We start from the raw sequence: 72,089 nt of genomic DNA on the forward strand, positions 1-72,089 counted from the left end.
CTAAAAATCCCAAAGCCGTGTATCATCGAGTTTTATCGAGTCCTATCGATTCATATCGAGTTATGTTCTAAAATTCACAAAGCCTTGTATCATCGAGTCCTATCGATTCCTGTCGATGTAGGTTCTAAAAATTCCCAAAGTCGTGTATCATCGAATCCCTATCGATTCCTATCGAGGTAGGTTCTAAAAATTCCCAAAGCCGTGTATCATCGAGTCCTATCGATGTAGGTTCTAAAAATTCCCAAAACCTTGTATCATCGAGTCCTATCGAGGCCTATCGAGCACAGTCTAATCCATTCCTCATCCTATACTATCAAGTCCTATCGATTTCTATCGAGTTTCATGAAAATATCGAAAAAAAACCTAGATTTCTTCATTGCCAGCCTCGATCTATTCTATGAACAAAAATCAACAAAAAAAACCAGGCACATACACATATTGCAGATTAAAAACGAAATCCCTCACCTTCGCTTTTTTTGAGGTTGTTTCCTAAAAATTTGGTTGCCTTGCTCGATGTTTTCTCCTTTCCTTTCTCCGATCGTCAAGTCCGACCTTTGGGAGCCCTTGTTCGTGTTCGTGGAAGACAATGAAGGTTGGGTTTTACGGATTTAATCGAGGCCTATCGATTTCAAAGTTTGCTTGGTTCGGGTATTTTGGGAGAGAATACGGAGAGTTTGAGAAAATTATGCTAGGGGTATTTTGGGTAGTAATGGCATTAGTAGGACCAAAACGAGAGACTTATAAGGATAGGGTATTTTTCAAACGGAGTGTGACTTATTGCATTAAAAATCAAATTTCCCTTTAAAAATTGTGGAACCTCCAAAAAAAAAAACTTGACTGGTTTGTCATTTTTGAAAAGTCATTCCAAAAACAAACTCCAATTTATTGAAGGATTTAGAAAACATTTTTTTTTTACATTTTCAGCCTATTCCTACTTTCTCTCTCTCTCTGCTACTTTTTCCCTTTCTCACCTTGACTCATACACCTTTCTTTTTTCTTTTTTCTCCTTTTTAACCATTGTAATTTTGGCCAATATTTATCTTAAGGGTATATTCGTTTATTTAAAATTTCTAGTCATCTCTATAATTATATATATTTAATAAAATAATCATTTATATAAATTTATTCTAATTTATAATACAATTTTTAAAAGAAAATTCATTGACGAAAAACATATTTTATCAAATAAAGATTACAACAAAAATATAATTACTATTAATGAATAATAAGAAATAATATTATTACATTTCAATTATTATTATATTAAAAGTAAAAAAAATATATAATCAAACAAATATGGTTAACAAATTAAAATAATTTTCGTATTTATTACATATTCAGTTTTATATTTTCAAATTTTTTACTAATCACATATTTAATTTTTTAAAACTAAAAAAAAAAGTTAACAAACAGTACAACCAATCACATTTTCAAAAACATGTTTTCAGATACTAAATATAATTTTTCATTTCAGAATTACACTTTTTTAAAACACAGTTTTCAAATAGCGAATCAATCAGACCCTTAAATATGCATAAAAAATTGGACATTTACTCCGGGAACCCAAAATTCTATAGCTTTCCTAAGGGCCTTAGAAGTTAAATAGATCTCAATTATATATTAGGCCTGCTACACCATACTTTAATGCCAATCTAGCCCAAGAAACCAGATTTTGGGACCAATTGTTGATCAGTTTTATTTATAAAATGTTTTTTTGTTTGTTGAAAAATAGGATCTTTTTATGGTATACACGAGTACAACCCAAAATTACTTTTATACAGCTATACGTGCAGTTTTACATTTTTATGGCAGCAAACTTTTTTTCGTAGGGGAAGAACTCCCTTTGCGTATCACCCACACCAAGGAGCTCCAAACAACGGAAAAAATTCATGGATGCCGACGAACAATTTGGAAAGAAATACCCCAACAATAACTCGATCCAAGCACCTTGAAAATTGCTGGCGATCAGCAACAAAAAATCATCATATTCGGCCTCATCAAGCTATCAATGAAAATTCAAACAAAACAAAAATTATAATAACATTTTCAGTAAAATTTAGAAACAAATATGGAGAAAAAAAATCAGACAACAACTTCAAATAAAGTAGTTAATATAGAAAATATAATGAAAATAGGAATATTATTTTGAAATTTATATTTATCCAAATGTTTATGTGGTGTTATTTTTAGGTTGTTTTTGTGTTTATATCACTAAACCTGGGATATGAAATGTATAATTTCCACTGAAAACATTGTAATATATATTTTTTAAATTGAGATTATTTACCTTTCAAATAATGAAATCCAATACCGATTCTAGTACAAAGCAATGGACACTGGATGATAAAAAATAATTAGGTAGATATTGAAGCAAGTGAAGAATTTATATCGAATGATTGCAAATATGAAGACCTCATTGAGAAATTGTATCAGCAATGTCACCGCAGCCCAGAAACAACGACCATTCAACCATAGTATCAAGTGAAATAATGTTATTCGCCACTGAAAATAAGGCAACACAATCAACCATTCTTTTTTTCACCTTTAGAGAGTCAATAGTAACACAATAACATGGCACACAAGATGAACTAATTCACGAATATGAAAAAACAACACAAGATCGATCTCGAATAAACACCATAATAACTATGGCCTAATCCAAAAAAATTATAGTCAACGCAAGAGCAACAACAAGTCAACGTTGTCGTAAATATTTAAAGAAGAATATGTTGGGATCTATGCCCTTAAAGCGTATTTATGTATGAACGATTACTGTTAATTAAATAAAGTTAATAATATGCACTCATATTTGTATTTAATTATACATGCCATTTATCATGAATATCAAATATTATTGATGTGGTCTTGAATTAAGTGTATGTATAATGTGTTTATCCAAAAATCAGTTGCTGATGACGTGGCAAGAATTTTCGACACGTGGCGGACACGTAGCAAAGATACGGCTCGCCTATCAACCAACATTATTTCTGCGCGAAGAGATCAAGTTCTATATACGACTAGTCTGGTTGTATATTCGCTCATTTATGTAAAGATCTGTATAGTTGTGATGATATCCGATAATATCTCTTCATTATGACCTGCAGTTCCGATCATTAAGGATAGATATTATTTCCTAATTCATGTAACTCTTCCTGAGCCTATAAATATACAAGAGATAGCTCAAGGAAGGGGATGGACCTTTTTACTTAGAAAATTAGATTACTATTATCCATTGTTGTATTGTTCTCTTCTTCGAAGGTCTGTGAAACTCAGGAATCCTAGTTCTTTGATCACGCCTTGGGAGCTCAATATTAATAATAGTATCAAGTGGACGTAGGTCATTACCAATAGCTGGGACCAAACCACTATAAATCCCCATGTTCTTTATTTTTCCATTAGATTATTTTCAAGCTCTATATCATTTTCTTGTCGTTTCCTAGACTCCGTGTCGTTGACCAAAATCAGGGTTAACATAATGATATATATACAAGAGTATTTAATTCAAGATAATAAAAATGATCCGTAATCGCTAAATAAAGTGGGAGGTTTATTTAATAAAGATTATGAGTACGATCTATGATGGACCCAAAACGAGTATGTTTTAAATATTTATAACTCGCAGGCGCACGAATCGTATATGGAATATAGTGTTCGTGTAAGCACGAGATCGAACCCAAAAGAGTTGTCTAAAATTGAAAAGAAAACTATTTTAAACCAAAATTAATAAATTCTAACCTAGTTCCAAAGATTGATGAGATTTTTGTATAATAAAAATAAAATCAAAGATAATAATAAAGAAATTAAAGACAATATATAAAAATAAATTAAAAATAGAAATCAAGATGGTAAAATAAGATTATTAAGGATTATAATCCACAAAATATAAGTTCAATAATATTTATAAGTATATTGATTCTCAAGTTTTAGTGATAGTTAAAATAAATCAAACTATCATTTTCCAAATAGATTTATAATTTTAAGCACAAATTACTTCTAAAAAGATAGGATTTTTCTTCACTTTTCAAAATTATAATTTCAAAGCATTTAGTGTAAATCAATCTAATGAAATAACAAATAAATCAATGAACATTATTTATAAGGCAAAACATAATATTTTTGTTCTAAGCATGGATGTGTACAATTTAATGACACATCTTACACAAAGAATATAATGTTTTAGCACTAATGAAGAACAAAGTGTAAATATGTGCTAACAATCCAAAATACATGATATTTAAGATGAAAGAAGATATTTGAACAAGAAAAATTCATAAACTTTGTTGCACAAAATGGGAAATCAATATACAAAATAAACACTATCTAGTTACATATTGTTTCATCATCACCTTAATAATCTTAAAAAGATTAGAAACTCATAACTAGAATAGCAAATACACACTAAAAATTACAAACATAGATAGGAAAATTTGGAGGAGAAACCCCCAAATATTTCCTCTAAAAATACATAGAAAATAACCAAAAAGAATAAGAAGATGAAGAGAATGGAGAGGTTTTGAAATGTGTAGAGTTTTTGGTATGGTAACCTCCCTCAATGGACATCCCAAATCCCTTATTTATAGCAAAAAATGAGGTATTAAAATAATCAATTTAAATTAATTAAATTAATTATAATATGACAAATAGGGATAAATTATAGGGTATAATAATTATGTTTTGGAGTAAAATGTGTAGAAAGTGGGGTAAAAAGTGGCATTTTTGAATATAAGGGACAAGAGTACAAATTATGGGCTCAAGGAAAAAATGGCATGCATGGCTGGCTGATTTGTGGCAGGTGGGAGCTGGGGGAGGTACACGGCTGGGAAATGGAGTGCTTGGGTGTGAGGTGATGCTGAGAAGTGGGCAGTCTCTGGGCCGAATTGCTTGGGCTTTCGGCTGGGCTTGATTTGGGCCAGCTTGGGAGTGCTGGGCGTGTGGGAAGGTGGCAGCTTTGGTGTGGTGCTGCTGGGTCATGGCCAGGCTGAATGTGGCGTGAAGCAAGGGAGGCAGGCGGCATGATGTGCTTGGGGTATGCTGCTGAAGGGAGAAGTGGCATGCGGCTGGGAAAGCTTGGAGGTGCACGGTTGGGCAGTGGAGAATGGAGCTGGGTCCGTGGGCCTGTGAAGCTGGGCTGAGCTGGGAACGAGCCTGGCGAATTGGGCCTGACTTGGGCTTGGCTGAAGGAAAAATGCCATATCTCAAGCTATTCTCTTTCAAATTTGCCACTTGTTTTCCTTTCTTTTCTTTACTTTTTAAAGCCAAAAAAAAAATACAACTTACTTCCTACAAAATAAACATAAATTAAATAAAATTCAAATATTTTCAATTATAAAATAAATCAAGCTAATTCTTTGAAAATATTAATTATAATTTAATTTATATTTAACACTTAAGCTCAATAATATAACATTTTTTTACCACTAACTTAAGAATAATAATTCAAATAATTAACTACAACATTTTACAACAAAATAATTATAAAAACACACAAAAGTATATAAAATCATGATAAGACTAATAAATTCAAAATTACTTAAAAACTTAATAAATTACGTAAAAACTCAAGAATTAAGCAACAATTAGCACATAAAAAGTGGTAAAATAACTCTATTTTGTAGAGTTATCAATCTATCTTCTGTTTAAGACACAAAAAGATAAATGTATAATATACAATATACATTGTATTGGGCTAGGACACGATGAAAGAAAAAACTTTTGATAATCTCCGTTAAAATATAGAAGTTCAACATCCATCAATCGATGTTCGTTTGAGACTTGACATCAATCCTGAAGTGAGTAATGAACTCATATTTATGCTTTTATGATTTTTGACTTATCAGGTAGGGTTCAATATTCCCACGACTGAATTCCTTATATCTTTGAGTCATAGAATTGCAAGTAGCTGGGAATATATTTCACATATATGGAATATGTTCCTTAATTAGATGAAAGCAGATTAGTTGTTCCTTTTACTCTTAATTTGAGACTTGAACATAGAGCGCTAAATTTATGTTAGAGAACAAAATTTTCATTTTATAATGAAATGTATAGAATAATGTTCATTAGAGAATCAATTGAACTAATTGATAAAAACATAATTAGAGATGTTAACGGATATTAAGACCTAGCTTTAATTATAAACAACTAGCAAATTGTCATAACTCATGCAATGACTAAATCAATGGACGACTTTATAGTTATAGCTTCTAATAATATAAGACTATAATTTTGAGAGTTCAACTATGAATTTCTAATGGAATAATTCATAGTTAATAAATTAATTAATGTAACTAAGAGTTAGTGAAATTAATTAAATTATTGGAACTTATAACTATGGGTCCATATTGTCCTCGTACTAGCTTAATAACACAAATGTAGGATTATTTGATATTAAATAGAAATAATTAAAAATAACAAAGTATTATTTTTAATCTCACAAATAAATATTATTTGTGAAATAGTATTTAAAATATTATTTATGAAATAAGATTTAATGGAAAATAAAATTATATTGATAATTATGTGAAATTAATTTGTATAGAAAACTAATTTAATCATATTTAATTTTGTGGTATAATTGTATACCACATAAAATAATATGATAAATGCCCAACAAATAACATTTTATAGAGATAAAATACCACATGGCCCAAAGCCCTATAGTTGGTGCTAACCACAATCCAAATGGACTGTGGCCCACGCAGAGGCCGAATGAGAATAGGGCTAGGTTTTCTTTTGATTGTTATATTAATAGAACATAACATCATCGGAATAAGACATTAGATGCAATTTCACGATAGATTTGCCAAGAGAGAAAAATGAAGAACTTTGTTATCTCGGAATTGTGAGAATAACACTATTTCATGTGTTAAGATTCAAAGTGTGTTTTTGTGTATCTTACCAAATAACATAGGAACTCACCTGTCTCCTTCTCTTTGTGTGAGCCTGATAAACAAGTTTTAGGCTCGTTTATGGTCTAGTTTTTAGGGTGTTTTTCGTTAGTTTAGGATTATTTTATTGCGGAATTATGCTCGTTTGTTCATGTTTCAGGTTTTCCATGCTAAATTGGTAAAAATAGTGAAAATGAGTGGAGGTGGAAGAAAATCTAGTTAAGTTAAAGAAAATCAGGTTTTTTTGGGATTGATATGTGCGAGTTTCGATGTTGTTAATAGCGCTATCAAAGGAGTGTCGGAGCGCTAGGAAGGACCTTGAAAGCATGATTGATTCTGGAAGTAGCACCCCAGCGCTACAAATGCAGCGCCATAGCGCTATCACGAACAGCCAAGCAGTGCCCCAGCGCTACAACAAGGGCTCTACAGCGCTAGTAAACAAATTTTTATGTATTTTGGTTCTGACTATAGCGCTACAACGCTCAAGAAGCAGCGCTACAGTGCTGGTTACGCGTTTTTCATATTTTAAACCACTTGTTAAAGGGCAATCTAGTATTTTCACTTGGGAACCTTGGAAGACTATTTAAAGAACATTATTCTGCGATTCTGAAGAGGAGTCTCAGTTTTTAAAAACCCTAGATTAGAAGAGGGTGCTGTAATTAGTTTTCTGTTTTCATCTGAATTCTTTAGGTTGATTTTATGAATAATTATTTGCAGTTTATTTCCATCATGTTATTTATGAACTAACTTCTTTTATCTAGGGATTAAGGTAGTCACTGAGATTTCTATTTAATTTTATTATGATATTCTATTGATACTTCTTCTCTATTCTAATCTATACGATGTTTGTAACGCCCTGGATAGCCAAGACCATTACACTGTGTGTTTATAAAGTGCTAGACTTGCTAACCAAGTCATTAAAATAAATCGTGTTGTTGAAACTTTTGAGGAACTAGGGTCAAAAGAGTTTTGGTTTCAAAAGCCACATTTACATTAAAGGAAAACATTGTGTTATTTACATGGGATCCTAAAAAATATCAGTTTAAAGGCCATTTACAAAATTTACAAGGTTCAGATACATTAACCAGCCATACTAAGGCAAAACGAGCAGTTAGGTAATCCCTGTCCTGACTCACTCCTCGACCATGGTGATCGAACAGCTGGCTATGTACATTTCACCTCGGAGCTCTCCACCTCAGGCTTGGTCCAGCTTGCCCTTGCCTTTACCTGCACCACGTAGCACCCGTGAGCCAAGGTCCAGCAAGAAAACACAACAACAACAGAGCATGAACAATTAACAACAAATCAATAACTCATATTGCATCTCATAAACTCAGATATATCATCAGTCGGTATGACACAAGTATTTCACATACTAGGCGTTTCAGTTCATAATACGCAATTCACTATCGATAACCAGGGCTAGCGCTCACAGGCTGCTCCCTCTGTTATCCAGTTATCTTTGGCTACCAGTGGCCAATCTGCGCTCTGCGCGCTAATTTCATGTACGGCACTCTTAGGCCGCTTTTACATGTCCCATGGCATGATACCAACGTTGACATGATACAATCCTCGGGAGCACTTAGTCCCATCTCAGTCATACAATCGGGTGCAGTTCTCTTACCTTTAGTCTGAACGGTTATCGAATTACGAGCAAAGCCCCTCAAGCACGTTTCGTTCCCGAGCCCAAGCTTTTATCACCTAACCACAATCAAAGTATAAAGTTTCATAAATATCCAAATATAGGTTTCCGATTTACAAAAATAACTCCCAGGACTCATAATTCCACCAAGCCCGGTGGTGAAACCAAACCCGAGCACCCAAGACCACTCTCCATGCTTAAAACCCTCAAAATCCCAAGTGTGCAACCAAGGGCTGCGGCCCCCAAAGCCTAGCCACGGCCCTTCCTCAAAACAGAAACTAACCCCACTTTGAACCACACACGCGCCGCGGCCCTTGCCTTGGGCGCCGCGGCGCGCCCCCTTGGCCGAACCTCCTTGCCTTCTTTGCATGCTAGGGCCGCGACGCTCTAGAACAGAGCCGCGGCCCTCCCCTTCGAACCCAGTTTTTCCACCATTCAAGAGCTCAGAACCTTACCTTAAACCATCCCAAAACTCCCCAACTCCTAACCACTTAATTCCCAACCTCTTAGCATGATCTAATTAGCAAAACTCCCAAGAAAACATAGCCTAACCTACTCAATCACTTCCTTACAATTTCTGCAACCCAAATGCTAAAACACACACAAACCAGCCACCAAATTCAATCTAAGACCTCCAAACTAGAAATTAAAACTCACCTCTGTTGTAGAACCTCTTCACCAAACTGTAGCCAAGCCAAGTCTCCAAAATCCCCTCTTTAATTCTGCCTTAAACACCATAACCAAACTTGTTTCAACACTCAACTAAACCCAGCAAAAATTCATAATTCAACCACAGAAAACAGAGTTAAATACTCACCTTAATCCCTGTTCTAAAGCTTGATAAATCTCTGAGCTAGACCTTCAATTCCTCACCCCAAATCACAGGAATCCCAGCTTGTTTCCCCTTTGATTCACTGTATTTTTCTTTTGGTGTTTTCCTTGAACGTGAGCAAGAGAGAGAGAAAGAGCCTAAGTGCTAAGTTAAGGTCGGTTTGTATTATTTTTGTTTTTTCTTCTAAAGGCTTCCTTAATACTGACTCACGTGTTAAGCTAGTCCCGAGGCTCGGGGTGCCGGAACCGTCCCCGAGGCCAAAATGGTAAAATCCCCCATTATTCCCGCCTAGACATCCTAACCTCAAATATATCTCCATATATTTATTTTCATGTCCCGGTAACCCAATTCACTATCCGCTATCTAATAACATTCCTGACTTCTCCAAAGTCATAACTTAAACCCCACTATGACTTCCCGCTATCTGACCCTAGAATCGTCTTGAGTCGTGCTCAACGAACCTGTCCACATAATAATGTGGTTCTCCCATTTATCACATATCATATACCACATATTATAATCATATAAACAATATTAAACACATAATTATTCATTAAATCACAATTATTCCAATAATGCCCTCCTGGCGCACTAATCAAGGCCCTTAAGTCTTATTAGTGAATTTGGGTCGTTATAATGTTTGTTTAATGCTAATAAATACTTTATTACTATTTACTTGATTTAATGGTTTTGATTCAAAATTTGAAAGGTGAGAATTGAGTATGCTATCATTGTATAGACATATGTTGCATATTAGACGAAAGTACCTGTATGACTTGTGTAGTGATTATGTTTCCATGTTTAATGCCTTTTATATGTTCAAGTTTATCACAGGAATGTAGAAAACCTTCATATAGATTGAGATCTTATATCTTGAAAAATAATAGGAATCGATTATATTAACTTGTTATTAGAACAGAAAGAAAAGATTTAGAATTGATTGTTAAAATTAATAAAATGAATAGTTGATGAAATTAATTCCTACGTTTTTTAATTATTGATTTTTTAATTAGTTGATTCATTGTTTTGTTTCCAGTTCTTAATTTTTGTTCATAGTTTATAGTATTCCTTTTACTTTTAATTGTTCGATTAAATTTTAATTCAACAAATAGAATTTGAAAATCAATTAGTGGTATTTGTAAATCAGTTCTCGTGGGATCAACACTCTATTTATCATATATTACTTGATTCGACCACGTATACTTGGGTGTGTAGATTTTCACGATCAGATCCATAGAATAGAAGATGGTGGGTTAAGAGACTAAGACGTTATTTGATCTACACATGTTCTACATCTGCAAAAGTTATTTGTATTTTTCTTTTATTCAGATTCATGTCGCATGAGAAAGATCTCATTCTAGTTATGGCTCCTATAATGATTCGATCCCATGTTTTAATAATTGTTATTATTGCATTGAAACATTATCCTATGTTTCCGCTGCACTGTCAATCACATGATCAAAAATCAATAGAATAAGAAGGAATGTAGAAAAAGATGGAGAGAGAGGTGTTGAGCTCGAGAAACAAACAAAAAAGATAGATAATGGGCAGTGTATCATATTGATCTCTGAAAAAAAATGAAGAAGATGAATAGAATGTATAGACAAATTATTAACCTAAATTCAGCTTAGAGTACCATTTTTGACTGGTTTTACAAATACAAGGTACCTAACATGATTTGTTCGTATTAAAGGGTACCAAAGTTATATTTTTATAAAACACAAAGTACCAAATAAGTTGTTGAATCCCAAAGAGGGTGTTTTAATATTTAAGCTCGCAAGTGCACGAATCGTTTCGGAATATAATGTTCATGTAAGTACGAGGTCGAACCCATGGGAGTTGACTAACATCAAAAGAAACTATTTCAAACAAAGTAAGAATATTCTAACCTAGTTCCAAATATTTGATGAGATTTTGTTTTAGAAAAATAAAACACAAGTAATAAAAAGATTTAAGATTAAATAGAAAAATTGTTTTCAAATGAGATATATAAAATAAGATTATTAAGATTTTAGAATCCACAAAATGCAAGTTCAATAGTATTTATAAGTATATTGATTTCCAAGTTTTAATATAGTTGAAATAAATCACACTATATATTTTTTCAAAATATATTTTCTATTCAAGCACAAGTTACTTTTTCAAAAAGGTAGGACTTTTCTTCACTTTTATATGATATAATTTCTAAGCATTAGTTGTGTTACAACCTAATGAAACTACAAAAAAATCAAAGAGATTATGTTTAGGCAAAATATGATACTTATGCTCTAAGAATTAGATGTGAACAATTTAATGAAAAACATTTAATCAAAGAATATCATATTTTTTTGCATAATGAAGAACTAAGTGTAATATGCTTTAATACTCAATAATAGATGAAAAATGCATATCATTGATAGAAAAATCCATAAACAATGTTACACAAATGGGAAATCAACATACAATAAAAAATACTATCTAGTTACATTTTGCTTCATCATCATCTTAATAACTTTTGAAAAAGATTAGAAGCTCATAACTAGATAAAAATTACAAAATAACATACTTGACATGCTCTTCAAAAGATGAAAATGGTAGAGAGAAACTAGTGAAAAGAAGAGAGAAAAATGTCTAGAAGATGTTGAAAAATATGGAGAAGAAGAGCTCTCCAAATGGTCTTATAAGACTCTATTTATAGGCAAAATATGGAGATTAAATTAATCAAATTAAAATAAATAAATTGATTAATTTAATTGTGTTGGGAAGTGGTAGGATAAATCTCTTGTGAACGTACTCCTAAGGATCTTCGGGAGAAGATCCTCACTGATCTTTGAAGGGATTTCAAGAGACTCAATGTTTCATCATATTCGTAAATAAGAGTACACCAAGATTGCGACAATAGTTTAAGATTGAGTCTTATATTGTTTAAGTTAATGCGTTTGTACAAATTGATTATTTACTAATTAGTTTATTTTCTGGGCGTGGCCCCGTGGAGGTAGATTATCTAAAAAGATTTATGAACCATGTAAATATTATCTTGTGCTGATTTTTTACTTGTCTTTTGTTTATGTCTTAACATTCAATATGGTTGCGATAACAACATAAGAATCTGTTTAGACAACTTAATCAATATTCCACATTTAATTAAGTTATTTAATTCACATCACTTGGTAAACATAAAATGCAAAATTTCATATACAATGACTACCAGTAGGGAAAGTCACATTTAGGCATTAAACAACTCTCTACAACTAATCCTATGTTTGGTATGGAGGAAAAAAAATAGAAAAAAATAGGAGATATAGAAATAGGAGTGATAGAAAAGAAAATGTGTTTCTCTTATCTTGTTAATAATATTTTTTTAAAGTAAATAGATAATTTCATTAAATATATAGAAAAAGTTTCTCTCCACTTTCATTTTTGTTCCTTACTCTTCTCTCATACTAAACAATTATTTGTTTTTCTCAACTTTTCTTTCCTCCCTCTTTTCACCTCTACCAAATGCTGGGTGGTAGGTGAATTTTACTTTTAGGCTTCCAAACTATGCTTTTGATCCATTTCCCGAAAAAAGAACTATGCTTTTGATCCTCCCATTAGAAATTTTGAATAAGGGTACCATAATTTGTAATTTTGTTCACTACATAGAAGACAGATCTAGCCACGTGGAAATAGGTCAACATTTATTATATATATATTTTTGGAATTACAGTATATTATTGTTTTGGTAATGTTAAAACAAAAATACTATTACAAAATGGAGGCATTTTTTCTAATAAAACAAGTGATCGGATAAATAATATATATTTTTTCATAGCTGATAATTTATTTCTAAGTATCACAATCAAACGCATTAATATGCAGTTAATGCTAAATTTTTTTTGACTGGAATGTAGTTGGATGAGTCAAAATAAAAATACTTAATTTCAATTAATAAAAAAGTCGTGGCTGACTTGACTTGTTAATAATACGTTTAATCCTACTTAAACAAAAGAAAAAAAAGCTAATCACTTTCTTGAATAAAATTCATGAAAATTTACTATAATAAATATCCGCAAATAATAATAAATAATTTTTTTAATATCTCGAGTTCCAATAAATAGTTGCAGTTTACAAACAGTGTAATTTACTTTTTGTGAAATTACAAAAAAGTACTTCGACATAAACTTTCGGTGGGCTATCCAATAATCCCAAATCACATCCCGATATGAAATATTATTAATAGAATCTTAAAAAAAAGAAAATCTGAACAAAAATTTAAAGAAATTTTTACAAGTAAAATACAGCTGCAAAAACACCATAAAAAACTTCAATTTTGGTATATGGTTGGCTTGACACTTATTAATTATTCTTATTATTAGAATTTTATTTATATATATAAATAAATAAATAAAAAAAAACAGAAAATCCCAGACGAAAAACAACCTATAGAATCGCCCTTCCCACTTTATAAACAGAAGCTCTTCTTTTCCTAAATTTTCATTACCAATTTGGTACATCTCATATACGCACACAGATAAAACCATATATATATATATAACCCACCATACCCAAAATCCAAACTCAAACTCACTCAACTCGCTCGCTTCTCTCTCTCAATAGGTCCTTTTCAAATTATCTAGGTCGAAAAACTCCCCTAACAAAAGCCATACCCAAAAATCAAACCAGACCATTTTCTCCATTATTATACCCCTAACCCACCACATCTCATATATATATATATAATATGTATAACATGACCTTTCCCGGCCCCTGAACTCGTTACAGTATATATATCTATACACATCTGTTACAAGATTTGGGGCATTTTGGTTTTTGTGTATACCCTAAATTAAACACCAAAAAAAATCCCAAAACACCCTCCTCATCCCCACAAACCCAAAAATAAAATAAAAAAGAAAGGTACCCTTTTGATTTTGAACCTCATATCTACCGACCCAAAAAAATTCACCCCGAAACTTCTCACCCTAGTGGAAAAAAAAAGGGTGATCTTCTCCCATAACTCCTTCCTCCTTTAAAAGGTACTGCATTATCACAATCTCTCTGTAATTTGGCTTAGACATTCTTATATGTATCTATCTATATATGTATGTCACATTTTTTTATTATATATATTTTTTATTTCTTTGTGGTCTTTTTTTTGGGTGCTGACCTAGTTCACTCTCCATGTATTATTAACTCTCTAAACAATTTATAGAACCCAATCCCAACAAAAAAAAAAGTCGAATAATATGCTTTTACTCAGAGATGAAATGACCCTCTTTGATTCCACATTCTAATTGGACATTGGTGTTATTAATTGGTGTATAGTTACATAAAATGAACATTATATTTATCTGGACTCATATTTGGGCATGTTCACGATACGGACCTGGTGTTTTTTTTAATAATCTGAATTGGGGATTTTGGTTAGGGTTTTTCTCATCATTATCTGGGTAATTAATGATACCATTAAGGAGCTGTGACAAATTTCTGTTATGGGTTTTTTAATTTAGGGTTTGTTCCTTTGATTTGGATCATAATCTGCTTTCATGGCATTAGTTTTTTTTTTTTAAAATTAAATGGTTTATCTATCTTATTTTTATCATGATTACATATTTTTTTCTTTCTAGTCTACTGCCTAAACTAAAACTACCCAGATTTTGATTATTTTCCTGTTCTCTCTACACAAAATATATATTTTTTTTCTGATTTTTTTTTTAAGATTTGGCTGCAAAAGTTTATTTTTCTAAAACTAGCGGACAATTTGTATTTATGAAGATTTATTATTTAATTATATATATTTTATATTTTTTAAATGAAATTTGGAAATTTAAATGAGATTATTCCAAGTGTGATTTAAGCCTTAATGTTTCTATAAAAACGTTCCACTGAATATTTAATTTTCTTTTGTACAATTAAGTTGGTTGAAAAAAAAATAGATAAATGGATATGACACTTAAATGTAAAGATTGTCGATGAATTTTGGCAAATTCAACAACTCTGTAAAAAGTACAGAAAGGATGACAAAGAAAAAAAGAGAAAAAATGAAAACAAGAGAGTTTACTATTGAATAATGTGTCACCATGTAGCATAAGCTCAAGTTCTTCATTATAAGTTCTTCTGTACTAACCTTTTTCATATTGTAACATTTCTTGTGACATTGGAAGTGATCTTATTTTAACCTTTTGTGTAACAAATTCAAGATCTGGGCATATAAATTTAGGAACTCATGGGCAATAAATAATAGCCAACTTTCCTTTGTAATTGTTTGCAAATTTTCTTTGTAAGATTTTGGACTCTGAAATGGAAAATGAATGACTGAGTTGGTTAATGAATTCAATTTATTTGTGTATGGTTTGCTATATTATAATATGATTGGATTAGTTGTGTTTTTGATAAGTTTTTTTTCATATTCTTTTTGACATTTAAGTTGATGATTAGTAGTAATAATCTTTGCAGTTTTACAATGATCTCTTAAAGTTGGTTACTTTGACATTTGGGTATTAAATATCTTTAAGTTGGAGGTGGTGTAATTAGTCATATACATTTGGGGGAGATGAACTAGTAGCTTGTAATCAATCAAACATAATTTCGGTAGAGATATCATTTTTTTTCCCACAAAATCATACAATGTTTTCTGGTCATTATTTTGTGCATTGTCAATTTGGAAGAAGTTTTTTGTGTACATGTTTTTTTCAAGCCTTTTTTCCTTGTTCTGACTGTTATATGAAATTGAACTTTGTCTGAAATGTAAGGTGGTGGGAGGAATTTCAGCCATAGCATAAACATCATATGGCATTACAAGAATAAGAATAAAATGGAAGTGATTTCTTGTTCCGAAGTTCAGTATCATGGAGAATCTGATTGCCCTCAACAGAGTTTGGGTAAAGATCTTAGTAATGGTAAAGATTCTAATCTTGAAGAACATGGACAAAAGGTATATTTGACAGAAAGTAGAGTGGATGATGTATTGCAATGTGTGGAGAGGCCTCAAACAGAAATGCAGGTTTTAGTTCCTGCAACGGTTGATGAAACACAAGCTTCAGTAGGCAACTGCAATGGAGCTTCTCATGGTTACGATGATGGTGATAATGAAGACAACGATGATGATGAAAGCAATGCAAATGGGCAGAATTACTGTGAAGACACTTGCCTAGTGGCTGAGAACTGTCATCTTATTGTGGATGCTATCGAAAATGAATTGCCAAACAATATTAGAGAAGGAGAGTCATCTTTTATAGAGCCCATGTTGCTAAAAGAGGATGAATCTGTGGCCCTGTGGGTCAAGGTATTGTTTATCTTTAACACTTTATTTAAATATATACATTTTAATTTTTGTGTTTTTTTTTAGCAAATTTTAAATTTTGTTTTGTTTCCTCAATAAACAAATAAAATATTTACATGGACGTGCATATGATATTGATTTTCTAGTTTTAGTCTACCAAGATACTAGTTTTCAATACTAGTCTTCAATACTAGTCTGTTCTTGTAATTATTTATTTTGTTATTTAGAGCATTAAATTCTATACATGTTTGAAGAAATTACAATTATAGAAACTATGATGTTTGAAGAATCTTTGCATTAGACAAAAGTTTGAATATGATAAGGTTCGCTAATTTTATTTTTCTTTTTTACTTCACTATTTCTCCAAGTATAGTGGAGAGGGAAGTGGCAGGCAGGAATCAGATGTGCGAGGGCTGACTGGCCCTTGTCGACGTTGAGAGCAAAACCTACTCATGATAGGAAGAAGTATTTTGTCATATTTTTTCCGCACACTAGGAATTATTCTTGGGCAGACATGCTACTTGTTCGTTCAATTATTGAGTATCCTCAGCCTATTGCATATAAAACACATAAAATTGGACTGAAAATGGTAAAAGACTTGACTGTGGCCCGGCGTTTTATCATGCAAAAGCTAGCTGTTGGCATGCTTAATATTGTTGACCAATTTCATACTGAGGTATGCTATCATTCTTATTTTTTGTGAACTGTCTTTTTTGTTTTGGTAATCTCTTATTACTGGACTTTTGGTTGAATGTTCATGCTTAGGCCTTGATAGAAGCTGCCCGTGATGTGGTTGTCTGGAGGGAATTTGCTATGGAGGCTTCTCACTGTAATGGTTATTCTGATCTTGGAAGGATGCTTCTGAAGCTGCAGAATGTAAAGTCGCAGACTTGGTGATAGTTCTAGAACTAGGGATACAAAAATTGAATGTGCATGATTCGTGCTCTCATGAATGCAGTTCAATAAAACTTTACAATTGATTTTTCTTACAAATATCCATTTGGTTGTATATGTATATTTTTAGCTTATGTTTGGTAAGGAAATCAGGTTTATAGGTATTTCTTACTATTGTGATGATTTTTTTCTGACATGTCTCTTAGAGTTATGCATTTTGCTCTTTTCCCTATTTGAAAATCTGATTTTCTATCTGTCTACCACCTCTTCTTGACATTTCCTTTGGAATTCACGCTTCATGTTTAGTGTGGAACTCTGAGTGCAAACTGAGTCTAGTTTTTGTAATTTATGGATTCTAACACTAAAAGTAACTTTTCCTGTATTAAAAGTCGTTTGCTCTAAATATTCATATTCTCTTAAACCCTTATTTACTTGTATTTCTTTTCTTCCTTGATGAGTCAGTTTTTTGCTTCTTTTCTTTATTTTTTTTCCTCTTTCCTTTTTCTTTTTGGGTTAGAAGCTAAATAAATATAATATTTTCCTCCTTTGCAGATGATATTAAAGTGCTACATAAATTCTGATTGGCTGCAGAATTCATTCAACACATGGGAGCAGAGATGTCAGAATGCACATAGTGCTGAATCTATTGAAATGCTGAAGGAGGTATATTATAATTTTTCACATAGATGGAGTTCGTTTGTTTTGGGCAATACACGGGAAAACTGTAAATTTATATGCCATGGCCTTGAACATCACATAACCCGGTAGTTATATTCATAATGTCAGCATTTTGTTACAGTAAGATTTACTGCAAATTGATGATGAAAGGGATTGATGCACTCCCATCTAGTATTGGCAATTACTGTTATTTCTTCATTGGATATGGAATGAAAAATTCTAAATGAACTGTTGCAATCGTACGAGTTCTATTTGAATAGACCTGTATTGTTTTGAAACATTTTAACATACTACAATGCTTGGCTCAAGCTTTTGGCTATTTTTTTCCCCTTCTCTGGTTTAGGAGTTGTTTGATTCAATCCAGTGGAATGAAGTCCACTCTCTAAGGGATGCATTGGTCCAGCCTACGTTGGGATCTGAGTGGAAAACTTGGAAGCAAGAAGTCATGAAGTGGTTTTCAACATCTCATCCCTTAACCAGTGGTGGAGATCAGCAACAAGAAAGTAGTGATGGTCCCTTGACCCCAAGTCTCCAAGTTAGCAGGAAGAGGCCCAAGCTTGAAGTTCGTCGTGCTGAGACACATGCTTTCCAGGTAGAAAGTAGGGAGTCTAATCAATCTGGAAACCTTGAAATTGATTCTGACTTTTTTGACCACAGAGACATCATAAACGGTGCTACATTAGCATCAGAGCCTCGTAAAGAGGAAGATTTGACTGAGGTAGCTGTATCAACAGACTCACCTGGTACTGCTGCTAATAAATGGAATGAAGGTATCGTTGAAAAGGAAAATGGTGTGGGCAGACAAACCAATGATGTTGAGATGACACCTGTTGATCAAGTGACTCCTTCAAAGTCGGCAGAATTTGGGAGTAAGAATCGGCAGTGCATAGCTTATATTGAATCTAAGGGAAGGCAATGTGTGAGGTGGGCTAATGATGGTGATGTTTACTGTTGTGTGCATCTGTCTTCTCGCTTCATGGGAAACTCTGGAAGGGCAGAAATGACTCTTTCTAGTGATACACCAATGTGTGAAGGAACAACTGTTCTTGGAACTAGATGTAAGCATCGGTCTTTACCTGGGACCTCATTTTGTAAGAAACATGGGCCTAAGAGTGATATGAAAGTTTCTAATTTTTCGGAGAATGAACTTAAGAGAAAGTATGAAGAGAACAACCCTAGTCTAGAATCCACTCGCTGTCACGATATAGTGTTGGTAGGAGATGTTGAAAGTTCACTTCAAGTGGATCCTGTCCCAGTTATGGGTAGTGAGGGCTTCCATGGAAGAAACAACACAATTGAGAATGCTGAGCATCTTGTTAAAGATTATGATAACCCAGACATGTTGCATTGTATAGGTGCCTGCTTGCCCAATAACATTATACCTTGTGTGGAAAGTCAAAAGCGTCACTTATCATACTGTGAGAAGCACCTTCCAAGCTGGCTTAAACGAGCAAGGAATGGTAAAAGTAGGATTATATCAAAAGAAGTTTTCATTGATCTTTTGAAGGATTGCCATGCACAAGAGCAAAAAGTTCATTTACATCAGGCTTGCGAGATTTTCTATAGGCTTTTTAAAAGTATATTATCCTTGAGAAATCCAGTACCTAAGGAAGTTCAGTTTCAGTGGGCCTTATCTGAAGCTTTTAAAGAAAATAGTGTTGGGGGGCTCTTTATGAAATTGGTTAGCACTGAAAAAGAGAGACTCGGAAGAATTTGGGGCTTCACTGCTGATGAAGATGCACAAGCAACCTCCTCTGTCAGGGAAGAGTCAGCTCCATTGCCACGGGTGACTGATGGTAACCATGATGATGAAGAAGCCATTAAGTGCAAAATTTGCTTAGAGGAGTTTTTGGATGACCAAGCACTTGGAAACCACTTGATGGACAACCATAAAAAGGAAGCACAATGGCTGTTCAGAGGTTATGCTTGTGCTATCTGTTTTGATTCTTTTACTAATAAGAAAGTTGTAGAAACTCATGTACAGGAGAGGCACCATGTACAATTTGTTGAACAGTGCATGCTTCTGCAGTGTATTCCTTGCGGTAGCCATTTTGGGAACACTGAGGAACTATGGTCACATGTGATCTCAGCTCACCCTGTAGATTTCAGGCTTTCAAAAGCAGCTCAACAGACCCTGCCAACTGTTGATGAGTCTCCACAGAAGCTTGAGCTGTGTAGTTTGGCCTCTGTAGAGAATAATTCCGAGAAATTTAGTGATTCCCGAAGGTTTATTTGCAGGTTTTGTGGCTTGAAGTTTGATTTACTTCCTGATCTCGGCCGCCACCATCAAGCTGCTCATATGGGACCAAGTTTAGTCAGCTCCCGACCTGCGAAAAGGGGTGTACGATATTATGCTTACAGAATGAAGTCTGGGAGACTCAGCCGCCCTAGATTTAAGAAAAGTTTGGCAGCAGCATCATATAGGATAAGAAACAGAGCAACTGATAATATTAAGAAACGTATCCAAGCAACCAAGTCACTTAGTACTGGTGGGTTGAGCGTGCTGCCTCAAGTAGCTGAAACTGCAAGTCTTGGTAGGTTGGCTGAATCTCAATGTTCGGCTGTGGCAAAAATTTTGTTTTCTGAGATACAGAAAACAAAACCTTGCCCCAGCAACTTTGACATTTTATCCATTGCTCGCTCCACTTGCTGCAAGATTGGCCTTAAAGCCTCTCTAGGGGTAAAGTTTGAAGTATTGCCAGACCATTTGTATCTAAAAGCAGCAAAACTCTGCAGTGAGAATAACATTTATTTGAACTGGCACCAAGATGGATTCATATGTCCCAAAGGATGCAAGGCATCCGATGATTCATTCCTTCTGTCTCCTGTGAAACCCCTTGCAAATGGAGTGGTAAACATATCGAAACGTTCTTCAGAACCGGTGGATGACAAATGGCAGGTGGATGAGTGCCATTATGTCATAAATTCAATTGACTTGAGGCAGCCATCCATACAAAAGGGCCGTGTACTTTGTGATGATATAAGCTTTGGGAAGGAATCAATTCCGGTGACCTGCATAGCTGATGACAGTCTATCAGATTCTGATACCATCCCTGAGGGTAGTTCTGATTGTCAATATTATAGACATATGCCTTGGGAGAACTTTAAATATATTACAAAGCCCTTGCTTGATCAATCCCTTTCTCTTGATGCCCAGGTATTTCTTCTTGCAAAGTGTATTCTCCTTGACACTCATGTATATTGGTTATTATGGTCATTGTGAGTTGTGAACTGAAAATGTTTGTATTAAATCTTTCCCTGCTGTTTCTACACCCTATCACCACACAAGTGCAAACACATTATGATAACCTTCTACACAGAAAATCCATTTCTCTTTGAAACCTACTAGTGTGCTTGTGGATGGTGTTTGCATTTTCTTTCTTATTTATTAATGCATTTATATGATACTGTCTCTAGGCTAATTTCTTCTTTTTATCTTTAGACTTTTAAATGTACTTCTGTTTCCTTATTATTTTCAGAGTTTTCAATTAGGCTGCACCTGCCTGCATCGAACCTGCTGTCCTAAAACTTGTGATCACGTTTACCTTTTTGATAATGACTATGATGATGCAAGAGACATTTATGGGAAACCAATGTGCGGTAGGTTCCCATACGATGATAAAGGTCGAATTATCTTGGAAGTAAGTACTCTGATCATCATTCAACATTTAAATTGCCATTATTGGTACATTAAGCTTTTCCCTTCATGTGACAATATTTTTATTTTCCCATTTGTTGTTTGGTGGATGCACATGCTGTTTATATCGGCCTTTAGTGATATGCCCTCGTCGTAGAAAGAAGAAAAAAATGGCTGATAGTCATAATCATATTATTATTGCTAATTTAAGATTTTTAGTGAAAACGTATAGTTCAAAATCTTTGGTTGGGTGATTGGATCCCTAAGGTCAGCAACAAATCTTGCACTTTAATCTTTTAGTAAAATATTATAACTTCCTTTTATAAAGAAAACTAGTTAGTTACTGCAAACAACTTCCTGTAGGTTTTTATCTCCTAGTTTCTTGATTAAGACCAACAATTTTTCTCATTTCTGTTAATTTTCAGGAAGGGTACCTTGTTTATGAGTGCAATCAAATGTGTAGCTGCCCTAGAACCTGTCCGAATAGGGTTTTGCAGAATGGAGTTAGAGTGAAACTTGAAGTTTATAAAACAGAGAAAAAGGTAAAGCAGTCAGATTTGTTAATAGTTTGCTGGAGACACTCTGATTTCTCTACATTGATCACAGGGATGGGCAGTCAGGGCTGGTGAATCAGTCTTGCGTGGCACTTTTATCTGTGAATACATTGGGGAGGTTCTAGACGAGCATGAAGCAAATATGAGGCGGAAGAGGTCTCAGTTTCTTTCTGAACTGATGCAGTTTTTTCCCCTTTTACTTTATTGGTATCTAGTTTTATATTAAAGTAGGTCGAACTACCTGTAGATTGAACATATTTTGCCTAGCTGCTTTGGTGGTTACATTTACCTCATGTTCTAGCTATTCTTAGCATTCTTTTCCTTTTTTGTTTATTTATTCACTACACCTTTGGTTCTGCTGGTATCAATGTGCAAGTATAATAACTATTTTTTCTTGGTCAGAGTTTTCAATATTGATGTAATCATTGTTTTTCAAAATTTGTTATGAATTTAAATTCTTTGTCCAAAACCAAAGTATAATATTAACTTCTTTTGGAGTAAACTCATCATCTAGAATGAAATCTTTTGTGGCCTGTATGCAGCATGTATTTTCTGGCAATATTTTTAATTTATTTTACATGGACTTAGGTAATCCCAAAATGCTGGCCTCATCTATTTGCACGGTTTCTATCATTATGACTTCAGGGTGGTGAAGTCAACTGTGCATGCAGCCTAGATTTTGTTTAAATTCCAAGCAAGATTGGTGTGGTTTAATTTTTACTATTTGTTATGCTAAATGTTTTTACTGGTCTTTGTTTATCAGGTATGGCAAAGAAGGCTGCAGCTTTTTATATGAAATTGATTCTCATGTCAATGATATGAGTAGGTTGATAGAATGCCAGGCTCGATATGCAATTGATGCCACACAATATGGAAATGTTGCACGATTCATTAATCACAGGTGAGAAAGGAGTAATCAAAGCCTGCCACTTAAATTGTACTAGATGTTGTTAGAAATTTTAATCCCTTGCAGGATTGTACTTGTGTTTTATCAGTGGTTATGCTTGCCATTTTTTTTTATTTGGTTTAGTACCTGTACAGTTATCCTATTCTCTTGATGGGATAATGGTTTTTTTTTATTTGGTTTAGTACCTGTACAGTTATCCTATTCTCTTGATGGGATAATGGCTTTTGGCAGAGGTAAAGGTGAACAATTTTTTGTACACCTAAGTGAGATAAAGCTTTGACAATGTTTCTATTTTAGGCTTGTTAGTTGTGGTGCCTCGTACTCATGTCCTGAAATCTTTTATATTTTGTAGTTGCTTGCCAAATCTTGTGAGTCACCAAGTCCTTGTGGAAAGCATGGATTGTCAGCGCGCTCACATAGGTCTTTATGCTAATCGAGATGTAAGAATTGCAGAGTCTTGTGCAAGATTTTTTCACAATCTTTTCCTCTTGAAAAATGACTCAGCTTAATGAAATGTGTTTTAGATAGCAAATTTATTTCTTCAATTTTTTTTTTTTACCATCTTATGAGCAGATATCATTGGGCGAAGAACTAACATATGATTATCGGTATGCACTGCTGCCTGGAGAAGGATGTTTGTGCCAATGTGGAAGTCCTGCTTGCCGTGGCCGTCTGCATTAAACCTTTTATCTAGATGATCCTTATTCTCTCTCTCCCTCTCTCTCTGATGTACAAAATTTGGTGCTTTCAACTATAGAGTAGTAGGAGTTTTCAAGCTGGAATATCTCACTGGTTGAAGAGCAAAGTTTTCTGGTTATATTGCCATCAAACACAGCTGAGTACAATTCAAGCACCTTGCTCGATATTTTCTTCAAGCCATGTTTAGATTGTGGCACTTGGATTTTTCATTATGGTCTTCTCCCAAGTATGGCCACAACCTTTTCCTCAGGTAGATTCTTTCAATTATTTTTTAAACATCCTCATCTTTCTTCAATGAAAAGAGACAGAACCCCTGAGCCCTCCTTTTATAAAGATTGCACATTGTTTGAATTTGTTAGAGTACTGAAGTCACCCTTGACTAGTGAATTGTAGCTTTTCTCCTTAGTCAACTTACCCTGGTAGTTATTTGGTGGGAATTGCTAATTTGGCCAAGGTTTCCAAGTCTTCTTTTTTATGCACTTTGCAATATTTATGTACTGTTATTTAACAGCACAAGGGATTGTGAATGGGCGATATGATGGAAGTAATAATGTATAAGAAAGTTTTGTATTTTTGGTAAAATCTGTACATTGTAGGAAATAAAAAGTTTATTTATTTATATAGTTATACATACAAGGTGTACTTGATATGCAGAGACACTCTCTAGGCATTTCTTATTGGGAATTATCCAAGAAAATAATGTTATCACATGTTTCTTTCATTCATTGTATTCTTTTCCCATTTCATATCAATACTCTTCTGAATATCTTATCTTGTTTTGTTGATGATTATCTGAAAAAAGAAAAATGGTGTCTTGTGACATAAGAGATGTGTCGGATACCATTTCACACTTGAAACATTCTTTTTCTGAGCATAAGCAGACATCAAAATGCACATAGAACTATAGAAGAATTAACCCTTTTGGCCATATTGGCTATGCTTCACTGGTATTAGTTGGGAGAGGCATGGTGGGAAAGGACCACACTCTGTTGCACTGAACATAACAGATAAAGAAAACAACTTAGGCAGAGAACAAAACACATCACATGGGCTTGTGGGTCTGTCTGTCTAACTAAATTTCAAATCAAAACTTCAAGGCGTGCCAACCTTGGTTTGGCAGTTTTGCCTCACATATTCATTTCTGGTACTCTCCTACATACATGTCTGTTTTTTTCTTCCTTAGTTTCAGACTTGAGTCTCCAAGCATCCAAACATTTTGAGCTAGTTGATAGATCTTGTCCAAACTTCACTTCTTGTTGTGTTGTATTCAATTTCACTCTCTAAACAAATGAATGAGGTGAAAATGACTTAAAATGATAGGACATCATAGATTTAAAATATGCATATGCATGCATAAGATGATATAGTATTTTTTTAGGAATAAAGTTGTATTATTAAAGGAGAGAAATAATTCAAGAAAATGTTAATTATGGATTAGGGGATAGTACTCTTATACTTCCAGCATTTTGAACATTTGAATAGATTTCTTGTTGAATTGAATCAGCTGAGACTTTACACTTGTTTCACTTTTAAATACAATAATAATAATAATGAATGATTGATTTAGGAACTGGGTCAGGTATTTTGCAGGCTGGAAACTATTTCAAAGTTTCTGAACAGTAAACTTTTAATGCTTTATTGGGACCCTAATGATTATGTATGTTAGATATGATTAATGAGGTTGCAACTTAATTGGCCTAAATTTGTTGACTTAAATTCAAAGAGTAAGCATTATTTTACTCAATTGCCTTGATAATTTTCCAGGGATTAGTTGTATTAGCAAATATTATTGGTTGAGAAAGTCCCTTTTTACTATTTTGATAATTAAATTGTAACTACCCCAACTTTGGAGTAGTCACACTTTATTTATTCAATTAATCATAATCTTATCGAAGGCATAATAATAATATCATATGTGGGATTGAATTATTACAATTATTTGTTCAACTACAAGATCTCTCATGGTAGTATTTACTTTTTGAAAATTAAACAACAAAATGACAGATGGGTTTAATTTTTGATTTTGATATATTTTGGGAGATTGAAATGTAGAGAGGGAGCCAGATGAGACCTTAGCACATGAGAAGAGATTCGATTAGTGGGCCAAGTTTACAGCAAGGCCATATAGCAGCACTTGGTTTCTTTTTTGGTTCTGATGATTGAAAAAAAAAACGTGCTATACTAGTCTCTTTTTTCTTCTAAAATCTTAGCATCATTTACCTTGTTCGTGACCTCTATTATTGCATTTCCAAGACACAGTTCAATACTGTCCCTTTATATATATCTATATGTATATATTGCATTTCCAAGCCATACAATTCAAGGCTCTCCCTATATAATTAGGGTGCCTTTGGTAATTAAAACATAAAACTTGGCATATACATTTAGAGTGCGTTTGGTAATTAAAACACAAAACTAAGCACACGTGATGGATCTCTCGGTCAGCTTTATAACCAAGAGGTAAAAAGTTTGACGAACTCTTCACCTATTGGTTACGAAACAAAGAGGCCAATCACATATGCTACAAGTGGTGGTTAGTATAAATTATATGAAAATATATATGTATACGGACAATATATATATGTATATTAATATTTTATATATTATCCCCTAATTAGGTGATGTATTTGTTAGACCTCTAGGTCTCGGTGGTAATATATTATGCTTCTGTATTCTTGTGAAGATGTTCGACACTCATTTTTTCAGAATTGTAGTAATATTGGAGATCAAAATCAAATTTAAGAAATTATGCAGTCATAAAAAATATTTCCTTTCATGGGTTGTTGTCCAATTGGAGAATGTTGTGGTAAAATAGAATCAATGATATAATTTATTTGTCATTTGTAATATTTGTAACATACATGTAATGAATAAAAAAAACTAAATCACAGAACCCAAAAGAAATCATATCACGGGACCAAGTCAAAAGATTTTCAAAACTACTTTGATATATAGTAGTTGGTCTACTTACCATTACTAATTTTCTTCCCTTTTTATAGGCCCAAGAAGTAAGGTATAAAGAAATAAAAGAAAGAAACATACATGGTTGCATGGTTGATATTAATTTGGAGGGTAAATCCAAATGATTGCCTTATTCTCTAGATTTTGTCTAACATTTGGGTCCATTTAAAGAGTGATTAAGAAGAGAGTTGGCTTTTTAGTTTTTAGAGATGGGAAATCGACCTTTGACCAAACCTGGTAGAAAAAACAGATTAGAGGGTAAGGCTATACTGTTTTTTTCTATAATAAAAGAAGAGAAAAGAAAAGTGGGGAAGAAAAATATATCAACCATTGATGAAGATGAGAGAAAAGGTTATAAGATCTTTGAAAAAAAATATATGCTTGTAATAAAGTAGGTTTATTAGTTGGATAGCCCACCTTGTTTTTGTGACAGCTTTGATAATTTTTATGGTCGGATTTATTATGTGTTGGAATACTAAATTTGGCTTGATTTTGGTGCATCATGTTTCTTAATTTAATGTCGTTACATTATTTTGTGCTCTAAGAAACCACAACACTAACCCCAAGAAGAAGAGAAGAAATTGGAAAATATATAAATAATCACAAAAAATTAAAAAAGGGTAAAGTTGGTGTGTAGTAGAAGCATCAAGTAAATTAATAATTTTTTTTTAATAACAAATAATAATGGAATCTCGTCCCTACCCCACTTGATGAGGTGGGAGTTCACTTTTGATTAATCTATTTTTTTTTTCTTTTGAAAAGTAATTGATCTATTCCTTTTGTTTGGCCTTGATAGTTTATCTAACTATTTATAAATATCTATGCCCTTTATTAGCATTTCATCTTTAGATTTTTTAAAGCTTTCATTTTCAATGTATATTCCAAAATCAACAATTATAAATAAATTTTAAAATTTTGAAACTCGATGTTTTCATATAGACTATTTTAGCCCTCTAAAAGCAATAGAACCAAAAGAAGAATATTACAATATTAGATTTTGGGAAATCAAAGCATAATGGTATTCAACTATTTATTACTTAAATTAAAGTATGTCAAACAAAACAAATATGTAGCCTAGCTAGACTAAGACTTTTGCTTATTTCCATCGTTTTCATGAATCATAATATCATTTAATTTGGTGCATAGTTGACTTCAAATGCCCCCAAATTTCCAAACCAAACAGTAATAGAACACGAGGGTAATTCAGTCATTTCGAGTTGAGTATTATATACTAATAATGCTACATAAAAAAACAGAGTTGTTTGTCTTGTAGTATATGGCCTAGGAAATCTAGCAACGGTCCCCTAAAGCAGCAGTGTTAAATAAAACAAACACAGCTAAGAGAGGAAACTGAAGAAGAAAACGAGTTTTCAAATACAAAAAAATGATGATACATATAGAGAGAGAGAGACTGTGACAAACGTAATAAGGCATGCTGCTGTTTGATTGCTGAGAAAGTTTTCAAGAATGATGGAAAATATTTGAGTGTGCAAAATAGTATATAGCTTATAGCTAGACTTGCCCCTTAAAAAAAAACTGGTAAAAGTAGAAAAACACACAACCCATGAGCCATCAATCTCTTTAATCTTTTTTATTTATTTCTTTTTTTGGGGTGGGAGCCTTGTGGGTTTTTTGTTCTTTTTTACTTTGCAAAAATTAAAGTTGGGTTGGGGGCACTGGTGTTAATTATTCCTTCTCTGCAATTTTCTGTTTACTGGTTCCCCTGATGCTTGACACCAGAGTTCACATTCAATCATTTTTAGTGGCACTCGTGGCCTTAAAAATTACTAGATAAAAGATGGGTTTTTTAGAGTTGAAATGGAAGTAGTGGTAGTAACCCAGTTGTCGGCAAGTTTTTCTCTTTCTCTCTTTTTAGCTGTTTTTGGTTTTGGATTATCTGGGTTGTGTTTATAGTAGAGACCCATTGTCTTAGTCTCTGTTAATGGGTTTTGTCTCTGAGTTTATCTAGTTTAGATTGGTGGGAATAGAATATTTCATTTGTGCTTTTGTATTACTTTTTCAGTAGACGCAAAGTTTAAGTTTTTATTTTTATTTTGTTGTAAATATCAATTGCTGGTATATGAGTTGTGTTATGCAATTCCTGTTTTAAAGATTTTAACTTTTTTGAATTTATCGTACACAGTATCAATCTCAAAAGCCCACCACCACTCAGTTTCTTCCCTTTTTCCATTTTTCTTGTTTATAAGGATATAATACGAGTGGTGGAAGGTGAAAGGGGGGTTTAGCTTTGGTTGCAGCTTTGCACAAATTTCTTATTCTATATTGCTTCTTCTGTAATTCCTAGATAGAAGAGAAGTTTAGTATTCTCGAAAGGGTCCACACTGGTTTTTTTTATTGTTGTAAATGTCGGATCTTGTTTGATGAAAGCTATACCCTTTAGTAAAAAATGGCGGAAATTAAGCTTACAAGACTAGAACAAGGCCATACCAAGATTAGAAACGTCCCAATTGCTGTAACCCCAGAAGGTTTCTGGTGTTGCCCTTCTCCCGTTGTGTTTCAAAAGACTATCAAAACTCAAAATCCCTTGAACAAACCCAAACCCTCTTCACCTCCTCCCAAGATCACTCCCCATAGAAAACAGAACCCAATGACTGAAAGAAGGATACCCTTTACCCCATCAAGGTCAGCAGCCATTTCTGATGGTCAACGGATTCTCAACCCTGAGATGGCAGATGGACCTGTTCTTACTTCATCTGTTGTTACAGAGAGACCCCCTAAACCGAAAGTTGATAGTTTGCCCAGGAAGGTAGCTATTGAGTTTGGTGAGGCTGGGACTAGTGATATGAAGGTGGTTTTACTGGGAAAGCAAGGATTTTGTGTGAAGTTGAGTGTTCACAAGAATGTTCTTGTGGAGTTTAGTAGTTTCTTTGCTGATAAACTCTCTGAAGAACAGTCCAGTTTGTCAAGTCTTGAGATTGATGATTGTGAAGATATTGAAATCTATGTTGAGACTGTGGGGCTGATGTATTGTAAAGAAATGAAGCAACGGCTGATCAAGCAAAGTGTCTCTCGTGTGCTTCGCATTCTCAAGGTATATTTTGAAACCAAGTTTATGAATTTCATGTATTGTTTATAAAGCCAAATCCATGAGATACTCATTTTCATTTCTATTTTAGCTGGCTGATGCTTTTTCAGTGTTCTGATTTTGTTAAATTCTTTCTAGATAGATAATTTATATGGTTGTTTAATGATGTAACATCTTTTATCTTTTAAGCCAACTCCAAGCACTTTTTTAATCTTATGAAATTTAATGAACTTATTCAACATTAGAAATGTCTGAATTGCTTAAACTTGCATGTAATACACTTTTTATGTGGTTGAAATAGATTTAAGCATATTAGCTTATATTATATGGATCATTATTTACATATAAGTTGCCTCTCAGTGGTAGGGCATTGCTTATAGATAATCATCTTGCTATTACTCAAGTGAAGAATCTTTTACTATTTGATATTTGTTCCAACCAAGCTTTCTTGGCAATGCTTTATTGTCTATAGGTGGCTTATAATTGAAGTAAAATTGTTTGACCACCTTACTTTTTCTCTTCTATTACCTTGACACAGCTGATGGTATTCATTGGTGATGATGCCACTTCTCTTTGTTTTCTTTTCTCTTCACTATTATTACTTTTTTTTTTTTAAAAGTCTTCACTATTATTACTAATTACAAGTAAATTTTGATATCATTGCTTGCTCACTCAATGAAATTGAATATTCTAACTACAGTTTTCTCTATCCCGGGTCAAGCTTTGTCGATTAGATTAGTATGTCAATACAACCAATCTCACCCGAGTGGCAATAATTTCAGGTTGCAGAACAACTTGGCTTCAACTCATGCATCCATTCATGTTTAGAGTACTTAGAAGCAGTCCCATGGGTTGGGGAAGAAGAAGAAGAGAAAGTTGTCTCATCGGTTCTACGACTCCAAGGTGAGGGTATTGGGGTATCCCCTGTGTTGAAAAGAGTCTCTTCTGAAATTTCCAAGCCCTCAAAAGACACACTTTGCCAAATCATTGAACTTGTTCTCAAAAGCAATGACGAGAGAAGCCGCCGGGAAATGAAGTCTGTAGTCCTGAAGCTCCTCAGGGAAAATAATGGTCTCCCAAGCTATGCAGGTTCTGCTGACATCTGCCATGAAACAATTTATGGTTCATGCCAAAGTTGTTTTGATTCACTACTGTCTCTATTCAAGCAGGCTACAGACCCCGAGTTTTCTGATAAGCTGATGGAAACAAGAGAACCCGTGGTGAAGCAAATAGCTTTAGAATCTGATAATCTGTCATGGTTGCTTGAGATCTTAGCCGACAGGCAAGCAGCAGATGAATTTGCAGTAATATGGGCAAGCCAGCAAGAGTTGGCAGCCTTACACGAAAAGCTCCCTGTCGTGTCTCGCTACCATGTCAGCTGCATTACAGCGAGACTATTCGTTGGCATTGGAAGAGGGGAGCTGCTGCCATCAAAGGATACCCGCCAATTGCTGTTGCAGACATGGTTGCAGCCGTTGATCAGCGACTACAGTTGGTTACAACACGGGTGCAGGTCATTTGATCGGAAGGTTGTGGAAGAAGGAATTGGTAGGACAATCCTGACTTTGCCACTAGAGGAGCAGCAAAGTATTATGCTTTCATGGTTAAGCAGTTTTCTAAAAGCTGGTGATAACTGTCCAAATCTTCAAAGGGCCTTTGAAGTTTGGTGGCGGAGGACCTTTGTCAGACCATACGTGGAAACACAAGATAATAACTCGTTTCAGACAGATAACTAAAGTGATTTATGAAGACATGGTAGAAAGAAAGAAGTAAATCAAAATGTGCTTATTAAAAATATGAGTTGAGAGTGATAAAATAATATATGTTTTGTAAATCTAATGTTGGCTATGTAAGGTTTAGGTTCATTGCTACTCCAATTATCAGGGTGAAAAGGAAAATGGGGTCCTGAGTTTGATGGATAACAGGAGAAATTTCTTGAATGAAACACAAGATCACACTGTTGTGTTCAGTGGGAAATCTCAAACTTCAGTGCATACTTTTCTTTCCACAAATTTGGGTTGATTGATTGGTTGGTTTATGTAAAATTAATGGAAAAGAGTAATCTAAAGTGATTACCTAAGGTGGTTTTTGTTTTTTTTTTTTTTTTTTGGGTATGAATATCATTGTGGATATGCTTTGCTTTTCTCTCTAAATGGGTGTACCTATACGTTACTTATGAAATGGGATGCAGCATATTTCTTGCAATGTAGTTAATTATCTCTGCACATATTCGTATTTTTATTTGTAAACGTGAAGAAGAAAGTGGCAAAATGGGCTTCAAGCTTCCCTAAAAGCCATATTTTCACATTCTTCATTCTTTGTTTAGGCATTTAGATTTTAGATAAGAAAGAAAAATTGAAGATTTTAATTTTTTTTAGAAAATTTGAGATTTATATTTAAGGTAATTTTATAAGGGAATTTTTAAAAAATATGGCATTTGTATGAGAAAATTTATTAAAGAAAAAAATTAAAGTATGAGAAACACAATTAGTAGTTAATTAAAATATAGCAATGCCACATTTTTATTTTTGATTTTAAAAGTATTTTTATTTTATTTTTTTCAATTTTTTATTTTTTCCTTCATTTTTAATTATTTTTTCAGTTATTTTTTCTTACTTATTTTTTCTACCAATTTTTTTTCATCTTTTTTTTCATTCTATTTTTTCATTCTTCTTCTTCTCATTTTTATTCATTTTATCTATTTTTTTTCTTTTGATTTGTTTTTTTTTTATTTTGTCAGTTTGCTTTCTTCTTTTTTTTTTTTCATTTTTTCTTTCTATTTTTTCTTCATTTTTGTATTTATTATTTTCTCCTTCCATTTTTTTTTCACACATGAGATTTTTTTTCTTTTTTTTCAAACAATTTTTTCATTTATATATTTTTTTCTTTCAATTTTCCATTATTTTTCTTCTTCTTTTCATTTTTATTCATTCATCAGTTTTTTTCCCTTCATCATTTGTTTTGTTTTGATTTTTCTTTCATACTTTTTTAGTTTTATTTCCTAAGTTTTTTTCATTCTTTTTTCTTCATTTTTTGTACTTATTCTTTTCTTATTTCATTTTCTTTTTTTCTTTTTTTTTCACTCATATTTTAACATTACATAATTATTTTATGATTTTTTTATTTGTTATCTTTTACTATTGTAATTTTTTTATAATTTTTTCCACTATATAAAAAAAAAATTCAAATCAATTTTTTCAACATTTTCTTTTTACTGTAACCCTTATAGGAACACCAAAATTTGGAAAGAAAACTAATAAAAATATGAAAACGTAAATAGGTAACTAGTTACCCTGATGAGAACATTCAAATCTAAAAAAAAAAATTATATGAAGAAGATGGGAGAGATGGGAAAGGGGGTGAATTTGATTTTTTTTTTCTATCTTCAGATCTGTGGTAACTGGATACCTTCCCGTTCTTTGTGTGTATATTTATGGGGATAATGGGTTACATTCACGTTCTTTGTGTGTATATTTCTGGGGATAACTAGTTACCTTCACGTTCTGATATGTGTGTATATTTCTGGGTTCTTTATGGTAATTGGTTACCTATGTTACTAAAATCATAGTTATTTTTTTTTAATGAAGTGTTCTTCCTCTTTTTCCTTCAAATTTGATGTTTATTTTCATATTTAATATGAGTAACCCGTCACCCCTCTTATTGTAACTGGTTACCCCTCTTATGGCATAACATTACTCCTCTCATGATAACTGGTTACCCCTCTTGGTGCATGTTATTTAACCTAACTCTAGGATTTTTTTTTACATAACTGTCAAAGAACAATAAAGTAACTGATTACCTTACCCAGGATTTGGGAAAAAGAAATGTACAATTTAAAAAAAAAGGAAAAAAATGTTTATAATAAATAAAAAATATTTTTAAACACAATTCATATTACAAAAAAAGGAAAAAAAAATTACAAAACAACCAAAGAAAAATTTAATATAAAATTAGTAATATAAAAAAACAAATAAGCTAAAACAATAATAATTAAATTACAAACATACCCTTCCAAATTAATAAAACTTGATTAAGAGTAAAACTATGACATAAACCCACTTTTATACAAAAATATAGAAAAATAAACCCATAAAAGTGAAAATTATTAAAAAAAAGCCATAAATTAATTTTTTTTTAAAGTCATATTTTTGCACACTCTATTGAAATTCCCATATAAAATGTAATTTCCTCATTTTATAATTTAATTTTTTTTTTTATAAATTTATTCAAATGTGAAAAAGAAAAAATATTTTCAAAAGTGTCAAAAAAATTTAAGAAAATATATTCTTTTCTATTTTCACACACAAAAATTTTCGCACATAGAATTTGAGTTCCACACAATGTCTAATCTAAATGTTTGTTGGTTGAACAAATTTAATTAATTATTTATTTTTGGAATATGATATTTTTGAACAATTTATATCAAGTAACAAGTTAATTTTTGATTTATACACTAATGATTTTGATATGGCAATTACATAATTTATAGCTTTTTTTTAACAAGTTTACAAAAATATGGTTTTTTTCTGTCAAAAAAATTTATTTATGGCTTTTTTTTAAGAATTTTTAAATTTATGGATTTAGTTTCCATATTTTTGTGTAAAATTTGATTTATGTCATAATTTTACTCTTAATTAATTTTATTTAAATTATGAAGTTGTTTGAATCATTTCATTGTTTTTTATTTGTTATTTTTATATCAGTTTTATTATACAATATTAGTTTAGTATTTTAAAAAGAGAACCTAATCTATTTTATTATTTTTATATTGTTTAATCTTTACTTTTTGTAATTTAATATTACAATTCAAAATAACAAATACATTTTCACTTTACCATTTTTCAGTTTTCATCTCTTCTCTGTGATGTCTTCTTTCTCCTCTCTCTTCCGACGAACCTTTTTGGAGAGAGTCTCTTATTCCGTTGTCTCGCCTTCAACTCAAATTATTTCATTATTTATTATCTTTTTTTTTATTATTGTACTTATTTTTTTATTATATTTAAAAAAATCAAACCAATTTTTTGTTCAAGCTTTTTCTTCTACATTTTTTTTAAAGATCATGACTATTTTTTCTTTCTTTATCTAGGTTAAGTAACCAATTACTTTCACATTTTCATATATGCTTTTTTTTCTTTCAGATTTCGATGTTCCCATCAGTTACACATTCACGTTTTCATATCAGTTTTTTTTTCCAAAATTGAATGTTCTCATCAAGGTAACGTAGGGGACCTAACGACCCACCACCAGCGTACGGTAAGTTTGCTAGAACCCATTTCAAATTTTTTGTCGGTGTTTTGGGGGTTCTGTTTTGGGGGTTCGGTTTTGGGGGTTATAAATGAGTTAATTTTTTTACATTTTTTATATCAAGTTTGTTGGGGTTCTAGTTGGTGGGATGCTTTAAAGCATATTTAAGATTATACAGTGGGGTCCATACGTATGGATTTTTGTGGGAATCTCTATGTGTCCATTTTGGGGTTTTGACATTTTTTGTGGAGTAAAATAGTGCATCTGATTCTTTGTTGACTATTTTATTCACTAGTACTACTTTTGACTTGGTTTGCTTCCCCTGTGTACTGCTGTTTTGGTGTATATTGTACACAGGTGAAAATTGTGAGAAGTTTACAATCAAATTGCATCATAGGGGGCATTGGTTCACGCCCTTTGGTAATAAAAGATATGAGAAAGGGCAAATAGACTACTTTGACAATGTTTCGAAGAGAAAATTCAGCAGGCTTGTGCTAGAGGATATTGCTAGCAAATTAGGTTATTTTATGCCTTTCGGGGTTTCTATATAAGCGGAAGCATCTTAATGCTGGGAAGATGGTTGTTGGGCCTAAGGAAGCTTCAGAAATACTTAATGAACTGGATGTCAAGAGAATTTCAGAGGTTGAAGTGTATTTGGTCCTACCTGAGGCTACATTTGGTTTGGAATGGAAGGAAGACCCCACTGCAGTACCCCATATACCTGACCCTCCCCCTAAAATATTAAGGAGATGTGTGATTGAGGAGTTACCATCCGATACTGATGTGGTGGGTATACAGGTAGTGGAACTGTCATCAGATAGTGAGAAAACTGAGTATGGTGATGAGTATGGTGATGATGATGAGGCAGAACAAGGGAATGGGAATGAGGATGATTTTTATGCCCATTTTGCTTCGGATAGTGAGGAAGCAGCTGTTGAAATGGATGCTGGGGATAATGCACCCATACCTCAAGCTGACACACAAAATGAGGAGGTCCTGCCAGATGAAGTGAATGATGCAAGACATGAGATGCCTGAAAGTTCTAATCAGAGGCAGTCAAGAGGGTGTTTGCAAGAGGAAGACTTTGAGTTAAACGATGAGGAGTATGAGCAAGAGGTTGAGGCAGAAAAAGAGATGGGTAGGCCATCTGATCCAACTAAATGGTGGGGCAGTGTGACAAATTTGTGCAGCCAAGGTGTTCAGGGAGATGAGTCAGATGGGGTGGACACTGAAGAAGACTTGCAAATTCTTGGAAGTGATGGTGAAGAGGTTGGGCCTAGGAAGTCAAAAATACATTACAACCCTAGGTCCAACTTTAAGGATTTCAAATTTGTATTGGGAATGGAATTTGGGACTGCAAAACTACTGAGGACTGCTATTAAAGAGTACTTTATTGAAAGTAATAGAGAGTTTAAATATATAAGCAATGACATGAGAAGAATTAGGGTCAAATGCAAAGCTAAACAATGTCCTTGGTTGTTGTATGCAAGTGTTTCAAGAGCTGACAACACTACTTTCAAAGTGCAGATTTTAGTAGATAACCACAACTGTGGTTTGGTCCTTAATAATAGTCATGCCGATGCTCCCTGGTTGTCTAAGTATTTTTTAGAGCAATTCAGAATCAATCCAGATATGAAGTATAAGACTTTTAGAGAGATGACAACTAAAACCAAGTACTCACATGTTTCTAATTGGGTATTCTACAGGGCAAAGGCCAGAGCAAAAATATTGCTTGAAGGTAGTGTCTCTGAGCAATATGCTATCTTGGAAGACTACTGCAAAATGATATTGGCTACAAACCCAGGTAGCACTGCCATCATCAAATCAAATATGGTAGAAGGAAAAAGGATATTTGAGAGGGTATATATCTACTTAAAAGCTTGTAAGGAAGGTTTCAGATCTGGATGTAGACCACTCATTGGTCTTGATGGGTGCTTCCTCAAAGGGTATTGTAAAGGATTGCTTTTGGCTGCAATAGGAATAGATGCAACAAACTCAATGTATCATATTGCTTATGCAGTTTGTGAGAAAGAAAACACTAACACTTGGTCTTAGTTTTTAGAATTGTTGAAGGAAGATCTAGATATTGACAGGCCTTCTCAGTTTGCTATGATGAGCGAAAGGCAGAAAGGGTTGGAGAATGCTATTGCTTCTGTTTTTGAGGGTGCAGAGGTGAGAAATTGTGTTAGGCACTTGCATTCCAACTTCAAGAAAGACCACCCAGGTTTGTTATTGAAACAACAACTATGGGCAGCAGCAAAGGCAACCACTATTCTAGAGTTTCAAAAGAGGATGAGAGAGTTAAGGGAAACTAGTGAAAATGCTTGCAACTGGTTGGCACTAAAGACTCCATCCGAGTGGTCTAGGTCACATTTTAGTGAAATGGCAAAATGTGATATGTTGTTAAACAACCTTTGTGAATCTTTTAATGCTGCAATAGTTGATGCTAGAGACAAGCCGATAATTACTTTGCTAGAAAAGATTCGATATTGGCTAATGAGTCGGTTTTTCAATAAGAGGGAAAATCTGAAGAAGTGGATACATCCCGTGGGGAAAAGAATATTGCAAGTAGTGGAGAAGAACAAGAGTATTGCCAAGAATTGTCTGACTACTAGGGCTGCAACTTATCAATTTCAAGTTGACTGCCCAAATAATGAGTCATTTGATGTTGATTTGCAAAAATTGACTTGTAGTTGCCGAAGATTTCAATTCACTGGTATCCCGTGTGGTCACGCACTGGCTGCCATATGGACAAGTGGGGCAGAGATAATGGACTATATCCATGAATGTTATAAGAAAGAGGCATTTCTGAAAGCTTATGCAGGAATCATATACCCTATGCCAAGCCCAGAGCAGTGGCCAGAGACTGGTTTGAACCCTATATACCCACCTTTTGGAACTAATCTGCCAGGGAGACCAAAAAAGGCCAGAAGAAGAGAGTCTGATGAACCACCCCCAAGTTCAACAAAAACTCGAAGGTTTGGTCAAATCCACTTGTGCAAAAAGTGCAAACAGCCAGGCCACACAAGCAAAACATGCCCCAACCCAACAAATGCTCAGGTAATGCATTATTATAACAAATGCTCAGATAATGCATTGATGAAAGATTACACCAGATTAACTCCATGAATTTTTTATTTGTTAGGTTCCTGCTAAAAAGAAAAGGGGTAGGCCACCGGCTGCAAATCCCACTGAAGCAACAAAGAAAAGAAAAGAACGATTGACAAAGCAAAAACAAAGCTTTTCTCAGCAAGGGGGTCCCAAAACTCGAGCCAGACAACATGACTGTAACGACCCAAATTCGCTAATAAGGCTTAAGGGCCTTGATTAGCGTGTCAGGAGGGCATGATGGGATTTATGTGTGATTTGATGAGTTAAATGCATGATTATGATTTAAAGCATGTTATATGACTATTTGTTTATCTGAGATGCATGACTATGTATATTAGTATGCATGTAGGCCCGGATCGTGTTAGAAGGGAATAATTGTAATTTTGGCCATGTTGGGCATAACTGTATTGATATGTGATGATTGTTGAGACCACAGTGGTATGTGGGTGTATCTGTGATTTGTGACTCGAGACGATCCCAGTGAGCAGGCTAGCGGAAAAGTCATGGTGGGAATTTATACCCAGCTCGGGGCGAGCCTGGGGGTATTAGCAGGAATTCAGAGAATAGATTGAGATTTATTTTGATGATGGGGGATACTTATTTGGTGATTTATCAGGTGTTGGAAAGCAACGGGAAAATATTAGAGACACTTGAGGATTAGCGGGAATTGGGTAAATGACTAAAATGGCCCTACTTGGACAAAAGGATTTAGAATTAATAGGGAGGGCATTTTGGTCATTTGGCTTTTAGAGATTCATTTATGAGGCTTTATTCACTTAGTTGGATTTATAGAGAAGTGTGTTGGCTGTGGAGAGAAAGAAAAAGGAAAGAAAGAAAAGAGGGAAAACAGAGGGGTTTTCCTCAAGGTTCGGTTTGTGCATTCTTGCACCATTCCTCTCCGTTTTTCTTAGGGCAAAGCTCAGTGGAGAGCTAGGATAGGCTGAGCATCAAGAATCTTAAGGTTATACTTGAAGATTTGGCAAGGATTAGCAAGAACACATCAACTTTTGAGGTAAGTTTTTAGAGATTTCAGTTTAAGGGTTTTGATGGTTTGAGCTGTGTTTTGAGCTGAGTTGATGGGAATTTTAGGGAATTTCTGGGAAAGCTTTGAGGATGAACAAGCTAAGGAGGTCTAGGGTTGAATCAAGGTCGAAATTTGCATCAATGGTAAGAATTCTAAGCCTTTAACTTTGTTGTTGATTGAATTTCTGGGTTTAGGGTTGTTCATGGTGAATTTTGAGATTTGGGTTGAATGTGCTTGGGTTTTGAGTTCTTGGGATGCTTGGGATGAGTGTGAGGTGTTTATAAGCTTGATTTTGGGTTTGGAAAAGGTTTGGACAAGTTTGGGGTTGAATTGGTTGAAGGAAATCGCAAGAGGCGATTTTTTGGGTTCTGCTGGGCTGCAACTAGCGCTAGTCAGTGGGCGCTGTAGCGTTAGCCCCTGTTCTGGGGGGTGTGTTCTGCTTGTAGCGCTACAGCGCCCTCTTTAGAGCGCTGTAGCGCTGCACTGTTCACAGAAGTGGATTTTTGGGTTTTTGATGAGGGATTTTGACCTAGGGTTCGGGGCTCAATTCTGCCACTTTGTTTTGGGGATTTAGGACTTCCCGGGGGCTCGGGATTGGTCCCGAGGCTAGGTATTCGAACTTGGGGTTCGGTGTTGACTTTGACCTATGTTTGTGCCTAGGTGTGCGCTAAGGCTCGAGTGGGATCGTGCTCAAGGAGTCAGGTGATCTAAGCTATTGAATGGAAAGGTAAGAAAACTATAACACCCGTAGGATGGGGCATGGGCCCATAGTGTGATTGCGGGGCATGGCCCTATATTGCATGTTTCATGATGAGATGATTGCAGGGCACGACCCTATATTGCATTACATGTTAGGGTGCAGATTTAAATGAATTGATATTTGTTTGAATGTTATTTTGAGATATACTATATGTGTGATTATAGTGAAATGAACGGCTATGGCCGAGGGCGGCAAGGCCGAGAACGGCAGCGGGGCCGGAAGTAACACTTAGCACATGGGATGCTTATAGTCAGGGTAGGACCCAGGGGATACATGTGATATCCCTACGGTGAGGACCGAGACCCCAGGCTTTAGTAAGGCTTCTGGGGCGGCATGGCCGTGTTTGCTTAGTCTAATGGTTGACTTGTTATCTGTGGATTATCTGATATGATAAACTGTATAAATTGCATATGTTATGTTCTGCATGAGTTTTCTTGTTGGGCTTCGGCTCACGGGTGCTCTGTGTTGCAGGTAAGGGCAATGACTGAGTCAACCAACCATGAGTACGGAGAGCGTGAAGCGACGCGTACATGTTTGGCCTGCCCGACTGCTTTGGTTGGGGGTTTTTACGAGAAATGGCTGTAATAATCTATGATTTTTATAACTAATCAACTGTAAGCTTATTTCAAGATGTAAATAGTTTTCGAACCTTATTTTGGGATCCCAAATGTTTAATACTAGAAGTTTTAATGAAACGACGCATTTTCAAAGATTACAGCCTTAACTTTTTATTAGTCACACTTTTGTTTTAAAAACCTCGGTTAGCGAGTTCATTGCACACTGTTCTGTCTTAAAACTCACTTGGTAACGACTCTAAGGTAGTAGGGCGTTACAATGACCTTTCTCAGCAAGGTGGTCCTTCGACTAGGTCCACATAACATGCCTAGACAACCTGCTAGAAGAATGTTCACACTTTTGACAAAGCTTTTGAAGATAGAGAATGAACTAATTTATGTCTAGTTAGGGACTTTTGATGTTTTTGTAAATACTTAACTTCACTAGATCTTATGTTTTTGATAGCTATGGGCAACATGGCCTTTGCACTTGATGTAAACCAAATAGGCATTAGATCTTAGTTTGTTTGCTAGTTATGGACAACATGACCTTTAAACTTGATGTCAATACTATCTGGTTCTGGTTCTTACTCTGGTATTGCATCTTAATGAAGTACACTTGTTTATTTTTTTACTTTAGGAATTGCACAATACAAATATAAAACTTAAAACCACCAGATTAAAAATAAATCATCAAATTCAATTTAAACAAATAACACTTACAAAAGGGTCCAACAAATTGGATCATAATTTACAACAAAACATTACAATGATATCCCATAACTTAACACCATTTGTTGATACATATTAAAACTACTACAATGGCTACAACCCATAATTTTTTATTACTTTTTACCACCCTAACTTCATCTTCATGCTGTACTCCATCCTTGCAATCAGCATCAGATACAAAAATCATATCCTCTCCCACAGATTGATCACTCAAAGCTTGTTGTGTGCTCCAATCGGCATGTGTTTTTCCATAAACAAGTTCATCCTCCAACTGTTTAATTTTTCTCAACAACCCAGGTATGACCACCTTGCTTCGGGCACACATATGAGGGTCTAACCAGGAGAAATACCCACAACCACCATTACTCTGTAAACACAAGAAATCATCAAACCAGTAGAAGTTAAGAAGAGATGAACAAACCCAAAATTTAAAAAAGAAAACTACAAATTAACCACACCCGACCCACAACCACCATTACTCTGTAAACACAAGAAATCATCAAACCAGTAGAATTCAAGAAGAGATGAACAAACCCAAAATTAAAAAAAAAAAACTACAAATTAACCACACCCGATACTTATGGCAGCACTTGAATCTTCTTCCAGGATTATCGTTGGTCCAAGAAGTCTTGATGACGACTGCTTTCGATGGCCGACAATTGCAGCTCTATTGTTCCATGGTCACATTCAAATTTTTATGCCCTAGACCTTCGTTTTCTTCAAATTGTACACGAAGGATGGGGTTTATAATTTTTAAGTTTTTAATTCAGATGGTTAAGTTTTTAGTTATATTAGTTTTTAGTTTTATTTATTAGTTTTAATTTATTATATCAGAAACTTTTTTTAAAAAAAGGATTTAGGTGACTTGTAATATTTAAAATTACGTGGACCAATTAAAAATCTCCAGATTTACCTCTACATGGCACTTGACGGTCAGGTACCAACGGATGCCAATGATTGTTGACGGAAGGTATTTTTACCACAAAAAACAAGAGTTAGGTATTTAAGTGTTATAAAACCAACAACTTAGGTATTTTTGCCGCAAATTACCCTTAAAAATATGACATAATTATATATATTTCAAATTTATTAGAAAGAAAATCTCATATTTTATGAACTTCAAAATAAAAAAAGTGAAAAAGGATAAATATGAAAATCGGTTGATTGATTGTAATTGTTATTTTTATGATCTCTCACCAAATTTATACATTTTATTGGCAATTTTTCTGATTTTTTTAGGGAATTTTTTAAAAATATGACTTTTATACCATCAATGTGCAAAAATATGAGAATTATATTTTTCTTAATTTATATGGGAAAATTTATTAAAGAAAAAGTTAAAATATGAGAAACATAATTAGTAGCTAACTAAAATATAGAAATGACACATTTTTTTTTTATCATAATTGTGTTTTCTTTAATTTTGAAGGTAATTTTATTTTATTTTTTATTTATTTTTCCTTCATTTTTTATTATTTTTTTCAGTTATTTTTCTTCCATTTTTTCATTTTTTTTTACCAATTTTTTCCACAATTCTTTTTTTCTTTCCATTTTTCCATTCTTCTTCTTCTTCTTTTCATTTTTATTCATTTATCTTTTTTTTTCTTTCATTTGTATTGTTTTGTCTTTTTTATTCAGTTTTTTTTTTCATTCTATTTTTTCTTCATTTTTGTATTTATTATTTTCTCTTTTTTTTTCTTTTTTCGCACATACGAGCTTTTTTTCTTCTTTCATTTTTAATTTTTTTTTTCATTTTTTTCTACCAATTTTTCCATTTATATATTTTTTTCTTTTCATTTTTATTTATTCATCTATTTTTTTTTTCATTCATCATTTCATTTATTTATTTTTTTCATTTTTGTACTTATTCTTTTCTCATTTCATTTTTTTTTTCATTTTTTCACACATATTTTAAAATTACATAATTATTTTACTATTTTTTTATTTATTATATTTTATTATTGTAATTTTTTTTTATAGTTTTTTCCACTATATGTAAAAAAAAATTCAAATCAATATTTTTCAGCATTTTCTTTTTACTTTATAGGAATATCAAAATTTGGAAAGAAAACTAATAAAAATATAAAAACGTGAATGGGTAGCTGGTTACATTCATGTTCTTTGTGTGTATATTTATGAGGGTAACTGGTTACCTTCACATTCTGGTGTGTTTATATTTATGGTTTCTTTATAGTAACTGGTTACCTATGTTACTAAAATCATAGTTACTTCTTCTTCCTTTTTTAATGAAGTGTTCTTCCACTTTTTTCCTTCAAATTTGATGTTTCTTTTAATATTTAATATGAGTAACTCGTCACCCCTATTAGGTAACTGGTTACCCCTCTTATGGCAGAAAGTTACTCATCTCAGGATAACTGGTTACCCCTCTTGTGCATGTTATTTAATCTAGCTCTAGGATTTTTTTTACATAACTGTTAAAGTTCAATCAAGTAACTGGTTACCTTACCCAGGATTTGAAAAAAAAAACGTACAATCTAAAAAAAACATGTTTATAATAAATAAAAAATAATTTTAAAAACAATTCATATTACAAAAAAAAAATTTGCAAAACAACTAAAGAAAAATTTAATATAAAATTAGTAATATAAAAACAATATAAAAAAATAAATAAGCTAAAAAATAATAATCAAATTACAAACATACCCTTCCAAATTAATAAAACTTGATGAAGAATAAAACTATGGCATAAATCAACTTTTATACAAATATATGAGAAAATAAACCCATAAAAATAAAAATTCTTAAAAAAAAAGCCATAAATTAATTTTTTTTTTTTATAAAAAAGCCATATTTTTGCATACTTAATTAAAAATTCCATATAAAATGTAATTTCCTCATCTTAAGGGATGAGTTGAAATAATTTTCTATGCGGCAAGCATTAATAAGACTACTACTTATTCTCAAATTGTCTAAGTACCAAATCCACACATACATTTACAAGTGTGTTTATATTTAACCAAAATTCTAACGTTTTCCCACACAATTTTGTGGTAATATATGAAATATAATCAGATTTTATGAATTTTTACAGCATTATTATTATTATTTTTAATTACGCGGTGGTGGCTGAATTTAATATTATGGCAGCCTAAAAATATGTATGGTATTTTTCAAAATCATCAAGCATTTAATTGCTAAATTTCCAAAAAAAAAAAGTACTACATAAGTTACCAAATTAATATTTATTTGTAACCTGTAAATGTAGAAAAATTCACCAAGGCAAAGGTCTGAGTGCATACCTAAGGGTCACGAAGCCTTACCTCACAAACTAGGCCTCCGCCTCGCACACCTAGGCCTCATGTTCTCGCAATGCAAGGTGTGGATGAAGAAAAATGGCAAGAAACACCAAGCATTGAACAAGCACCTAAGAGAAGTCCCAAGAGATAGGAAAAACCTCGGGGATCAAATTCACACCTCTCTGGAGCTTGGGGGCAAGCTCAAGCCTTCCCAGAGCTTGGGGGGTGAGCTCAAGCCTCCCCGGAGCTTGGGGCGACCTCAAAGCCTCCCTAGAGCTTAAGGGTGAGCTCAAGCCTCCCTCGAGTTTGGGGGCGAGCTCAAAGTCTCCCTGGAGCTCAGGAGGCGAGCTCAAGCCTCCATGGACCTTGGGGGGTGAACTCAAGCCTCCCTAGAGTTCGGGGGGCGAGCCCAAGCCTCCCTAGAGCTTGGGGGCGAGCTCAAGGCTCCTTGGAGCTTGGGGGCAAGGTTAGTCTTCTCTAGAACTAAAAACATGGTCTCAAACTTAGTTGAAAACCCAACATACCTAGGGTACAAGATTAGAGTAATGTCAATGAGACAATGATCATGGATGAGGAATTCAAGAGTATGAGGTATGAACAAAAGAGAGTTGTACGACGAAGGCGTGAAAGCACCAGAGTACAGACTAGGTACACCCATCAGAAGGGTAATGGTTGTATAATGTCAGAACAAGGCGTGAAGGCACCAAAGTACGGACTGGATACACCCATCAGAAGGGTGGTGGTCAGACAATGTTAGAACGAGGAGGAAGCAATGCACCACTTCCCTGACAAGTCACAGGCCCAACATCCACCTTTCCAACACCACTACCACCTGTTGTACCTCATAGTACCATTTTGTTTTTGTCCTTTTGGGACCACAATGTAATAGAGACAAAACCTCTCACCTATAAATAGTGACCATCTTCCAAGAATGAAGGGAGGTTGGAAAATCATTGTAACACCTGATAATAGAGAGATACACACATTTTTCTCCATTTTTTAATGCAACTTTTCTTTCCAAATTCTTCCAAGTTCATTGATATCTTACTAGCTTTGCATTTTCCGACCATAACGTAGTTGACAATTTCTCACCGTCAACATAACCCATGGTAATTAATAGTAACTCATATTTATTATTAATTGAGCATTGCTATGGGGCACCATAGAGTAACCAACATCACTTGATGTGGATTAATGCAATTTAATATCGAGTTTCACATATTTTATTTTAAATTAAAATATGTGGGATTTGATATTAAATTGTACAAATTACCATATATTGCATCAGGTAGCGTTGGAGACCATGGTGCTCGATAACTCTAGAATATATAGTAATTTTGCTACTTTTAAGCTTATATTTTGAGCAAGAAAAGAGTATTGTAGAGTATTTTGTAATTATTTTAATTATGTTTTTGCTAATTTATTAATTTGAGTTTGTGTAACGACCTCCTTTCTTAACATACATATATATTGTAAAACAAAACAATTTTTAACCTGAATACGACAATACTGAAATTCTGAATTTACAAAAAACTTTATTAAACATTACATAAACTAATGTTCATAACTTTAAACCATACAATACCCACAAACTAAATAAAAACTTTATCTTACATACAAATCTTAATTCTTTTATAAATAATTTTTGTGGCGTTACTACACCTTAACGTAGAATTAGAGATGTATCCAACCGATAACTTTAAAAGCTTTATATAAATTTCAACATTCATGAAATACTTTTAAAGCTTTATGTAAATTATAAAGTTCACAAAATACTTTTTATGAAATATAAATATAAAATCACGTTTCTCGTTTTTTTATAAAATAACATAGCAGAACTCCATTCACTTCAGGTCAGCCCCATATGTACAGTCATGTTGGCTCCACGTATACTCATCAACCATTTATATTTGGGGCATCTTACCTACAATACAAAACATTATCTGATGAGCTAAGGCTCAGTAAGTAGAATAACTACCTCATATGCATTAAAATAAACGTGCAACATGCTATGTATTTTCTTTCTTTCTTTCACTTTCCTTTCTTTTGGGCTCTAGAGGATGCTGCTGTCGACATTACATAGGGAATCACATTCCCACCTGAACATAAACATGATAATAGGGAATTTCTCCCTCATAAAAATTCATCATATATAGGGAAGTACATCTCCCTCCTTACTTATTTGGGACTTAGGTCTCTCAAGCAGCACCTCTACTTTAACGCTTTCAATAACTTGTTTGTGAACATTAAGCGTGCTTATGCATAATAAATATAACATTCTTGAAAATAACTTATGCATAAGAACATGTCATGATAACATATAAAGCATATAAATGCACATAAGACACATAAAAGACTTGTATTGTAGATGAGGATTCTACTTACTTTGCGTCTTGATAAAACAATCGAAATTGTTAGCTTCCTAAAAAAACACAAACTATTAACTTACATAAAATCTACATGATGTAACTTTAGTTTATGATTGTTGTTATTCTATTTTTCTTATTTTATTGTTTATTTTATGTCTAGGCGTATGGTCATACTATATTTGTCCATGGGAAGGTTCTCGTCTAAAAGTCGTGGTCATAATACTTGTCCATAATAATAGGGAATAAGGTTATAAGAGTCCATAATAATAGTCCAAAGTATGACCATAGCCTATATAAGTTTAGTATTATGAAGATACATATAAAATAGTTTATATTTCAATTTTAGCATTGTAAATTATAACGACATGGTAAAGTAATCTATATATAAATTTTTGGCATTATAACGGCACAGTAAAGTAATCTATATATAACTTTTGGCATTATAACGGCATAGTAAAGTAATCTATATATAACTTTTGGCATTATAACGACATAGTAAAATAATCTATATATAAATTTTGGCATTATAACGGCATAGTAAAATAATCTATATATAAATTTTTAGACATAGTAGCATAATCTATATATAAATAATAGCTATATAACTGAACTGAAAGGCTCGGGAAGGAGCTTACCCAAAAAGGTCTTCGTAGGCTAGTGTTACAGACAGAACTTCGCCTAGATTTTAGAGATTTAAAACTTTAAAAGAGTGTTAAGAAGAGTTTTAGGCAGAGTGAGAGAAAGAAAGATTTTTCGTAATTCACAAATGAATTCTGAAAGGCTCTATTTATAGGAAAACATTGGGTTACTATGTTGCATAGTAAAATAATAAAATATTAAAAATATCAAGCATAGTAAAATAATAAAATATTCAAAATATCAAGCATAGTAATTTGCTTAAGTCATCACTATATCACTACTGCATCAACATGTGGGACCCATGGGGTGGACCCCGCTGTGGGACCCATGTGGACCCTACTGTGGGACCCACTATGAATAGTAAAAAATGAAAATTTCCCAATCTTCTTATATTACTTAGTTTAACATTTTTTACTCATAAACTTTTCTGAAAATGTTTCTCTAACACCCATAAATTAATTATTCCCACCTGTAGGTTACTTCAACAACTTAGAATTGTTAAAATCCCATAATAGAAAACAACTATATTCCCAACGGTCAGGATCACTATTCACCAACGGTCATAAACAGCTAGTTTTTGTCCTATAAATACTTGTTCCTTAAACCATTTACTTGCACAACTTCTTCATCTCTTAACCTTCTAGATAAAATTCATCATCAAAACATGAATTTCTCTTTATTGTTCATAACTTTAGTAATTGTTTGCTTGTATTTAGCATCATTCTATGGGTATTATACTAATGAAATGCCCATGAATGTTATAGTTGCATATTCATTAGTTATTCTTCCACTTTACTTAATAGCTCTAGCATTCGGTTAGCATTGTAATGCACTCAAAAGTATGAATAAAAATATCTTCTCTTATTTTTCATAATTGTTGTAATGTATTTGTAAAAAGAAATGGGAGTTACAGTTTGTTAATGTGAAACATTGAAAATATGATAGAAAAAGAACTAACAGTACTAATTTTGTCTTTGAAGGTCGCTGTTAATTAATTAATTCAGCCTATTTTGATTGACATGGGCATACTTACGGTTGTTGGGATTTGCTTTAGTTTGTGGCCTAATGAATTTGGGAGGCTTTGAAGTTGGCTTAAGAAAAGAAAGAGAATGAGATCTCTAAAACATATATCACCATCACTTTCCCTTTTAGGGATACACATACACTAGCAGCAAGAAAAGGAGGGGCAACCACCATTGAAGAAACAAGAGAATGAAGAAAAAGAAAAAGAAGAAGAAATATAAGGATTCAAGAGAGGAGGACTATTTTAGGAACATCTTTTTGGCTTGATTCTCTCTACCAATTCTTTTCAGCCACCCTTGGAGAGAGACTCGAGTTTTGAAGAGAAGGAAGAAAAATAAAAGAAAGAAGAAACAGAGGAAAACACCATAGAATGAAAGGGGTTCAAGAGAAGAAGACTAATTGGGGACACCTAATTTGGTTTGGTTTTCAAGCCCCTTCGCATTTAGGCGATGTAACACCTCCAAGGAGGCGATGAACGAGACCTTTTTTGCCCAAAGCCCCCAAGAGGGACCCTAAAATTGCTTCAAATGCTCTCAATTTTTTTGGGCAAGCTTAGACACCTCATTGTATCACTTTAGACCCATAAAAGTCAATTATATATGTCTACTATAAATCTCATATTTTCACTTCAACTTAAGTGACTGTTAAGTGTTTTGAGCCTTCTGTGCAATATTCATTATCGAAATCTTCTTTCAAGTAAGTTCTCGATCAAATTTTTGTAATTTTTTCACTTTTTTCTCTGCATGATCTATTGTAGAATCATGAAAATCATTTATGTGTTCTTCGTGTTCTTGATAAAACGGTAGGCAATCACAAAATTTTCTTGATAAAGTAGAAAATTTCCTGGAAAAATCTTGTTTGGGGAATAAGAAAATGGTACTTAGGCTTCAGGCAAGCTTAATTTGTAGCAATTTATTGGAAAAACTGTAAATTCAAAAGAAAATACAATTTTCATTTATGGAAAAATGGTGGGAATTTTCCCGCTTTAAAAGTAAGTTAAACGATTTTTAAAAATCTTTTTAGTTGCCTTTTAAAACCAAGTATCACCCTGGTCGAATACAATCACTTGTATGTATTTGACTAATACACTTCTTTTTAAGCACACATGATGCTGGTCGAATTAATGACTCACTTCCCATTTATTTTCATATCAAATATTTGCACGCGATCACTGGGAAGTGGTTATTCTACATCACCAGATTTATTAGAGATGTTGGTTAATGGTTTTGAACAAAATCGACTAGATATTTTACCCAAATCAAGAGCTCCTGAATCAACTACTCGACCCGTTGTTCAACACCACCATTATAACTTTCTTTTTGATCCCGACCAGGAATATCGTTGTGAGGTCGAGGAATTATAGCAAGGAATTAGGAAATTCCATCTCAAGGACTGGACATACATTTTCCATCCAGATGTTGTTGATACTTTCTCTATCGGAGTCCCAATCAGAGGGAGAGTTGCAAGCAACAATTATTTTGTTGGCCTATCTGTAACTATTGCTATTTGTCCTCTAGATATGGCTAGAGTGAAACAAACGACTCAAAATAGAATAGCTGCAGACTCGCAGGTCACTAGGCAAGAGATGAAACAACCATTGAAGTTACAAATAATATAAGTACACTATCGAGCATCACTCTGGAGAGCTATGTTGAAAATATGGAATTCGAGGGATTAACATGATCATGCCACGAGTCGACCAGTGGGCCAACCTTCCTGGTGGGGCCTATAGTGCCTGGTCACGCTTTGATCTCCAAAAATTAACACGCAAGTATACGTGGTCAAATCAAGTAATATATGATAAGTAAAGTGTCGACCCCACGAAGACTGCTATTAATTACCAATAATTAACCTCTAATTCTAATTGATTTAAATAATAATTTTAGATTTATAAATAAAATAATTATTACTAAAAATTAAGAAAATTATCAAGCACTTAGAGAAATGTAGAAATGAAATTTGATTTAATTCAATGGATGTAAAAGTTAGGGCTTTAGTTTCATCAACCATCCACTTATGATTTCTAACCAATTTTCAATATTTCTTAATTCTATTGTGATAGCAGATTACAATTATATATTATAGTCTTGCTAGGATCTATAATTCTCTACAATATATTATTTCCTACATCTCTGTGGTAAATCAATATATTGCATGCTTTAAACATATAATCCCTAAACTACACAATTCATAGAAGTACTTTCGTCTAATATAAAATTGTGATTATTTACCTATAGCATAATTAGCCTTCTCTTTTCAGAGCATAGGTTAAAATCATATAAACATGTAAATGATGATCAAACATTCACAAGGATTAAGCATGAGATAAATAATCCACAGCAGAAGAAAGAAATTCAGGAAAATTTCATTAAGAAATCAAAAGCTTCAAGAAGAATCCACTAACACCCTAATAAAAAGATTAGTTCAAAGCCAACATAATGAAATCAATCAAATTAAATATAAACATAAACTCCAGAAAAGAGAATACAGAAGAAATTAAGAAATCAAACTCTAGGTCTTCAATGTTCTCTTCAGTCTCTAATAACTTCCCCACACCTCTAATAATGAATGAATCCCTTTTTTAACTCTTAAAAACGTATTTAAAAAGAAACCCTAAAATATCTAACAATTTTTCCCTTCTGCAGGCCACGCACGAACACAAACGCCGCGGCCTTGGCATTCAAGCGCCGCGGCGCGCCTCTTTGGATTTGCGTAGCCTGCTCTCTGCTTTCAGCGAGCGCCGTGGCGCTTCCCACATGTGCCGTGGCCCTTAAAAACTCCAGAAAACTGGCCTTCTCTGCTTTTTCCTTACGCTACAGCTCTTCATTCAAGCACCGCAGCCCCTCGAATTTTCCCAAAAACTTGTTCCCAAACTCCAAAACGAACAACTATCTCCGCAAATGAATCTTCAACTTTCTTCTTGTCAACTTTTAGCATAAATTTCCCAATTTAAGCTGATTTTCCAGTCATTTCCCAAACTTCACGCTTCCTTCTCCTATTTCCTGTAAACATACCAAAACAAGCATAATACCGCATAACACTCCACCAAAATGACTCAAACTTACCCTAAACACATGTTAAAAACTATACTAAAAACAGACTCATCAAATTCCCCTAAACTTGACTTTTACTCTTCCTCGAGTAAACCAAAACAAACAATTCAACTAATGACAAAAACACACACATATGAATCAAGCCAACAACAATACTAAGCCTCAAGCTATGGCAAATAACTCACTTATATAATCTTCAAGGAACTCAACTTTTAATCCAGAATTTCAATTGAAACATTTTTTCCATTCAATCAAACAACAAAAATAACAGCTCTCAAAATCATGATTAACAAATAATATGTAATTGAATTCCTTTATGCTCACTAAGTTTCCATTTCAATCCAACAACCACATAATATCCCATAAGCTTGCTACACTTGCTAATCTCCACTAATGTAGACAAAACATGCTCAGAAATCAATAGGTCTTTTCAAGCTTATAATTGAATGGCTTAGGCAAAGGTGGATGAGAAAGTCATTTAAGCTCAACATGTACCATGAACACTAACCAACCAATTCTACATTTAATACAAATCACAAGCCCAATCCCAACGTTCCCAATATCTTATCATTTCGAGAGAAATTGCATAAATTTTTTTCTTTTCATATATAACATTACACTCCCCCAAACTTATTCCTTGATAATACAATTTGGAGTGTAATGTTATCTCATCATTGAATATTTTTTTTTTCTTTTTTTCTTTTCTTGTTTTCTTTTTCTACCTTTCTCTTCTTTCTCTCAAAATGTATTTTCTTCATTGTTGACACAACTTGTCATACGTAACCCCCTATTACAAATCAATCCCAATTATCATTCATATGTTCATGGTACACGCAAGGGAAAGACAAAGTAATAGTTAGGTTTTCAAGTTATTAGCTCAAAGCAAATGTCAATCAATAAAAGGATCAATTTAGGCTCAACAATGGGTAACTAAGGATTAAACACATCAAGGTTGGCTTGAAAGGCTCAAACGATCCAAAAAGAAATTGCCTAAATCATTTTTCTAAGCATGCATGATCTAAGATTTCACCTCGAAAAGCAAGCAAACAAGTTCTAGGATAAACTAATTCCAATCTTCCCTTCCTATTTCAAACTTAGCAAGCATAAATTTTATTCACTCACATAAATTTATCAAAATCATGATTAAGCTCTCAATTATTTAAATGTTTAAGAAAAATAGAACAAAATATTCAACCAAGCACACATATTTTTTTTAGTTTTATTCCCACTAAATTTACACAGTTCATCATTCAATCATATTATCATTGGCTAATCATTGGTAACTTGATTCAACTGACACCCTAAACAAAACACAACTAAAACCAAAACAAAACAACACAGACACGACAAACAACAATAAATCTCTTCCCCCAAACTTAACTTAAACATTGTCCCCAATGTTTGTTTGATTTGTTTTTTTTTCTTTTGAAAAAAATAAAATAAATCAAAAGTAAAGAAAAAGAGACTTACCATAGACATTTAAAATGGTGGAGGCGGCGGAGGCGGCGGTTGATACGGAACAAATTGAGATGGTAGTGGAAATGGATCTACATCTTCATTGTTTCGGAGAGACCACCGATTTACCAACGCATTGAGCTGGTCCACGTGAGTGATTTGATACTCACTTTGCTGCGCCAAGTACTGCTGCATATGCTGATTTTGCGCAATTTGATAATTATTCTGTTGCACCAAATATTGGAATTGATTATGCATCATCTGCATATATGGATCAAAAGTACTAGCTGCAGGTTGAACGGACGGCTGTACAACTGGTACCTCATGCGTAGGCTCCTCCGGAATAGTACCCTCCAAATCTGCTTCATTATCCTCTTCTTCAACATCATCTAATCGTTGTCTTTTATCAGTGGCACGCGGTCGAGGTGGTGTTGCTTCTAAAGAAGGTGGTTCATAGCCAAGCACCCTATTTTTAGAAATCGCTGACATAGGATTCCGAACGACATCACTTCCAAACATAACAACTCCATATGTACGGCATAAATCAGTGATTAATGAGCCATGACCTAATCCTCCCGTAGTAGTTAACATACTAATATCTTTCATACTCTTTCTAATGACTCGACCTACATCAATTGTCATTCCAGTCATAATGACATATACCAACAACAACCTCTCCTTGTTGATATCTGACATATGAGTACTCGGCATTAGCCTTGCACTCACAAAATGCACCCAAGCCCGCGCCACATGATTCAATTAATAGCGCCAAAGATATTTCAGAATACCACCAACAACAGTAAACTGGGCTCCTGGTATACTTAAAGTTTCAGCCACCTCTACCCAATTAATATCATCCCCATGAGCCCATTGATGATATTGATCCTCCTCTCATTCATACGTTGGCATATCGTACAGTGCAGCAATAGTGTCTATACCAACTGGAACTTGGACACCTCTAACAAATACTTCTGTATTCCTCATCTCCACATAATTTGCATAAAATTCTAACACCACTGAAAAATTTGCATGACTAACATCCTCTGCAGCAAACATGGCCCAACCCCTTCTTTCAATTTCTCCCCGAATATCTTCATAAGTCGAGATTTCACAGGGTGATTCAGTATACTCAAAACCCCGCTCACTTATCACCTTCCTCTTACGTATCCTTGTGTATTGCTCAAAAGCTGCCTTACTTACGAATTTCGTAACATCATATCCTGGGGGTGGTTCAGGTTCCTTAGAAGAAGATGGCCTATTGGTGTTCCTAGAAGATGATGCCCTAGAAGGATTTCTTTTAGGCCCCATAATATTCTACGATAAATTGGACAACACCTCCCCTGTTTTTTCAATATTCCCCAAATTCCAAATGTCTTTTCAAATAATGCAAACCAATTCACTACAATACTTCACTATCCCCACTATAATCTTCAATCAAACATCCCTTCACAATGCCTTTTATATAAAGAAATCACCAATTTTTTTTGAAGATTTGGAGAAACACTTACTTAACAATGATAAATTCCTCTTGAACCCTTCAATTGCACCAAGTAATCCTAAAAGCACCACTCCAATTGATAGAATTTGAAAATTAAGGGTTGAAGAATTTTTGGGATTTAGGGATTTCAAAATCAGAATAGAAAATGAGAAGGAGAAAGAAATATTTGGAGGAATTTATATGTGGATTCAAGATTTAAGAGGGAGATTGAGAAGAAATTTCTGGGTAAAAGAGAGGGAATTAGAGAGAAAATTGAGAGAAAATTGTTTTTGGAATGTTTTTCAAAATGGAGAGAATGGCTGAAATGGAAGAGGGAAACCCCCTTTATGTTTCGGATCCCATGCGCGTCCCAAAAATTTTTCTGGGTACGATTTTAGGCGCCGCGGCCCTTCCTATATACATCGCGGCGCTTGCTGCATCACGAGCCACCTTCTTTGTTTTTTTTTCAAGGGCCGCGGCTCTTGTTCCATGCGCCGCAACCCTCTCTTCAGACTTCAAAATTTTCATCCTTTTTATTTTTTTAATAGTTTTCACGATTTCCACAGTTCTATTACATTAAAAAATTCTAAAAAAATAAAAACTAAAAAAAATAATATGTCCAACCACAACTAAAAAAAAAAAACTAAAAATTGTTCATACTTTTTACAAATTAACTGAAATGAAAATTAAAAATAATGAGATGCCTCTCAACTGCGCTGTTGTTAACGTCATTTAGCCAGACGTTGCTTTATCTTCAGATCAAATCGGTTCCAACTCCTCCCCTCACGTCCTTGAGAGCCATAGTGTCATGAGTTGGCCCTCGTTTCTTATGACTAGAAATTGGTGGTACTTTCCCCCGCTCATATAACATTCGAATTCTTTCACTAAAGTACTTTTTTTAATCTATTCCGCCCCTTCCTCATTCTGGTTTTCACTATGGAGCTTGTCTTAGAGCCTTCCAACTTGTTCTCTCCTTGGTTCACCACTTCAACTCTACAACATGTTGGAATTTCTATTGTTGCAAAAACTTTAAATATAACTTCCTCTTTTTGCACTCGCAGCTTTAATTCACCTTTTTGTACATCAATTAACGCCCTACCAGTCGCTAAGAATGGCCTTCCAAGTATTATTGGAATATTTTCATCTTCCTCCATATCTAAAATAATAAAGTCCACAGGAAAGATAAATTTACCCACTTTTACCAATACATCCTCAATAACTCCATGAGGATGATTAACTGTCCTATCTGCCATCTGCAAAGACACTGTAGTTGGCCGAGCTTCTTCCAAATTTTGCTTTTGAAAGATTGATAGAGGCATCAAATTCACACTAGCCCCTAAATCACATAATGCCTTTGTTTATAATAAACTCCCTATAGAACATGGGATATTGAAACTGCCAGGATCTTTAAGCTTTGGAGGTAGTTTCTTCTGTAGTATTGCGCTGCACTCTTCAGTTAATGCAACCGTCTCATAATCCTCTAGCTTCTTTTTCTTTGACAAAATTTCCTTCATGAACTTCACATAACTAGGCATCTGCTCTAATGCTTCTGCAAACGGTATATTAATATGTAGCTTCTTGAACACCTCTAAAAACTTTGCAAACTGCTTATCCAAATTATGCTTGCGAAGCCTTTGTGGATATGAAATTCTAACATGGTGGTCAATGCTCACTGGTGGCACCACTTCTTTCTTGTTAAGGTCTTGAGTAACCTTTTCTTCATTAGACTTCTCCTTCTTTAGAAAATCTGCTGCAACCTCCTCTTGTGCTGGACTAGTGACATATTGATCCTCACTCTTCTTGCCCTTGTTTTCTACTGTAGGCCCCTCATACTTAGTCCCACTCCTCAAGGATATTGCATTACACAGCTTTTTAGGATTAACTTCTGTAGTGCTAGGCAAATTTCCTTGAGCTCTATTCGACATTAAAGTAGCCAATTGCCCTATTTGAGTCTCCAAACTTCTTATGGATGCCCTAGTTTCAGTCATGAATTGGTTAAGTACATCAGGTTGGGTTTCAGCTGGTTTCATTGGCATTTGGGGAGGTGGTCTATTTTGTGGTTGATAATAGACAGGTGGAGGATTTTGGTGAGCATATTGCTGTGGATAAGGTGGCCTATTTTGGGTAGGTTAATATGGTGGCTGAGGTGGAGGATAAGGTTGTATGGTGTTTTGATTATTAGACCAGAAAATTTTGGATGGTTCTTCCAAGCTGGGGTGTAGGTCATAGAATGGGGATTATTAGGCTGTCTTTGGTAATTTCCTATTGCTTGGACTTCTTCCATGGGCATGTTATTCATGTCTATAGCAGTGCATTGGTTTGGTTGATGGGTTGTACCACACACTTCACAAAGGTTTTGAACTTGCATAGCTTGAGATAGGAGTGTAGTCTTTTGTAATTGCTTCGTCAAGGCTGCTACTTGAGCGGTAAGCATGGATATATCATCCAATTCCATCATTCCAGCCACTTTCTTTGATTGTCCCCTTTCAGTTGGCCATTGATAATTATTCATAGCCATCTCCTCTAATAGCTAATATGCCTCATTAGCACTTTTACTCATAAAGGCACCTCCCGCTGCGACATCTATAATTGTTCTAGTCGTCCCATTCAACCCATTATAAAAATTATGTACCAACATCCACTTTTCTATTCCATGGTGTGGACACTTCCGTAAGAACTCCTTAAAGTGCTCCCAAGAATCATACAGTGACTCTCCATCCAACTGATAAAAATGATTAATCTCACCTTTTAACTTTGCAGCCTTCGCTGGAGGAAAGAACTTGGCAAGGAATTTCTGAGCTAACTCCTCCCATGTAGTGATAGAATTCGCTTGTAGGGATATCATCCAACTTTTCGCTCTATCCCTCAGTGAAAATGGGAATAGCCTCAGTCTTATAGCATCATCACTTACCCCATTCATCTTGAATGGTGCACATAACTCCAGAAAATTAGCTATGTGTAAATTGGGGTCCTCCGTCGGCATACCTCCAAACTGAACAATTGTTTGAACCATCTGAAGGATGGCTAGCTTAATCTCAAAGTTGTTGGCAGCAATGGTGGGAGGTCTAATGCATGAATGTACTCCTGTAACATTAGGAAGTACATAATCTCTTAATGTTCGTGCTCCTTGCTCCCTTGGAATTTCTGCAGCCCCTTGACCATTATTAGCACCATTTCCCAAATTGTCAGCCATGGTGAATTCCAATTTCCTTTTTATTTTTCGATTCTGTCTGCACATTCTTTCAATTTCCCGATCTATTGGTATAATCTGTTTTTGCCTATTACTTCGCATATACCAACAAGTCCTGAAACACAAAAGAACCTTGATTCGAATAAATGTTCAATTTCCCGATCTATTGGTATAATCAGTTTTGCTGGTCGTTCTACCGATCCAAAAGCTACTCTAGCTGTCCTCTAAATGCTCAAGGCCTCTACTGAGGATATTAGCAATCGAGCAACCAAACTTTTTCAGCACCCTTTGAGTACTGAAGCCTTTTCCTCCCTGGTCAATGCGACCTTAGTCTCTGCTCTTGGTCGAGCTCTCTGCGAGACATTTTCGGTAAGTAATTAGTTATTATTTTTTTCTTTACTCCAATTTCATATAATTCTATTCCCTTAGAATTTTTCTTCTCTTATATTTATTTCAAGGGAGCAATGACTTTGAGCTTTTCTTGGCAATGATCAAAGGAAGATGCGAAGCTGATCAAGAAGGCCAAAGCTTCCCTGTAATGCTCCCATGAATTTTTCTTGAAGAACAAAAATGATATTGAGCTGATCGATAATGAGCTCCTTGAGAAGAATAATGAGCTCGAGCAAAAGGGAAAGACTAACCAGACCCTTCAAGACAAAGAGAAGGAACTTCTTCAACTCCTCAAGGGCCGTGACCAACAAATCAAGGAAGAGAGGAGAAGTATTCTTCTGACACGACTTGATTAAAAAATGTAGCCTTCAATTTTTTTTACATGTTTTGGAAGAATAATAAGGAGGCCAACTTTTCATATCTCCCTGGTGAAGTCTAGAAGACGTGCCATGATCGAGAGGTTGCCGAGGGTGGTGTTCCTGAAACTCTCGAGCAAAAGATCTTATTGAATCCTGAAGGTGTCGAGGAGGAGGTTGTTGAGGAAAGAGTCGACAAACAATAAGCTTTTTAGTTTTTGTTGTTTTCCTTTTATACCAGGACACTCGAACAATAGTGTTTGTGGTGTCAAGACATTGGCTTTCCGAGCATCTTTTAATCTCAATTATTGTAATAATTTTTGGCATCTTTATTGTGATGCTAATACAATTATGTTGCTCATATGTTTTTCCCAGATATAACATTTTCATGCTATATGTGTTTTCCTAGGTACAACATTTTCATGTCATACTTGTTAATTTGTCATTTTTAGTGTTTGAACAAACAAACGAAGCACCAACACTTTCTAAATTTCTGAAAAAAATTTCTAAGTACTTCTCAGGCGTGCTTTTTACTCTTTTACTTACGTTATAGTAGTGTATACCCTATGTGCGCCCAAGTGATCGAGGAGGTTAACCTTGGTCACTAGCCAAATATCCAAAGCTTGTTTGAAGTTAACCCAGACTTTTAGAACATATCACAATAGGAAATATACTTAGACAGTGGAACCATACATGTTAAGCAATAATTGTGAAAATCACAATAGAAAAATTGAATGTACTAGCATACTCCCTTGTAAATAACTAGCAAAAAATGGACAAATTCGTGTCTGTACGAATAACCAATAATTGGTTTTGGCCTTATAAATAACTATTCATTTTAATGTGGGCAAAGCCACCCCAGGCAATCAGTTAACAATAACAAAAGTTAGAAAAAATGATTGGCCGTTATAAAATGGACGAATAGTATCTTTGACCAACGAATTAATAATTGATAAATAACTGATCATTTTGAAGTGGGAAAATTTGTGCCAAAGACCAGAAAACATAGAATAATGAAAATGGCTGGTTGTGAAAAGATGGGAAAAATTGTGCCTTACGACCATCTTATGCAATAAAAATGATTGGTTGTTACAAAATGGGCAAATCGTGCTTGACAACTAGTAAACATAGGTAAAATAGTTGGTCGTGTAAGATGGGCAAAATCGTGCCTTACGACCAACACATACAATAGAATAAAAATGACTAGTTGTTACAGAATGGGCAAATTGTGCTTGATAACCAACTTTACAAAGTCCAGATCATAAAAATAAATACTAATTGTTTAAAAAAATGGATAAATCGTGCCTTACAATCAGTAAAAAAATGCTTTTAACTGATAGCTGGTTGTAATAAAATAGTTAAAAACTCTTGGTATTAATTTGAATAAAATTAGGGGCGTAGTGGAAGGGGGTGGTGGTTTACAAATTATTAATACCGAGTCAGGATCAATACATATATCTATACATTAAATCTGCATACAAAAAGAGAAGAAGAATACCTCTTGTAGCTTACCAAGAATCCTTGAGTCTTTTTCTATAATCAAACGATCTTCCTACTAGTGAAGACTCATTTTTGGACTTTATTAAATAATTAAATAAAATAAATATCCAAGACCCATTTTTGGACTTTATTACACTCTTGCAATTGGCGTAACACATCCCTAATTTCAGGGATGTGTTCCAACCATTTTCTTTTAATTATTATTTAATAATTATTTATTAAAAAATATCTAAACCTGATAACTTATATATCATATTAATTAAAGAATAAATATCATTTCAAATTTACATCCAATTTGAATTATTAGAAATATCTTTTCACATTATTTAAATAAATAAAATTAATTATCTTAATTATTTAAATGTTATTTTCAAAAATACCAAAATAATTTTCGAACAATATAATTAATTAATTTATTAATTTCAAAAATTAATTAATTAATTAATTAAATTGTCTCAATTACATATTTGACCTCGAAGAACAAATTTCTTCCAAATATGTCATTTTTCTGATTTTTCCCAATTTCAGCTCTTACCTTGAATAATGTTGATAGAGTCATCTCGGGAACCTATGGACCTATAATTTCTAGCTCTAATAAATTTAGATTATTAATTAAAACTCTTTAATATAATAACCTTAATTTATTAATCTCAATATTATTCCACTAAGAATATGAGATTGCACTCTTGTAATTATAGATATTTATTTATTGAATACTTTTATAACATTAATGACTCATAATTAAAGTATGAATTAATCACCATTTAACCTCTTTAATTATATCTTGTTTCTTAAGTACCATTAACTTTACTAGTGAAGGTTAATATGAAAGTCAAAATCCCGTGATCCACAGGGGGAAAGACCGGGTAAAATATGTGCAATCCCACACCGCTTGGGGAAGGTCAAGTTTGATGATTCTATGACTGTGTAGGTATGAGACTACACAGTTGAAGATGACTTAAATGGATTGATGGGTACTGTCTATGCCAACAAGATGCATCTTCTTTTCGGTAGCCCATCACTTGAGAACTCCAAAGTTAAGCGTGCTTGTCCTGGAGTAGTCTCATGATGGGTGACCTCCTAGGAAGCGTACGAGTGAGGACAAAACACGCTGGAAAGACTCGTGTTGGTTTGCAGGATAAAGCACGCTGGAAAGACTCGTGTTGGTTTGCAGGGCCATTCATCATTTTAGGAAGCAGCCACAGTGACGTGGGGTGTTACAGTTAATTCATAAATGGATTTATGAATTTGAGCTCAATAACCTTTCATGTAACGACCCAAAATTGCTAAAAGGGCTTAGTGCCTTGATTAGCGTGCTGGGAGGGCATAATTGATTTATATGTGTGTTTAATTGGTTAAATGTGTGACTATGTGGCGTGCATGATTAATATGATTATGTGAGTACAATATATGCATGTTTATAAGTATTAAATATGCATGTGGGCCCTTTATAGCTTTTAAGGGCATAATTGTAATTTTGGCCATTGAGGGCATAAATGTGATAAATGGTTGAGACCACATTATTATGTGGATATATTTGCAATATATGGCTCGAGACGGTCCTAGTGAGCAGATTAGCGAAATAGTCACAGTGGAGTTTAAATACCCGACTCGGGGGAGAGCCTGGGGGTATTTTGGGAATTTAGAGAATGTTTTAGGATTTATCGAGTAATGAATAAGATTTTGGTAATTAACTGGACACGACAGGATTAATTAGTAAATGCTAAGAACACTTGAGGAATTAGCAGAAATTGGGGAAAAATACTATTTTACCTTTAGACACCATTAGAAGACTGAATAAGTTTTAGGGGGAAAATAGTCTTTTTGGGTTATGATTATACACAGAATAGATAAGGAAGTGTACCAGGATACATTAGAAACCTCTCAAACTCTCCCTTTCCTTCTCACTCACGTTCATCCTCTCTCTCTCTCTTCTTCTCTTTGTATCTTAAAGCTAAGGAAGAAAAACTGAAGGGAAAGTCAAGACTAAGCTAGGTTTTGGGCTGGTTTTGTTAGTAAAAATATAGCTTTGCCTTAATGGAAATGGTAAGATAATTACAACTCTAAACAAAACATTACAAATAAATAATTATTGATTAAAAAGTATTACAACTCTATGACAAAAAATACATGTAAATATAGAGAAAGAGGTAGAAGATGATAGAAGTAGAAAATACAACTCTAAGACAAAAAGATACAAATAAACTAGAAGTAGTAGAATGAAAGATATAGATGAGTTTACAACTCTAAAACAAAAGATACATATAAAAGAGTAAATAGAGAATAATAGAAGAAATGAAAAGCAATAGAATAAAAGAACAAGAACAATGAACAAAGTACTCTCACTCACACAACCAAAGTGAAGAGTGTTGGGATCACCAACTTGAACAAGGTTTGAAACCTTTGTCCAAAAGCTTATTTCCCCCTAACTTAAGCACTAAGGGATCTCTCACAGATTTTGGAAATGCTTTCTGAAATAATCAAGTCTCATGGTGTTTCTAGCCAAGTGCTCTAGTAGATAGAAAAATTGTATCTTACAAGTGAGCATTAGGCTCCTATTTATAGAGTTTTGAGAAACCCTTTGAATTTCCAATTCCACCAATCCCCATGGCTGTTACCAATGATTAATTGGATGTTTATGGAATTAAAATAGAGAATTTGGGAGTTATTTGGCTGTTGGAAACGTTCAAAATTGGATAAAACCGAAAGTTGGAAGATGTTGTCAGCCACTTGGGCTGCGGCCTGACAAACAGGCGCTGCGGCCCTAGACCTTTTCCAGCAACCAATTTTTTCAAAATGTTCCAAATTTATTCCCACTTGATTTTGTGAATTCCATACACAATATGGGAGTTAAAATCACATCTCTATAAGCCATTTCTCATATGGCTTTAAGAAATTCATCTTAATATTGTGTAACAACAAATCTACACAATAATGGGTGATATTTGGAAGTTACAAATTTGTAACACCAAATATGTTACATATTTGGATATGTCTCATATATCTAAATATTGTAACCCTCTATTATATGTTACAATATGTGACACTCTTTGTCACATTTATTTAATCTAAAACATTATATTATAATATTACATTATATTGTAAAATAATATAACAGGTTCAAGCTGGGAAAAAACAAAGTGAAGGGCTGACAAAGGTTCCTGAGGAATTTTAGACTAGCATTTCAGGTAAAATTTAATCTCTGATTACTGAATTTTGTTGAAATGATATTGAGATTTAGAGCTTGCATGAAACTGATTGTAGGGTCTGATTTTTGGGGGTTAGAGGGGAGTAAGAAATTGTTTATTGATTGAACTTGATGCTTAGGTTATAAGGATAAGATTTCTAGGCTTGAATTTGAGTTTGGTATGGATTGGGAGTGTCGCTAGAAGGATTTTTGAGGTTATGGCTGGGTAGGTTGCTAAGAAAACCCAGGAAATTCTGGGTACACAGGGGCACGCCGCGACCCAGCTCATGGGCGCTGCGGCCCATGTGCCCAGAATGTCCTGGGAGGGCTCTTTGTCTTTAGGGCGCGCTGCAGCCCTAGGGGGGAAGTCGCGACCCGCTCCCCCCAAAAGCATGGGGCCACACCTCTAGCTTGGGGAGCGCCGCGACCCTCAGGGCCAGGTCACGACCCGCTTAGGGAACATTGGCCTAGGTTAGTTTTTAGCCTTGGGAAGGCTTGGGGGTTCGAACCTAAGTGCTCAAGACGATTTCTACTACCCAGTTTAGTAGAATTCGAGGTCCCGGAGGCTAGTTATTGTTTCCCTAAGTATTTATCTGGATTAGAAATTGATAGTTACCCATTGTTGTTGTGACTAGGGTTATCGCTAAGGCTTAGGGTTGAGGATCGTGCTCGAGACCGTTCTTAATTCTCCGCTCAGGATTTGAGGTAAGAAAACTACACCCATGTGGTTGTGTTTGGGACTAAGGTTCCCTGAATCTGGATATATGTGTTGTGTAACTGTATTGTTAATACGTGAAATGTGAAAGTATGGCCTAAGGGAGCCGAGGCAGACGATTAGCACATTGGACGCGGCTCAGCCAATGTGAGCCGGGGTCAGCTAAATAAACAATGGACTCGGCCTAAGCGAGCTGGGGTCAGCTTAATAAACAGAGGGCTTGGCCTAAGGGCGTCGACCCTGAGCACTTGTATTACTGATTAAAATATATTCTTGAAAAATACATGTTTACTATTATTAACTTGATGCTTATATTCTGTTGAATTTCTGAATGACTGTATTAAGATTGATTGGATGCTACTACTGTATATGTGTTTGCTGTTTATGCTTTTCTTGCTGGGCCTTGGCTCACGAGTGCTACATGGTGCAAGTAAAGGCAAAGGGAAATTAAACCAACCATGAGTTGGCGAGCTCTGGGGGCGGAGTGTACATAGTCAGCTGCTCGGTCGCCACGGTCGAGGGAAAGTACAGGGACAGAGCCCTAAAACTTGTATTTTTCCATTAGAGTGGCTTTTGGTTGTATTAACTTTTTGTGATTGTAAAATTACCACTTATACCCTGTTTTTGGGATCCCACGTATGAAACATCTGTTTTAATAAAAATCAACCGTTTATGACTAAAATCTTTTAACCCTAACCTGATAGTTGACTTTAAGATCACATTATTGTTCAAACGACTTGATTAACAAGTCTTGCACTATTTTAAAATACACAGTGTAACAGTCTTGGTTATCTAAGACATTACATTTCAGTTCCAAAAGCCAACCCTTAAGAGAACCATTATTCAATTCCTCTCGGAAAGGTATAGATTCCATATCTGTATATTATGTCTCCAACCATTTACATCAATGAGTTCCCAAAACAAAATTTTTCAGTCTGATCATTCTAACAAACCATAACGAGTGAATCAAAGAACTCATATGACATAAACAAAAGTTCATAATAACTTCAGGATTAAGATCAATTTGTATATGATCATCTTATTGATATGTTTAATTAATACTCGTAAAGTAAACAATATTATTAAGTATTAATAGCATATCGAGTCTTGTTCATATATAACCACTTTATACAAAGTACCTCCACTAAGATGTTCTACTACATCAGTAATCCAGATCTAGATTACATGTATTCATAATACGAGTGAACCGTACTTGCAGTATTTTATCAAAAGATTCCATATAACTTTGTTTTTACTGCCAACTGTTTAAATTCGTTCCCTACAATCTTAATCCTCTAGTACCAATACAAGATTGTAGTCACTATAACGAATTTAATTTTTTTTTGATATTGATATAATATTATTCTAATAATAATAAACAAATAATATATGCAAAAATTCATTTCAATTATTTATTTCATAAAACATTGTTCAAAATATATGCTTCAAATGACATTAATCCCACAATGAGATCTAGAGAATTTGGAGAAGAGAGAAGGCTTTAGAGAGTTCTACAATTTTTTCAAGCTTAGAAAATTTCTATCAATAGATCTAACTGATACATCTGATTCAACTTATTAAAAAGATCGTATCTTTATAAACTTATAAAGATAATAAAATAATTTTATTTTCTTTTAATTTAATTAATTTAAAACTGAACTATTATATCTTTATTTTAATTATTTATTTTTTTCAAATTAAAATAATAATTAAATAAACAAATAATATTTGAAATCCAAAATTCAAATCACAGGGACACGTCACACGTGGCACTGAGTGTGGCGCCACTTGTGTCCCTAATTTATTCGTTTGTTTGTTTAATTAAATTTAAGATAATATATTTATTCCAAAAATAATATAAATATTATTTTAAAAATAAATATCAGTTAATTCAAAATTAACCGTAGCTTAATTTATCATTTTGAATAATTATCTTTTACTAAGATAATATTTAACTCTTTTTATTATTAATCAAAACACTGATTAATATTAATTTCAACTAATATAAAGTTTTTCAAATAAAAACTAATGAGTCAAATAGTTAATTAATTAATTATAGATAATTATCACTTAGCCCTGGAAAATTAATTCATTTGCAATTTAGTCATTTTCTCCATTACTCTTGTATGTGACATCTTTACCCTTGACAATGTAGGACAGATGTGACTCGGGGACCATGTACCTATAATACTAAGCTCCTATAAACCATACTCTTCATTAAACTCTTTAATTAAATAATCTTATTTATTAATTCTATTATTACTCCACTATAAATATGGAATTGCACTCTTAGTAATTATAGAATTATATTTATAGAGTATTCTCTTGTAGGCTATTGATATAATCAATATATTAGTTCGCTCATTAGAGTTGGTCAATAATTACCATTTTACCCTTCTAATTACCTCTTGTTCCTTAAGTACCATTAAGTCACTAGTGAATAATTAATCTATAATCATATTATAGATTTGAGCTCATTAACTATTTAGTCTTAGAATTAACCCCTAAGAGAACCAACATTCGATTCGTTAGGAAAGCATGGAATCCAATATTGTAAAATCATGTTCCCAGCCATTCAAGATATTAAATCTCCAAAACAAAAGTCACTAGCCTCATTATATTAAGAGACCTTAACTGTAATGACCCGACTCAAAACCAATTAGTTTACTAAATAATCTATATTTAAGTTAATTAATATAGTCATGAATTTCCTTAAGAAAACAAAACATTTATCGAAACTCATTTGAAAACAAACGTGAATTAAACATCTTTTACAAAAAATGCAACTCAAGATCTCGTTATTTAAAATATGCCAACTTTTACATGCATATCGTAAATAAAAATACAACTTTTAAGACTCAGCATATAATCAAGATTTAAAGACTTTTAAAACCATGCATAAGTAGCAACCCTTTTGACCCTCAGGTCAACTAGTCACAACATGCACACATCTGACTGAGCCTGCTCTAACTCATCGCCTCATCAACTACTCTTTTGCCTTTACCTGCAACATAGAGTACTCGTGAGCTAACGCTCAGCAAGAAGAGTTATGTAGGACATAATCCCCAAAGCCCAATAACATAAGACGAAAACATAAAGCATAAATCATAAAATGTAAAATATAAAACATAGACATAAACTAATTCATATAATCACAACCTAAAACTTATACTACTCATAAATTAGACCCTTACATATATTATAAAGTTCAACAATAATTCATATTGTATCGTATCATTCTCGTAGTATAACTTTACATATAATAACATAACATAACATACAATAATCATATCATATCACAAAACAATCATAACACGTACTACCGGTGTCGTTTCGGCCATAAACTAGTGCTGATATGGTTAGTTGTGCAACCGGGCACGAATTAACATAAGCATGCATTTTCATAACATAAGCATGCCACACAAACATACAACATATTCACACATATCACAGTCACACACAACATCCATAACTCATAACATAGCTCATAACATAAATCCTAATGTAACTCATAACATAATTCATATCATAGTTCATAGCATAATTCATAACATAATCCATGGCATAACTTATAACATAATTCTTAATTTAATTCATAACATAATTCATAATATAATTCATAGCATAGTTTATAACATAATTCATAATATAACATACACATTTTACCACAATTACGTCGAGCGTATACCCTGCGTGTAGGTGTCCACTCTTCTTACCTGCAGACCAACAACGCTCCAAAACTAGAGCTAAAGAACACACAAGTTTGAGCTTAGAGACCATACACCATATTGTACTTTATGCAATCTCTCTTAGACTTTTTAGGACTCCAAACATCCTTAAGAAAGTCTTAAAACAACACACAAGCTTGAGCTTAGAGACCATACACCATATTAGACTTTATGCAATCTCTCTTAGACTTTTTAGGACTCCAAACATCCTTAAGAAAGTCTTAAAACTCCAATTACAAAGGTCCTAAACATTCCATTGGAATCCCATCAAACTACATATCTTTGATGTCCTTTTTTCCTTACTCAACAAGACATCACTTTATCACAGGGTTTTAGCATATAAGGATTCCAAAATAGAGCTAGTATATACCATAAAATTGTAGGTCTTTAAATAAGTTTTATAACCATATAAAGAATGTCAAAATATGATGCTCGAGTACAAAGTTATGCATAAATTACTAAAACCTTTTTCTCAAATTTTCTTATCGCAAGCTGGTCAACCGGGTCAAAATATATTCGTGATATTTGACTCCAAATTGATCCTAACTTCATCCTCAACCTTCCTAACTAAATTCCACACCAATTATAGACTAAATAAAATATATCTTGCATGTCTAATCTATTTAAACAATATATAATGCTTTATATTGTAAAACTCCAAAGAAACCTAGTTCCAGCAAGTAATCTCAACCGTGGAAGTCGAGCAGCCCACATATGTACACTCCTCCCCTGAAGCTCTCCAACTCAGAGCTGGTCCAACTATTCTTTCCCCTTACCTGCACCATAGAGCACCCGTGAGCCGAGACCTAGCAAGAAAACCTCACAAGGCATAACAATATCCAAATATTAAAAAACAATAAACACATGCTTCACAAATTATCCAATATATAAGTTTGTAAACATGTTCCATAGTTTACAAAGATGTTCATTTTAATCATATAATTAATTACACAACTCAGGAAAATAGTCTTGCCGAACAACCCAATCGAGCTAGATGCATACACAAGCATTCAGCTCGCGGTTCATGCAAGGCAAGTGGGAACCTCACCTTTAACTGTACTTGCCTTCAATTACACAGCCCATGAACACAATCTTGCTGAGTGACTCAACTGAGCGAGATGCGTACTCAGCTTGCGGTTCTTGCCAGGCAAGTGTGGATTTTACCCTCCAAACTAAACTTGCCTTCATGGCCTACGTTCCACTCGCTTTGCCGATTAGCCCCACGCTCAATGCAATGGCCATCCGACCCCACGTTCAACACGTTGGCGGCCATAGAGCCGCACCGGGGCCCCTTTGCCCTATTCCCTTTTTTGCTAACCTTAAGGCTAGCAAAGTGTACCTCAGACTTTATATTTGAGGTGGCCATGGGGCCGTACAAGAGTATATCATGCTTTTGGGTTGGCCTAGCCATTTCGATCTGCGTTCAACATGCTATTTCCACCCTTGAATTATAAGCTGAGCTTTTTAATTAAATCTAGGTTGGCCTAGCTACATCGGCCTGCGTTCAGCACGCTATTGCCGCCCTCGACTTATAAGCCAAGCTTTTCAATCAGATATAACAGGTGAGCATACCTCACTTAACACATATATTGTAACGACCCAAAATCACTAATAGGGCTTAAGGGCCTTGATCAGTAAGCCAGGAGGGCATGATGGGAATTATGTGTGATTATTATGATTTAAGCATGTTATATGATTACCTGAGTACTTGAGATGCATGACTATGTGTGTTAGTGTGCATATAGGCCCAGATTAGGTTAGAAGGGCATAATCGTAATTTTAGCCATTATGGGCATAACTGCTTTAATATATGTGATAATTGTTGAGACCACATTATTATGTGGATATATCTGTAATCTATGAATCGAGACGATCCTAGTGAGCAAAGTAGCGTGAAAGTCATAGCGGGGATTTATACCCGGCTCGGGGTGAGCTCAGGGGTGTAAATGGGAATTTAGTGGATAAGCTGGAGATTATTGTAACATTGAGGAAGGCTATTGGTGATTAGTAAGGTATTGGGAACTAAGCGGGAAATAATAGAGACATTCGAGGAAGTAGCGGAAATTAGGCAAAATGACTAAAATACCCTTAAGAGGACTAAAGGATTAGAGTTAGCTGTGAGGGCATAAAGGTCATTTGACTTTTAAGGAAGGGTATTACTGAGGTTTTAAGATAGTGGGATCTATAGAATATCAAAAGGGTCTGAAAAAGAAGGGAAAAGAAGGAGGGAAAACAGAGAGAGTTTCTTGAGTCGGTTTACACTTTCCTTCACCTATTTCTGGAGAATTTCTGGAGTAAAGCCTAGAGGAGAGCTGGGATAACCAAACATCAAGAACCTTGATCTATGACTAAGGAGTTGACAGAGGTTTAACAGGGTTTCACCAATACTTGAGGTAAGAATCTAGAGTTCATCCATTCTCTGTTTCTGGTTTGTTTAAAGCTGTGGTACTTGAGTTGAATTGAATGAAACTTTAGGGAATTCAAGCTTAGGGCTGAGGAGCAGCAAGCCAAGGGAGCCTAGGGTTAGCTTGTGGGTGAAATTCTATCAAAGGTATGAATTCTAAACTCTAGTTCTGATGTTCAGCTGGTTTATGTTAGGTTCTGAAGTTTGGAGGTGGCTATGGTGAATTTTGAGTTTGTGATTGCATGTGCTTGGAGTTTAGATGTTTAGGATGCTTGGGATGAGTGGAGTGTGGTCATGAGGTTGTTTTTAAGTTTGGGTAAGAGTTGGAAGAGGTTTGGTTGAGGTTGGCTCGAGAGAAATCGCACAAAGGAAATTTTGGTTTTGGGCTGCCTGTGACTAGCGCTACAGTGCTAGCCTTTGGGCGCTGTAGCGCTAGGCCCATATGCTGGAAGGGTTTTGGTTCTGTTTGTAGCGCTATAGCGCCCTCCCAAGAGCGCTGTAGCGCTACCCTGCCTTCTGAAGGGGATTTTGGGGTATTTTGCAAGGGTTTTTGACCTAAGGTTTGGGGTTTGGTTCCACCACCTTGTTTGGTGGAACTAGGACATCCCGGGGGCTCGGGATTAGCCCCGGGGCTAGGTTTTGAACTTGAGGATTGATGTTGACTTTGACCATGATTGTGTTTAGGTAAGCGCTAGGGCTCGAGAGGGATCGTGCTCAAGGTGTCGTGACATCGAAAACTAGTGAATTGAAAGGTAAGAACACTGCACCCGAATGTATGATTGTGATGGGACTAAGTGTTCCCGAGAATTGTTTGTGTCATCGTTGGTATTATGCCAAGGGGCACGTATAAGCGGTCTAAGAGTACCGTTCTTGAATTTAGCGCATGGGACGCGATTTGGCCACTGGGAGCCAGAAATGAAAGGATAACAGAGGGAGCAGCTTGTGAGCGCTAGCCCTGGTTATCATCTGTGCATTGTGTTATATGAGCTGATATGCTTTGTAAATGAAATACTTGATTATTGATTATATGAGACACTTGACTATTGATATGCTTGAGTTTATGAGATGCTATATGAGAAATTGATTTGACAGCGAAATGTGCGTGCTCTATTATTAATGTGTGTTCTTGCTGGGCCTTGGCTCACGGGTGCTTCATGGTGCAGGTAAGGGCAAGGGCAAGCTGGACCAGGCCTGAGGTGGAGAGCTCCGAAGTGTAATGTACATAGCCAGCCGTTCGATCACCAAGGTCGAGGAGTGTGTCAGGACAGAGAATACCTAACAGCTCACTTTTGCCTTAGTATGGCCAGTCGATGTATCTAAACGTTGTAACTTTTGTAAATGGCTTTCAAACTGTCAATTTTGGGATCCCATGTTCGTAAACAATGTTTGGTAATGAAAACGTACTTTTGAGACCAAAACACTTTTAATCCTAGTTCCTTTACTATTTCAGTACACGCTTTTACTTTAATGACTTGATTAGCAAGTCTGGCACTTTATAAACACACAGTGTAGCGGTCCTGGCTATTCAGGGCGTTACATATATGCACATCGCAATCAAATAGGTTTAATAAAATACTCTAAGCATGATTATAGCGATGTTTGATAACTGGGGCTTAAGCCCTAACCACAATCTAGGTGTAGTTTTCTTACCTAAAGCTCTGAGCGATTAGAGTACAGCGACCCCGAGTGCGATCCTTTCTTCCCGAGCCTAGTGGTACACCCTAGCCACACCCATAACAAGGAATAGTTATCAAGAAACGAACCAATAAAGGCTTATGGACCAAGTCATAGCCTCTGTGACCTTGATTATACTAACGTGGATAGTAGAACCATTCCCGAGCCCTTAGGTTTGGGTTTTCATAACCCAAAACCTGATTTTGACATTTTCCCCAATTCGAGCTGCGACGCTGAAGTAGGCAGAGAGCTCCACGCCTAAAATCC

The 72,089-nt window shown here is 34.3% G+C and overlaps 2 protein-coding genes and 1 non-coding gene across 4 annotated transcripts; all 3 read left to right on the plus strand.

Moving 5' to 3' along the window:
- The first annotated feature begins 13,751 nt into the window (after window positions 1-13,751).
- Window positions 13,752-24,694, plus strand: LOC133812537 (histone-lysine N-methyltransferase SUVR5). 2 transcript variants are annotated; one of them, XM_062246326.1, is made up of 12 exons: window positions 13,752-14,358; window positions 16,075-16,607; window positions 16,978-17,280; window positions 17,370-17,480; window positions 18,051-18,161; window positions 18,520-21,333; window positions 21,656-21,817; window positions 22,239-22,355; window positions 22,420-22,523; window positions 23,131-23,268; window positions 23,627-23,714; window positions 23,848-24,694. In XM_062246326.1, the coding sequence occupies exons 2-12, from the start codon at window positions 16,137-16,139 to the stop codon at window positions 23,953-23,955; spliced, it is 4,527 nt and encodes a 1,508-aa protein (XP_062102310.1). In that variant the 5' UTR covers window positions 13,752-14,358; window positions 16,075-16,136; the 3' UTR covers window positions 23,956-24,694. The 2 variants fall into 2 exon arrangements, with proteins under 2 accessions (XP_062102310.1, XP_062102311.1); XM_062246327.1 differs by lacking the exons at window positions 13,752-14,358; window positions 16,075-16,607; window positions 16,978-17,280 and having other exon boundaries at window positions 17,368-17,497.
- A 3,593-nt stretch (window positions 24,695-28,287) lies between these two features.
- Window positions 28,288-32,197, plus strand: LOC133812558 (BTB/POZ domain-containing protein At3g50780). The gene is made up of 2 exons (XM_062246328.1): window positions 28,288-29,986; window positions 30,763-32,197. Exons 1-2 carry the CDS (start codon window positions 29,342-29,344, stop codon window positions 31,714-31,716), a joined length of 1,599 nt encoding a protein of 532 aa, XP_062102312.1. The 5' UTR covers window positions 28,288-29,341; the 3' UTR covers window positions 31,717-32,197.
- Window positions 32,198-57,326: 25,129 nt separating this feature from the next.
- Window positions 57,327-57,433, plus strand: LOC133813295 (small nucleolar RNA R71). Its single transcript, XR_009884324.1, has one exon. It is a non-coding gene; the product is annotated as a small nucleolar RNA R71 (small nucleolar RNA).
- Window positions 57,434-72,089: the final 14,656 nt, after the last annotated feature.

Source organism: Humulus lupulus, chromosome 1 (assembly GCF_963169125.1).
Source record: "Humulus lupulus chromosome 1, drHumLupu1.1, whole genome shotgun sequence".
Classification (NCBI taxonomy): domain Eukaryota; kingdom Viridiplantae; phylum Streptophyta; class Magnoliopsida; order Rosales; family Cannabaceae; genus Humulus; species Humulus lupulus.

What these genes read in the sequence shown, in the direction of transcription:
- LOC133812537 (XM_062246326.1), top strand. Translation starts at nt 16,137, where the DNA reads ATGGAAGTGATTTCTTGTTCCGAAGTTCAGTATCATGGAGAATCTGAT. An exon ending in TTTATAAAACAGAGAAAAAG is followed by an intron (nt 22,356 to 22,419) that starts GTAAAGCAGTCA and finishes CATTGATCACAG; the next exon opens with GGATGGGCAGTCAGGGCTGG. An exon ending in GCAAATATGAGGCGGAAGAG is followed by an intron (nt 22,524 to 23,130) that starts GTCTCAGTTTCT and finishes TTTGTTTATCAG; the next exon opens with GTATGGCAAAGAAGGCTGCA.
- LOC133812558 (XM_062246328.1), top strand. Translation starts at nt 29,342, where the DNA reads ATGGCGGAAATTAAGCTTACAAGACTAGAACAAGGCCATACCAAGATT. An exon ending in GTGTGCTTCGCATTCTCAAG is followed by an intron (nt 29,987 to 30,762) that starts GTATATTTTGAA and finishes CAATAATTTCAG; the next exon opens with GTTGCAGAACAACTTGGCTT.